The sequence below is a fragment of the Talpa europaea genome (assembly GCF_964194135.1).
Source record: "Talpa europaea genome assembly, chromosome: 15".
NCBI lineage: Eukaryota > Metazoa > Chordata > Mammalia > Eulipotyphla > Talpidae > Talpa > Talpa europaea.
The window spans coordinates 6,033,936-6,094,883 of NC_140083.1; the positions used below are offsets into that span (position 1 = coordinate 6,033,936).

Below are 60,948 nucleotides of genomic sequence, written 5' to 3' on the forward strand. Positions count from 1 at the left end.
GCAGTGAGAGGAAACTGCAGGCCTGGGAGGAGCAGGAGTGGCAGGGGGAGCAAGTGATCCCCATGGCCCAGCTCTGCCAATTCAGGGAGAGGTGAGGGAGGAGGCAGAGGGCAGGACCCAGGGCATTGGGATTCCAGGCAGCTCCCGACACCCAATTTTCCAGCTGGGTGCCCTAGCCAGCTCTCTGAGCATCCTGCCAGCGCCTCCTCTAATTGACAGGGAGCGAGGAGGCCGGAGGGGGTGGCGCAGGGAAGAGGGAGGAGAGAGGGACAGGGGGACGGACGAGGAGGGAAGAAGAGGGGCCTGGAAGAGAGAGGTGGGGGGAGAGGAGGGGAGCGGGCGAGGAAGCAGCGGCCGGCCAGTGGCCCCTGACACTGGTGGCCACCAGTGAGGAGGGTGTAGGGATGATGAGTTGGAAGGGAAAAGAGAAACGGCAGCCCTGGCATCTGAGAGTTCAGGCGCGGTAAAGAGAAGGAGAGCCAGGCCGTTTCCGCGTCCACTGTGGGGGAGCGATGTCCTTTTATAGGGTGAGGAAAGTTAGGCGGGAAACTGGGTTTGCAGGGCGGGAAAATGTTTGTAGGGCCAGGAAAGGTTGACAGGGCGGCGGGGTGGGGGGGGGGCGGCGGGGGGGGCGGTGTGGGGAAGGTTTATTGTCTGATTTTTTCTATGTGGGCTTCTGCATTCCTGCCCCCTGCATAGACCTTTCGGTCTCAGCCAGAAGGAACCTCATCCAGAGAGAAGAAGCCACTTCCCTGGGATCACAACAGCAAAGCGCGAGGCAGGCACATGGGGTTTTCTGATTCTTAGGCGGAGGGAGGGAGGGAGCATCCTGAAGGTGGGGCTTCTGGGGAGACCAGAGGTGAGGCTGCTTGGGGGTGAGGCGGCCTGCCTCCTCCCGGGGTCCTGGGAAAGCACCGAGTCCCCGCCTGCCTCCACCGCCCCACAGAGCCCCTCTGCCAGGAGCAGGCCTAATTGGCGTTTCTGCCCGCGGTGAGTGGCTGGAGTGCCAGGGCCGCTGATTGGAGTAATTAGTGCTAATGACAGGATTGGGGGCTCTGTTATCACACGCACTCAGCCCGCTGGGGTGTGCCCCGAGATGGGCAGAGGGGCTGAGAGGTGGGCTGAGGGAAAGCCGGAGGGGAGGGGAGGGGTGGGCGGCAGCCCCCAAGTGGACCTGGGTCTGCCTCAGAATACCCCCCGGCGGCGCCGGGGCACTCGAGGGCCTCAGTGTCCCCTCTCCCCTCCCCCCTCAGGTGAAGCAGCCTTCTGGGGGGCTGGGGGTGCTGCAGGTGGCTGCACGAGGAGCTGCATCCGCTTGGGAGAGCGGCAGCGTTCAGGCTGCTAACTCCAAATGCTTAAAGGAACTCGGAGTTTAAAGGAACTAAGCTGCGTCTTCTCTTGGGCTATCCCACTGGTCCTGCTTTTTGTACATTTCTGCTACTGGGCCCTTCTAGACAAACTGGGCCTGAATGGGGGTTTCGCCTCAGCAGCAGGCTCCCCTTTGACCTGCACTCCCGGGGCTCTGGCGCCCAGATGTGAGGCTGGGAGTGGGGTGAATGTCATGGGCTGCTTTGCCAGGCCCCGGCTGGTGCTGCGCTGGCCCCCACCACCCCCTTCCCTGGTGGGCAGAGCTGGAGGCGACTTCTCACCCCCTTGGGTCCCAGGCCCTGAATGCAGCCCCCCTTAGAGATGCCTTTAACCCACTGGCTTCCCTAGTGTCCTCTGCTTCAACGCTGCTCTCTGACACTTGTTTCAAATTTTTTAGAAACCCAAAACAGCCTTAACTTCTGTGGGCACAGCCGTGCCCTGCAGGCTGGGAGCCTGGAGTGTTCTGGCTGGAGAAAACTGGCAGTGCATGTCGACGACAGTGAGGATGGCATGTAAAAAGTGCAGCACGGATGAGCACATGTGCCCTGGAGACCCCCATGCGCTCCCCCATGTGATAGGTGTGGGGGTGAGGGCTGAGTGATCTGATGCACCTGGGAGGAAGGGGTTCCCATGCCAGGGATCACCCTCTGCCAAGTTGGGAGCCAGGTGTGTGAGTCAAGGATGGAGTTGAGGCCAGAGGGGGTGGTGGGCGGGGCCCCGGGGGGGCTTTGCAGGAACCTCTAAGCATCCTTGAGCAGAAGTAGGCCGGTCTGCCAAACTGGGGCAGGAGCTGGGAATCTGGGCCAGGGGCCTGGCGGGTCCCCAGGGCTGTGCCTTACGGATGGTGCTTCTCTGCTGTCCACCCCCACTGGGGGAGCCCAGGGCAGTGTCGCCTGCGCATCTGGCGATCAGCGCCGGCCTTTACTGACTGTATCTTGAGAGAACTCTGATCTCACTGTGGTTAAATGGGGGACTGGGATCCTTGCTGTTAGGATGTGGCCTTTGGTCAGGCCTTCGCACTGCTGGGGGGCAGCTGGCGACTCAGGACTGCCCATCAAGTCACCAGCCTTGGCTGGGCCAGTGCCTGGCACATAATAGGTGCTCCATAGACTGATGCTAAGCAGCCAAGGTGTAGCAGACACAGAGCCAAGTTTATGTGGGCCACAGTGGCTCCCAGGAGCAGGGAACCCTACTGCGCAGATCTCCCCTAGCCGTCAAGGACCACTTCAAAGCTCACCTCCTCCAGGAAGCCTCCTTGATACCACCCCCACCAAACAAATGTGATCTTCCCCTGAGTCCCAGTGCTCTGCCTCCCAGATCTTCCTTGCTCCCTGGGCAGGGATTAGGCCCCTCCTGCAGGGTCTGACTTACCTCTGCATCCCCCCACACTCCCCACGCCCAGGCTCCCCTTAGTGGGAGGGCTTCAGGTTCCTGTCCAGGGACACGAACTGGTGGGTCTGGGAGCTGAAGGCTTCCTGGGAAAAGCTCCAGTGTATCCTCCTGGGGGTGGAGATGGCGGAGGGTGGGGGGAAGGTGGTGCAGACCAGGGGCAGGAGTGTTGGGAGGCCGGAGTCTTGCTCCCGTCCACTCTGAGGTTCGGTTTGGCTTGGGGCTAGGCCTCCCCCTCCAGGCCTTGCTCTCCTCTGCACTGACTAGCCCCGAGACTGGATGGGGCCCTGGCGCCCACCTCAGCTTCCTCTTTTCCCTGGCTCTTGTCTTGTGAGCCCTTTATCTGTTCTTCCACCACCCCCACCTGTCTGCTAAGCCTGGAAGGTCCTGGTTAGGACATGTGGAGGAGGCTTCCAGCTCTCTTTCTCTGCACAGAGCCCCACCAGGCTGCCCACCCCTGAGAGGATACCCCTGTTTTCCCTCCCTCCCCAGCCTGAAGGCTGCATGCATGCCTGTGTGTCTGCCTGTGAACTGCCAAGATCAGTGTGACCTGGGAACGTTTTGCCTTTGGCCAGGAGGGCTGAAATGGGGAAAGCACCTCTACGGTCTCCTGAAGCCAAGGCAGCTGGGAGAGGAGAGGGCTCAGAGGACCAAGTGGGAGCCCAGGGACCAGAGTTCAGGAGTCTTCACCCTTCATGCGAGGGGAGGGTGGGCGGGAGTGGGCCCGCCAGCCCTGGAGGTGGGCAAGCACAGCTGAGCAGCTTAGGGCGGGGGTACTGTGCAGAGGGTTCAAATACTAAAAGGATTGGGCTAGAGGGAATTTAGGGTCTCTTTGGCCCTAGCTCCAAGGAATTTGGGGGTTCTCTGCCTTAGAGTATCAAACATAAGTTTTTTTCCAGGGGAATCTGCATCTTTATAGAGAAAGCTTAGAAATCTTCCAGATGCAAAAGATGGATTGATAGGGAGGTTGGAGGCACTGTGTGTGTGTGTGTGTGTGTGTGTGTGTGTGAACTGCCACCTACCAGCTGTGCAACCGAGGGTGGGTCCCTCAACCTCTCTGAGCTGCAGGCGCAGGCGCATCCCGGCAGCTGTAGTCTGTTCGGAATGGTATTGGGTGTAGATGCGCTTCACCTGCACCAGGTGAGGGTTTTCCGGTCCATGGTTTTAATTGTGATCTTTGTCCAGTCAGGCCATAGGGAACCCAGGGCGCTTAGAGAATGAGGAAGCGATGTCGCATTATGAAGAACTACAGCTTCAGATCTGGAAGGAGCCCTTGGAATAGGCACGGAAGCCACCTGCTCCCAGAAATAATAAAGGTGAGGTTGGTCCGCAGAGTGGGGCGCCTTGGGGTAGGCGGGCATGGAGAGGAGCTGGGGTAGGAAGTAGTCCAGCTGTGCCCCCTCCCTCCCTGCAGCTGAGGGAGTGTAGGAGGTGCTGAGGAGGCCCACAGGTGGCACAGTCTAGGCTGTTACTGGGGCTCCTGTGTGTGCATGGGCGTGTCTGCTCGGTGTGTGTCCATGGGCGTTGGCATACATGTGCACGTGTGTTGGTATTGTGCACAGGAGTGTGTGCACAGGAGTGTGCGGGGCCCAGCGGCTCTGTGCACACTATTTTCTACTGCCAGAGTGAGGAAGGCACAGATCCTGCAGTCTCTGGCCAAGGACAGAGGAATTCATTTCCATGGCCTTCCATGGTGATTAAGTCTCCAAACTTTTCCTTAACCGTCATTTCTTCAAAATGAAACATCAAATTGCATCTCCAAGCAGCTTGGAAATCGATTTCTTTCAAAATGAACTTTTGGAGAAGCGGTTCCAAAGAGAAATAAGAGGCAGGAGGAGGGAGGGGGCATAAGGTGAGGACAGAGCAGCTGCTGGGGCCTCCTAGGGCTGGAGGGGGATGAGGAGCAGCCCCGGGAGGGAGTAGGCAGGAGGCGCTGACCACAGGGCACTCGAACCCCTGACTGGGCTGCTCACACCCCCAGCCTCAGCGAGGACAATCTCGCCCACCAGTCACGGGCCTCCTGGGTTACGACCCTCCATCAGGGTCTGGTGTGGGAGACATGGGGAGGGGCCCCTCTGGGTGGGAGAAACAACCTCAGCAGAGTCAGGCGTGGCAGTGGCGGCCATGCTGGGGCTGGGCGTGAGGCTAGTGCCGTCCCAGCCGCAGCTCACGGGAGTCTGCCCTGGCTCGGCATCTCGCCCGTCTCGGTGACGGAGAAGCCGTGGCCAGCAAGGCTAGCGAGCTATTTTGAGGTGAGTGCAATGGCGTTTGGGCGCCCAGCGAGGAGGACGATGGATGCCTCTGTGCCAGGGTGAAAGGAGGGACGCGATGGCCCTTGTGAGGTGGGGGGGGGAGTGGCCTCAGGGGTTGTTGAGCACCTACTGGGTGTCAAGGAATACTTTGGCGTTTATTACCCATTTCACACTGAGGAACTGTGGCTCAGAGAGGGGGGGCTGGCAGGGCAAGGAGCCAGATGAGGCCCCTCGGGAGGCGCAGAGGCCAGGGCCGGGCTGAGTTGGTGAGAAGCAGGGGCTTCCTCTGAAGGCTGGGGGCCTGGGAGGCTCCTGGGCCTCCCTCACATGATCCCCTCCCCGTCACCATGGGAGACACCAGGAGGAGGAAGGAGGCAGCCTGTTTGGGGACCACAGAGGTGGCTCCAAGGTGGGAGGTCCCAGGTGTGACAGAAGGGCCCCGGGAAGCCTGTTTGCTGTTCCCAGCTCTGTCCACTTGGCCCCAAGGAAGGAGGCCGGGACTGGTTTGGGCTCCTGGACCAGTGATGTGTGTGTGTGTGTGTGTGTGTGTGCACGTGCGCATGGGTGTGTGTGCGCGTGTGGTGGAGATTGAGGGGGTGTGTGGGTGTGTGTGGATGTGGATGGGGTACAGGCCGCCCAGGGAGGGGTGTGTCTGGCACTCAGTGTCCGGTGGGGGCAGTGGGAGTGGTACAGGCCGCGGCTGTAGGAGCTGAGTGGGCGACAGTGCACACAGCCCTGGCCCCGCCCGTGCTCTGCCCCCGCATCTATTTGTCAGGCCCGAGGGATCCAGAGAAGGAAGGGATGGAGGAGGCTGGCCCCAGAGGGGTTGAGAAGGGGAGGAGACTGGGGGTGGGGAATGGGCCCCGCAGAGGCTGGAGGGGCCTGAGGTTTGACAGGAGGCTGGGGCTGAAGGAGACTGGGGGGCAGAAGGAGTTGAGGGCTGGGGGGCTTGAGAGGGAGGATAGGGCTGGGGGTACAGGAGAGGGTGGGGCACTGGGGGTCAGTGGGGGAGGCCGGGCCAGCGAGGGCCTTGGAGATTTCCCAGCCAGTATGAAATGTGCCAGCAAGGCCACTTCTGCCCTCTCCCTGGCTCACCGCTGGCAGCTGGGGTTGGATCGTTTTCGCAGCGCTGAGCAGCGGGCACTGGGGAGGGGGCGTGACGGGTTAGCAGCCGGGAGGGAAGCTCGCCAGGCTGGAGGTGGAGGAGGCAGGAAACACAGACAGTGGAACAGGGCGGAGGCTGAGAGATAGACAGAAATCTCAGACTGGAGGCGGCCTGGCGGGGGAGAGGCGGGAGGCTGGGCACTTCTCTGCTCCAGGCCCAGGGTGCCCGTCCTCACCGAAGACCAAGAAATGGGCCAGTGTGGTGCTCAGATTCCCTGGGGAAACTGAGGCTGGGGGGGGCAGTTGTCTGGGAGGCATCCAAGCAGAGCTGGGATGACAGAGCGCAAGGTGTGTGTGTGGAGGGGCCTCAGCACTGGGAATTGTGGGCAGAGGAGGGAGCCTGGCTGGAGGGCAGGAGCCCAGAGTTCTAGTGTCCCCCGCCAGCCCCCCGGTTTTCCTTGGCAAGTCCCTGCCCGTCTGCGGGCCTCAGTCTCCCTGTTTGAGAGGAGGCCTTAGACTTCTCTGTCTGCCAGATTGCTTTCAACTTTCATGACTTGAGCCCCACGAGACCCATTTGCCAGCACTAACGGGGTGCTGAGTGGGCACAGAGACATCCCCGACCCAGAACTGCCCTGTAGCTGCTTGGGCAACGCCTTCAAGTACCCTATGCCTGGTCTCACCTTCTCTCATGGAGACTTGGACGGACCTGCCCACCCAGGCCTGGCCAGTGTAGCCTCCCTCTCTCCCTCCAGCCTCCTCTGCAGGGGCCCCGGGCTGGATCTGAAGAAAGGTTCATTTTCCTTTCATTGCGCAGGTGACAAATTCTGCCGCCAATAATCACTTGTGAAAAATCAACACTGAAGCCCAGCGGCTCTCAGGCCCCAGAGATTTCCGGGGGAGCCGAGTGGAAAAACCCAGAGGGGGCTGTGGCACCCAGGGGGGGCCAGGGCAGGACAGCGGCCCTTGAGGGTGCGCCCACCGGGGCTGGTGCCACCCAGGGGCACACCACGGCCCCACGACCGGCCTCTCGGCAATGCAAGTGGCCTGAGTGGGGCAGGGCAGCCTGGGCTGGGCCTGGGGAAGGGCGGGCAGCCTGGCTGGAGGGTAGAGAAAGGGGAGTAGTGGAGAGGAAGACAGAAGGGCAGTGGGTCCCTGGGTTTGAAAGCCCTGAGAGGTTTCGTTCATTTGGAGGATAATAAGGGGCCGCAGAATGTTCTGGAGCAGTTGAAGGAAGGGAAGAAGCTCCATGGAGCCTGTCTTCTCTGTGCCCCTTTGGGATGGGGGTCTCCAGGGAAGGTTCGTCAGCTTCCAAGGACCCAAGCCTGTATCCTCTCTTGTTGGGAGTTGTGGGGTGGGAAGTGCATAGGGCAGTGGGACAAAAAGGGGGTTGGGTGCTGCCTGTCTTATGCGGTGGGAGTATTCTCGGGGCTCCCTGGCTGGTGCAAACAGTAGGTGGCTGAACCTGGCTTTGAGTCGCGGTCTGTCAGACTACAGGACCCCAGCAGGAGGAAGGCCTGTCTGGGGGGAATTCCCCTAAGTCTGTGCCCCCCCAGACCCATTTTACAAATAAGGAAACCAAGGTTTGGAATTGTCACCGTGAGAGGTCCCCGACTCCTGGACCAGTAGATGCTGAATAAATGCGTGAGGGTCAGGATTTGAACCCCCTCTTTGGGCTTCTGAATCAGTGATCTCAGATGGCACCAAAGAGCTTTCATTGGCTTGGGGCTGTTGCACCCCCAGAATAGAGCCATCTGGGAAATAAATGCTCCACCTCTTGGAAACCTGGCCCAGAGAGGGAGAGTGACTTGTCTGAGGTCACACAGTGGTGGAACAGAGACCAAGACCCGTGTTTTCAGGCTCCCCACCCCCGCCCCGGGCCCAGGCTGGTGGGTGCTGTAGACTCTGCCCAGAGCTGGGCAGGGAGGGTGGGCACTGCGCAGTGGGGTGGGTTCTCCTGGTCCCTCAGGCAGGATGGGAGGGCACGTGCTTTGGCCACCAGCAGCAATGATGGCCTGCGAGGCTGCGAGGATGGGGCACGGAGCCCTTTCAGCTTTTGGGGAGCCACAGGCAGCATCCAGGGCCCTCAGAAGCAGGCCTGGCCACTCAAGACCTCCATCCTCTCCCGGCAAATCAATCCACTCAACAATGAATTTCCGTTTACGCCGCTGCCCACACGGCTGTTGGAGAGGACAGAGGATTTCTCTCATGATCGTTCTGGCTTCTTCTTTACCTCTTTCTCCATTTCTTTCTCCTCTCCCTCCCCTCCCCTTCCCTCTCTCTCCCCCCCTTCCCCTCCCCCCTCCCCTCCCCCCTCCCCTCCCCTCCCCCCCTTCTCTTGCTCTCCCTCCCCCTTTTCCCGCGCCCATTTATTTCTCTCTCTTGGATTTTAGCTTCAGACACTTGTGGCTTCAGAGTCCCAGCCCCGGCAGCTCTCAGCTGTGTGACCTCTGCGGTGACCTGTCCACTGGTCTGGTGCCCGGCGGGCCTCGCTTTTCTCCTCTCCACGAGGGGGTGACGGCCCAGGGACTGGGCTCCGGAGCTGCGTGATGCCCCACGAGCGCTCACAGGTGTGCTCGGGTGGGGGCTGCCAGCCGGCGGGGCTGAGCACCCGCCGTCACTAGGCTCCCAGCGCCTCCCGCCCACGGGCCACCTGTCCCCGACTCCCAGCGCTCCGTGGCTGTGGGGGGTGGGGGGTGCTGGGCAAGCTCCCACCCCTGCTGTTTCTCTCCCGGAGCACCCCAGGAGGTTGGCTGAAGCGTCTCACCAGGATATCTGGCTTCTTTAGGAGTCTGCGTATTTCTGCCCCACAAGGATGGTCCCGGAGCATGTGAGAGGGAAGGAGGCGCATGCTGACTAAGGGGGACCCTTAGGGAAGAGAGGGGGCCCAGCTGGAGCGGACTTGGCCCAGCAGTCCTGTTTCCAAAACAGCTTCCAGATTTGGGTTTGTACAGCGGTGGGGAAGGGTCTTGGGAGTGGCTGGGGTGGCAGGGCAGGCCCGGCTCGCCCAGCTCAGAGCACTGGGCTGTGGGGGTCTCTGAGTCGCTGGGGCCTCAGTCTCCTCTCCTGGGAGGAGAGACCCCGTCTTGCCTTGGGAGCTCAGCTCGGCTGAGCTGAAGAAGCAGGGGCCGCCGGGGATGTGCTGGGTGCTGGGGTGGCTGGACACCCAGGGTCTCTCGGCTCAACACTGGTGCCTGGACGCCAGCTCTCCACCCCTCAGCTCGGGCGTCCCTAGCCTCAAGGGGCGAGTACCCCTGGCTCAAAGCAGCCCTCTGCGTGGGGACCCCTTCCCCTTCCCTGCTGTGAGCCCCAGTCAAGCCTGCAGGGAGCTCACTCCTGTTTTTTGTTATTTAAAAACAATTCTGGTAAAATGTATATAACATGAAATTCCCCATGTTAACTATTTTTAAGTGTACAGTTCTGTGGCATAAAACACATTCCAATGTTGCACCACCCTCCTCACCATCCATCTCTAGAGCTCTCTTATGCTCCCCAACGTAAACCACCCATTGGACACTGACTCCTGCTTCTCCTCTCCCCCAGCCCCTGGCAACCACTATTCTGCTTAGCCTCTCTGCGTTGGCTTGCTCTAGGGCCCATAAACAAGTGGAATTTGACGCATCTGTCCCCTTACGGCTGGCTCATTTCACTCAGCCTACAGGAGGCCCTGTTGGACCGGATGAGTCCAGTGAGGTGCAGAGCAGCCACAGGACCTGTCCGAGCTGGGTGCCCTCTCCCAGACCTTTTCCACCCCCTCCCTCCTGCTCCCCCACCTCCCTGTGGGGTCCCAGTTCACCTGTCATACCCCCTTCCACTAAAGAGAGAGAGGAACGAGCGATTCAGAGCCCCTAGGTTGAGACCCTCCACATGCAGTGCTCAGGCAGTCAGGGAGCCCTGGCTGGGAGGGGCCAGAGGCTGGCGGGCCCCGGGGTTTCATGGGGAACATCCCAGGGGCCACCATGCCCCTTTGCAAGTCCCAGTGTCTCTTTTCCCAGGCTGCCCCATGGCCGCCCCATGGGTTGCCTCTGGCTGTGCGGACATCCTCCTTCCCCAGAGGGGAGGGAACAGACTAGAAGCTGACAACAGAGCCTGAGGGGCTGCCAGGGGCAAAATAGAGCCTGATCCAGGATCTGGCCTCCTGGTGACCCACCCTGCCTGATAACCATCCAGGTGCCCCTCTTGTCCCTTCCCAGGACTCCCAAGCCCAGGATGTGTCTGGAGAGGAACGTGATTTGGAGAGTTTTTAGGTACTTGGAAGCACCTCTATCGTGTGTACCTCACTGCGAGATTGTGGACATGGCCAAGCCAGGAATCTGGTGAGGGAAGAAGGGAAAACTCCTCCCTGGCACTCTGTCCTCCTCAGTTGAATGCTTTAGGCCTTTTGTGATGTGGCCCAGCCTGTGTGTTCATCTGCATATACTGCTGTCCATGGACCCCCTCCTTAGATCCAGCCATTCATTCAGCAAGGATTAACTGAGGATGGCAGTGCCAGGCACAGTGTCAGAATCTGGGGCCATGGCCACAGCTTTGCAGAAGTCAAAGCTCTACCCACTCACCTGGAGTTCTTGAGCTTGCCTCCCAAAGGCAAAACCCAACATCAAACAAGCGATCAGATGATATGCGCCCCCAGGTAGTGCTCAGGGCTCTGAGGTGGTTGGGGTCTTTGAGGGGCTCGGAAAAGTTTACGCTAGAGACCGGCTGGGATCTGACAGAAGGACATTCACAGCCCCTGTGCAGGCTGCAGTTGGAGCTGGCTGGCCCTGCTCAGGAGGACCTGCAGATGGCCGCCTCCGGTGCTGGTGGGGTGGGGGATGGGGGTCAGCTCCAGGGAGTCATGACAAGTGCCCCAAGTTGGCATCGTGTTTAACTTCGCTGACGTCTTGCCCCTTCGGGTGTGGACAACAGGAGACTCTGAGTCAGAACAACGGGGAAAGTTTCTGACACTTCAGAGCCGGCGAAGGAAAAGCAGAACCCTTGTCAAAAATTATCTATCGATCGCTCCTGTTTTTTGACGTAAGAAAACAACGTGTCCCTTCTTGCCTGTGATACATAATCTTGAACGTGTGCCTGGCAGGGCAGTTGTCTCAGAGTCAAATCCACCAGATTGCCCCCCAGTTCCAGTCCTCACTCTGGTTATCACTGTGGCGGAGACGTGAGCCCCTCCCATCCCTTTACCACCCAACAAGGGTTAAACGGGGACCCTCCCTGCTCCAAGAGGGGGTTGTCCCTGAAGTCGGGATGAGAATGCCGCCCCCCATACACACACCAGGGGGGCCCTGGGGTCTGGTGGGAGGCACAGATGCCACAAGCCCTTCCAGGCTCACCTGCAACCCTGCTCCACTGTCCAGATCCGACCCCCAGGCGAGGTGCTTCATTGCGGGACATGGGAGAGGAGGGAAGGCGGACGGCCCAGGGCGGAGAAGGCGGGAGGACAGGGGACAGGACTTGAGAGCAGGCGAGGGAGCTGGCCAGCCGGCAGCGACAACCACAGGAACCGTTTACTGAAACTTCGGCGCATCTGTCTGCTTCACACACGCGCTGCCTCAGCCTCCCAGCGCCTCCGGCCACTGGCATTATTGCTCGAGTTTAGTTTCGTAGAGGTTTGTGCTTAGTTCATCTGTTCCTTGGCGTTGCTAATGCATTTACATATTTCAATATTTACAAGGTAACTGTTCATTCCCAGGTGACTGTCCCCCCTTTGCTTCCCTGGGGACCAGCCTCCCCTCCCGAGGCAGCCAGCTCCCTAGCGACTCCACCCCCTTCCAGGGTGTCTGGGCAGAGACAAGCATGTGCAGAGAAAAGCTAAAACATACACAAGCACATTTCCCCCTTGGTAGCTCATGAGCAGGTGCCATTTCTCACCAGGGTCTTCTGATCCCTGCCCCCCCCCTTACATCTATTTGATACCAGAGGCCACCACTGAGGCTCAGCAAGGTGAAGACACTCGTCTCAGGTGCACGGCGGGCATGGAGAGGTGGGCAGAGACCAAGGTAAGCCAGCAGGGTGGGGTGAGGAGGGGCACAGAGGATCAGTTTCCGGGGAGAGGAGCAGCACAAGCGCCAGGTGGGAGGGGGGGCAGCAGAGCTTGGAGGCGACAGTCGGGCAGGCGGGAGAGGGAAGCGGGGGAGGCGGAGGCGCTGGGGCGAACCAGGCTCGCTCTGGGGGGGTGCCTGTGGGGGCGGCTTCCCGGATGTCCTCCTCTGCCCCCTTCCAAATTGTCCTCCGGGGCCAGTTGGATCCTCAGCCTCCCTCTCCTTCCCCCCACTCCTAGCTTGGCAGTCTGTTCTGGAAACAGGAGGCCTCTGGTCCTTAGATCTATGTCATCTGTAAAATGGGTATGTAGTGTGGGAGGCGGGTGCTCGCAGTAAGGGGGTGACGGGGAGTGGCCAGCTGACTAAAGAGCCTTTCGCCCTGAAGGTTCTGGGGCTACCCTCTGTGTGATATCTTTCCTAGTCTGTAGTGTCCCTGGACACCCCACCGGAGCGCCTTCCCCCTACTCCCCTGGCTTGGAGGAGGGGCGGTCTCCGGGCAGAGGGCCCCAGGGATCCCACCCCGAACTGCCTTGGCAGTGGATCCTTGGCCAAGGCTGCTGGGTGCCTGCTGGGAGCTGTGGCTGGGGCACCTCCAGGTCGCTGAGCTTTAATGAAGGCCCCCCACAGCGCTGAGTAATGAGCTCAGGGCCCCGGGTGCAAGCCGCCCCATCTGCTGTGCACCTCTGGGTCCTAGAGCCCCGTCTCCACTGACCGACCCTGGGTTCAAATCCCCACAGAGGCGGTTCTCTCTGCTTTTTCTGCGGACATGTGCCCCCCTGAGATTCACTTTGCGGGTCTGTGAGGTGGGGGTTGGAGGGAGGCGGGTAAGAGAATCCCTCTTACGATGGTTCAAAGGATAGGAAAGAGAGATCCACCCCAATTGCTTTACTCAATTCTTGGACTTAAATGCTCCTTCAGCGTCTTCCAGGCTGATGCTGCTGATGGTGATTCTAGCTGGCGTGGCTGGAGGATTCGGGAGCCAGAGTGGACCTTGGAGAGACCCCCTGCACCCCTACCCTCCCTCCTCTCCTTCTCCCCCTCCCCCCACCACACCGAGCTCCCAGCTCCGAGATGGAGGAGGGACCTGCTGGACGTCTATACCCAACACCGGGGAGGACTGGGTCGTTCCCAAGTAGAAATTCAGGGGTTCTTGGGTCTGGACCCTCAGCAGCCCTTCCTTTCTGAACCCCCTTCTCTAGCTTCACCCCCTTCTTGAAATGTCTGAAGGAGAAGGGCTATTGGCCATCACCTGCCATAAATCTCTGGCTTGCTCCGTGACCCTGAAGTGACACCCATCCTCTCTGTGCCCACATTCACACCTGTCACGTGAGCTGGGGCTGGCCTGGGAGAGCTTTTGACAAATGTCAGCTCCTGGGTGGGTCTTCAGTCCTGGTGACTTTCTCAAGTCTGGGCTGGGAACTCTGGCTGCAGACCTGCGTCTGGGGACAGAAGGTTCTAGCTCTTGCCTCTGAACCTGGGGACCCAGAGAGGGAAAGTCATCTGCCCAGCCCCTCCCAGTCTCCTCTTTCACTCGACCCCGCCCCCCGTGCCGCCCAACCTCTGCTATTCCTGGGTTGACCAGACTGACTTGGGGAGACTGGGGGTGTAGGCATCTGGGCCCTGCCTGTGGCTGATGTCAGGGGCTTATGCCACTCGTCCCAGTTCTGACCCCAAGGCTGGGAGTCCTGCCTCACTTTTTTGAGGTTTTGGGGTGCTCCTTGAATACTGGTGTTCACAAGGTCCTCTTTCTCCTGGGGTACCTGGGAAGGAAGGGAGTGCCGGTGTTGAGGAAGGGGCAAGACGGGCATTCAATAAGGGGGTTCATGTGTCTGCAGCCTTGAGGGGCTGGTGTTCGGGTCCTGGCACCTCTGAGAAGGATGGTTTGGGAGGGGAAGTGATTGAAATGTACTTTTCGTTCTGGGAAATTAAAGTCCTCGATTGGAGAGCGTGGCGGCAATTAGTGTTTAATCACGGGAGGCTAGAGCGAAGGAAAATGTCCCCAGCACATGGATGGGGGGGCTGATTATTGACTCTGCTTCCTGGGGGGTGCGGCTCATCTACCCCCTTCCCCAGGACAGATTAAAGGTATAATTAGATGAAATCAAATTGTTTTCTGGAGGAGGGAAGAGGGAAGCAGAAATATAATAGCTAGAATCCCCTTGCTCCATCCAGTCCTAGAGGAGCCATCAGGAGGTAGGTGGGGAGAGGCGGCCCACCCCGTAGGGGAGACCCCATTGGCTTCCTGCAGGCACCGCGCTGACCCTCTGACCTTTGAGGCCTCCCCAACCTGAGTTCATATCCTGACCCTGGCATTTTTCAGCTGGACCTATGGAAATCCGCTTGACCTCTCTGTGCTCCGTTTCTCCATCTCTTAGAGGGACAGCCCAGCAGGGTGGCAGGGCTAACAGTTGTAAATGTGCTTCATGCAGTGTCTGGCACATAGTAGGTGCTCAGCAAAGGTGACAGTAAAGACTCCAAACCCTGGGTTTGGAATCTGGCTTGCAAAGGATGGGGAGGAGAGGAGGAGGAGCTGGAGTCAGGTTGGTGGGGCTGAGACAACGGACCCCTGCTGACCTGGGCTGGGGTGCTGGGCCAGCGGTTCTCTGAGCAGCATCCTTTGGGTCATGGGGGGACAAAGGCTCCAGACAGCAGGAATTCTGCATGGGGCTAGAGCCCCAGCCCTAGGAGCAGAAATAACCTCTTCCATCCTCCTGGAATTCTCCCCGGCGCCCTAAACTAGGTTGGGTCCCCAGCACACCTCAACAGCCTCTCGATACCCCATCTGTAGCCTCATGAATGCCAACGGGGCTGTATGTGGTGGTGGGTGCCCGGTATACAGGAGGTGCTCAATCAGTGTTGAGCATTGTGAATTGCTCACGCCTCAGTCAGACAGGCCTGGGCTCAGCCTCTTCACCGTGTTGGGGGGGGGGGCAAGTTGCTTCCTTCTCTTTATCTCAGCTGCACTTTACATTTTCCTGGACTGGTTATTAATAACAGTAGCATTTGCCTCCTGCCTCCTCCTAGTCAGGACAGCCTAGAGGAGCCTCCGCTCTGCTCCAGGGACATTCTGGGGCACTGAGTGGGACAGTGGGGTCAGAGAAGGCCTCTCTCCACTTTCCAAGTACAAGCCCGGTGCTGCAGCTCTAGCCTTGACTCATGAAGGCATGTCCCCATGAAGGCATGTCCAGAATGGAGAAACTGAGGCTCGGGGAGGCGACCTGGCTTGCTCCGCTCCCCAGAGTGGGGGGCCAGCTCTGGAACTTGGGGCTCTCTGACTCGCAGTTCAGGCTCCAATCTGTCTGGCACTGCTGGAAGCTGGGGGTCTGGGCTGAGCCTGCAGCCAGGTGTGGGTGGTCCCTGGTGCCCATTCATGGGGCACCTGCAAAGTCAGGTGCAGATTTAGGGGCAAGGCAGGTGCTGGCTGTGGTGGGGCAAGAGCTCCGCTGCCGCCCCCTCCCATCTCCTGCTCCTGCTCCCAGGGCCAGGAAGAGGGGCTGGGGTGCGGGGAAGCTCACACAAGGGGTATTTGCACAATATCACCACTGACTTTCCAGCTGGGCCTCAGCTTTCCTTTCTGCCCTATGGGCTAATGGTCTCCACCTCTTGGGCCTGTTCTCGGCACTGAGGGCAGTGATGTATGGGGAGGAACCTTATAAAATTCAGGCCAGCTGGAGTGATTGCCCTCCCCCCCACAAGAAAATGCTCTTTTGGGGATCCTAGGGTCTTGAGGATGCAAATGGATACCCACAGATATGCCAGGACAGCCCATGCCCACCGCCCACCTCCCCACCCCCACAGTCCCAGGTGAGGGATTCAGTGCTGGCTTGAGTGGGTGGGTGGGTGGCTCTGGCTCAGCCAAGAAGTGCCTGCCTTTGATTGGAGGGCCGGTTTCCATGGCGACCGATTGATTGCCCGAGCTGCGAAACACAAGGGGAATGAGCAATGGGCCTTTCTCCCAGGCTGGACAGCTCTGGCTTGGGCAGGGAGGCGAAGGAAGACACTGACTCCTCTCAGGGCTGGGGAACCACTGCAGAAGGGGGCACCTCAACTCTGAACCTGCTCTGGACACACCCTGGAGCAGGAGGGGGGCCGAGTATTTATGAATCACCTGCCGTATATGAAGCCTTGGGGCTGTACAACCACGAGGCTCTGAAGCTTCCCCATGAAGGTTGTGAGGCCAGGCGCATTGTGGGGGCCTACCGTGCCCCGGAACATACCCTAGGAGGCACCAGTCCTGTGGGTCATGCTGAGGGAGGTCAGGACGGGCGCGTCTGAGGACTGAGAAGTCGGGGACAGGGACTAGGATGAGCTGAGGATAGGGGATGGGGTGCAGGAGGAAGGGGAGAACTGAAGGCGTGGGGGGCGCGGGTTTAGACAAGGCCAGGGAGCCCCTCATCTATGACACGGGCCTGGACGGGCCAGCGGGGATGACAGCGCCATCCCTGTCAACCCCGGAAGTCAGTGCTGACCACGCCGCGCCCATCTTGCCTCTTTCGCCCTGTGCCCTCTTGCCTCCGCTCTCTGAAGAGGGGGGGCTCCATTCTGCCTCCCCTTCGCTGGGGCCCGGGTGAGTCCCGGCCTCTCTGGCTGCACTGTCCCACCTGTTGAAGGAGGCGGCACAGGCGGGGCTGCAGCTGGATTCTGGTTTCTCTGGCCTCTCCTCGTGCAGCCCCCGCTCTGCTCCTGCTTCCTTCCCTCTGGCTCCGCAGACGGCTCCCTTCTCTCCCTGGCTGGGACACCCCGAATTCTCTCCGTCTTTCCTCCTGCCCCTGGTCTCCACCCCGCCTGTCTGGCCCCTGTCTGCTCCCTGTCCCAGCCTTGCCCACCCCAGCCCTTGCCCGGCCGGGCTCTGCCCTTCTTTCCAGCCCCTGCGGGTCTTCCTCCTCACCCCTCCTCTGGCCACTGCCCAGCCTGGGCCCGCCAGCCCCTGTTCCCCGGCAGCCCCGCCCCAGCTCACCTTCATTCTGTGCCCCTGCCCCAGCCTCAGGCTCCTGGATGGGCGCCCTAGGTCCCGGCCTCATTGTCATTCTGGGCACGGCAGCCTCCGTCGTCTTCGCTGGCTGCAGGCTCCGTTGGAGGCGAGGGAGACAGCGAGACAGAGGGGTCATGGCTGCAGCGCGGGGAGCAGCAGGCAGGCCGCCTGAGCTTCCTCTCAGGGCAGGAGGGCTCCGCCAGTCCGGGAATGGCTGCCTTTACTGAGCACCGACTGATGCCCGAAGCCGCAGACAACAGCATCTCTGACCTCCCAGCAGCCTCCCCGGCAGGTCTCCATCTTGCTCCCGGAGGCGTAGTGATGCCCCGGAGACACAGCCTGGGCTCAGGTCCGTCCGAGCCCGGCTCTGTCTTTTCCGGTGGGCTTGGGGCAATGTACCTCGGGGTCCCTGAAGCCCGGGGGTCTCTAAGGATGGTCAGGGCCCCCATGGGTGCAAATGGGGGTGAGTGAGGAGGACACACAGGGAGGAGGGACACACAGGGAGGAGCTAGTGCTTGACTGGTCAGGGCCTGGGGATGAGCTGGAGACAAGACCAGGTGTGGATCGGGGCGCTTCTCGCGGCTTTGAGGGCTCGAGGACCAGGCTGGGTGGCTGGAGAACAGGAGCCTCTGCACGTTGTTGAGCAAGAGCCCACCTGCCTCCCACCCAGCCTTCCAGACTTCCCTCCTCCTTGACTCATTAATCAGAAAGTTACGCAGTGCCTTCCCTGGGCCGTGCCTTTGCTGGGACTGCTCCCACTCCTGCCCTCCGGGGCTCACGGGCTTCAGGACAACCTATGCCCATGAGAATTGGCACCAAAGTCCCACTGGGGCCAGGAGAGCTCTGTACTCTGGGGTGGTGGAAGCAGGGAGAGGTCTGGAAAGGTTTCATAGAGTCTGGACCTGAATTGAGTCTTTGTGGGGGGAGGGTGATGCCAGGGCCATTGGGCTGGAGACAAGGAGGACTCTCCTGGGGTGGGAGGGAGCACCATCAGCAACCAGCAGGAGGCTTGAGGGAAGTGGTAGCAGCTTGGGCGCTTAACCTTGAATAAAGTGGCAGCACTGGGGAGGGCAGAGAGGAGGCAGGGTAGCACAGGCCACTCCCCCTGCTGCAGGGTGGGAGATGAAGTGGAGAGCTCAGGGGGGCCGGGAGTCGGGCAGGAGCCGGTGAAGATCGGCGGGAGAAAAGGGAAAGGCTGCAAAGCGCTCAGATACCCGTCCGGCTAGGCGTGTGGGCCCAGCACCTACCGCGCACTAGGGAGTCTGCTGGGTGCAGGACGGGGCAAGCCTGGCGTGGTCACCGACGACGGGTGGGGGCTGGGGCTCAGTCCTCCAGCACACAGTGAGAACCAGGCATTGGAGGGTGGCTGGAGGGCAGTCGTCAGGTGCTGGGATTCAGGATGGTGGCACCGCGGCTAGGGTGGAGGAGCGGACGCTGGTGTTTCCAGCAGGGAGTGGACCGGCACTAACTGGGGGTGGCGCCTTCATTTCATATTATCCTCATTTTTCCGCATGAGGAGAGCGAGGCTTGGAGACTGTGCTTGTCTGTGGGGTAAATTTACCGTGGGGTGATTTTTCTGGAAATGGCTGGGTAGTCAGTATTTCCAGCTTTGGGGCCCATGCCTCCCAGTGACGCCCCTTACCTTGGAGGCGAGCGTGCGAAAGCCCCTCCACACGGGCGAGGCCAGTGGTGTGGGTGTGGGGTGTTCTCATCAAATGATAGACATGAACGCTGAAGTCTGAATTTCATCTACTGCCTCATGTCAGAAAACACTATTCTTGGTTTGATTTTCTTTTTAATATCCCAAATCGTGAAAACGATGTTTAGCTCCCCAGGGCCCCCGAAGGGCGGGTGGGCAGGATTTGATCTTGGGCTTGGGCTGTCCGCTGCCCACCCTGGCTGGGAGTGGCCGAGCTGGGGCTGGACCTCGGGTCTGCAGGACACGATCAGCTTTAAGCTGCACCGGGGCCTCCGCTGCCCTCCTTGGCTCAGTCCGTACCCCCAACCCCATCTGTTCCCCACCCACCTCAGACGGGCCAGGCTCCCAGGCCTCCCCTCTGGGCTGGAGGCGGCGGGGCAGCTCTGGACCGGGGCCCACCCGAGGGGGCTCCTTGATCAGCGCCTCCTCAGCTGGGGACACCCCGCCTCTGGGGTCTCAGTCACCCCGGTCCGTAAAGTGGGCTCGTTCCAGAGCCCACCGGCTGGGTCTCTGCGAAGCCACGATGGGAACGTGCCTGGAAACGGGGCGCCGCCCTCTGCACCCTCAGTGTCCCCCTCGGGTCCCGGAGCCGGGTCCCCCGGCCCTGCCTGCTGCTCTGCACCCCGGGCTGAGAAAGGGCCGCCTCGCGGGGTCTCCCTGCGGCCTCCAGCCAGGCGGTTTCGCGAAAGCTCTGAAAAGGGTGGGGGGGTCCCGCCCGCAGGAGCCTCCCGGGTGGGCGGCGGCTCCCGCCTTCGGGAGCTCGTGCAGATCCAGATCCGCGGCTGATTATCATGGAAACCAGGTCCCCGCCGCGCCTGGAGCTCAAGGGAGGGGGTGGGGGGAGGGGTGCGCCCCGCTGGTTTGCAGGCAGCCTCCGCCGCCTGGCGGGACGTGGGCGGGGGTGGGGGGGTGGGGGTGGCGTCGCGGCCCGGCACCCCCCCCCCCCCCCCCCCCCCCCCCGGCGCTGCAGCCGGAGGTCCCTGGTTGCACCGGAGGCCTGGACGCGAGAGCTTTGATGCACCGAGTGAGGCTCCTGTCCGAGGAGACCTGGGGGGACCCGGGCCGCGGTGCTGGGTCTTTTCAGTCCAAACCCAGGAAGGACTGTGGGGCTCACCGACTCCCCCCCGCCGGCACCCCTGCTCCGACCAGACCACTCCCTCCCACTGAGCCCGGTGCCTGCGCCCAGCAGGGCGTGAAAGTCTTTAAATCCTCCAGGGATGTGGCATCATCACCCCCATTTTGTAGAAAACAAAATAGAGGCTCAGCGAGGCAACGATTTTAGGGCCAAAGAGCTTGAGGGGCCGTCGGAAAGGTGGGACCCGGGACTGCCTAAAGCCCCGGGCCAGTGTTCGCGGCCCTGGACGTCCTGACTCGGCGGGAGCTCGGGCTGCGGGGCCGGGCGCTCATCCACCTCGAACGCCCCAGGCCCCTCTGGAGGAGGCCCCTGCGGACAGTAACCTGGACAACATGCCTGTGTCCTGGGGGCACTCGGGGTGCCCGGGAATGAGCAGTGCTGAGGCCCCGGGTTCTGACTCTGCCTAAAAGCATGAACAGGGGGGCTTGGGGTGAGTCAGGAGGCCCCCTCCCCTCCCCCTACCTGTGTCAAGGTGCACAAAATCCCATCTTTCAAAATCCAATTCCTTTATATTTTTCACGTTCTCAAGAAGGGAGGCCATCTCAGCTTAAAAGTGACAGAGGAAATAAAAATGGGCAAGTCCGATGGACGTGGCCACTGTGGAAACCAGAAAAATGACCCCCGTGGAAAGATAAGCCGCAGTCTTGGGAAAATTTTTGTAGCAAACAAGAGCCGGCCATGGATCTGTCATCGTGGTGTTACCAGGCAGGGTGAGGGGCACCCCGGATCCCCAAACCTGCTCTGAAGAGGTTCTGCCATCTGCCGCATCGAGACAAAACATACTCTAGTGTGTAAGATCGTTAATGGAAAGGAACTTTAATACAATTGGTAGGCAACAAAGACAAGACAAAGAATACCGTTTCCAAATCAAGCACCCTAAGTTACCCATCTCCTAAATGCCCAGCCAAACAGGTTGGCCCAAAGAGGGGCCTCTGAGGCCCAAAAGGCCACACGTCTAAGGCACCTTCTGGTGGTGACCCATAGGAGGGGGCAGAAGGGGCCAGGCAGGTCTGGAAGGAAAAGAGCAAAATCCAAATCAAGATATGGGCCTCCCTGGGGGTGCAAGGGGTGAAGCACAGCCCTGTGAAGCTATCTGCTGCCTCTGCAGCACCAGTTCCATCTCCAGCCAGGGAGCTGACCCACATGGCGCAGCAGACCTCTCCTGTCTCACCTGCTGCTCCCCTTCGCAGTGGATTTCAGTAGATCCGCCTCCTCTGCTCCCCACTCTGTCCCACTCTGTCTCTGGTGAATCCTCTTACCCCACCCCCGCACCTCTGGCTTGAACCCCAGTTCTTGTATGCATAAATAAACAAATCTTTAAAAAAAAATCAAGATAAAGGCTGCCATTGTCGGCCTCCCCACGGGTGTCTCCTCCCATGTCCCCAAGTGTCTGCCCCACACGCCTCTCCAGCTCCCCTTCTTGCTCCCTTCCTTCCTGCCAGTGTCCTCTCGGCTTCTCCTCCCTGCTCAGCAATACCCTTCTTTGGGTGGGGAAGGGAACCTGGAACCCCCCATGCCCTGGGGACCACCCTAGCCTTACCGGCAGGACAGGGAGAAAGCACCAGGGAAGCAGGTAAAAGGCAGATTCACAGAAAAAAGGAAACAAACGCTTCACCACCACATGGGAAAAATTCATTCCCACTCAGAGACTAAGAGGCACGAAAACTTTAATAGATGCAATTCCATTCAAATTAACAAATATTTTAAAATATGAAGTTATTTTGTCTGCTACTGAATAACTGTAATGGTTTTTAAACTCTCGGGACATGCTTTAGCGCTTGAACGCTGGAATGTGAGCTGCGCCAAACCCCACCTTGCCCCCAGTGCACGACTGGGGAAACTGAGGCTAACGCGGGGGACTTACGCACTGTCCCAGGTCGCACAGAGGGTGTGGCGGCCCAGCGGCACCTGCCAGGCTCCGTAGCTGGGACCTTCGGCCACTAGGCCAGGGGTTCCCAGCGTGGTCTCAGACCATGAGGTCAGCAGCACCTGAGAACTTGCTAGAAATGCAAGTAATTCCACCTCACCGCTGACCTGCAGAAACTCTGGGGTTGGGTCCAGCCATCCCTCTGGGTTTTAACAAGCCTTCCAGAGGATTCTGATGCTAAGATTGGAGAAGCAGTGCTCGGGGCTTCTAGAGGAGCGGACACTTGACTGTGCTGTTGAAGGCGAGTTATTTTGGTCTGATTCTTTTGAAATACCAATAGGTTTCCGAGGCTGAAAGAGGCCCGGTGATGGCGCTCTGAGAAACCCTATGGACATGGTTTTGTTCATGAAGATATTTTAGACAGGGTATTTATAACCGTGTAAAACTGAAAACAACCTAAGTCTCCAACAATAGGGGATTAGGGAGGGAAACTGTGACTCATCCCTGGGCTGTGGTGTCATCACGGAGCTGCGGGTCTGGGATGAGTATATAGCCCGGGACAGTGAGGGGGGCATGTGCCCTGGTCTGCTCTGGCGTTCTCAAGTCCTGCGGTCCTTGGTCCTGACGCACGAGGACACCCGGCCACCCTGCATGTGCTGGGCCTGGAGAGGCAGACCAAGGATCTGTCCTCCCTCCGGGATCGGCAGGTGGTAGGACGGTGCTTCCATGTCCCCTTGAACTTGTGAGCTGTTTTGGCCAATGGCACGTGAGCGGAAGTGATGTGTCAGGTCTACACAGCGCTGTTGCCATCTTGTGTGACTCCTCGGCCTGGGCTCCTGGCTGTGATGAGCAGAGACCCCTCGCTGGGCACAGTGTGAATAAGACAGGAACTCTTGCAGGTGGAGCCACCGAGATTTGGGGTTATTTGTTACCACAGCTGAACCTGGTCTATCCTGACTGTTACATGGGGGTGGGGTGAGGGGGTGGGGGTGGGGGGTGAGCTGCATGGTGTCGAGCAAGACAAATGTTCAAAATTGCATCTGTGGTTGCGCTGCAGAGCTGTCACCTGTAAAGCAGACAGGCGCGCTGGAGACCCGCAGAGATGTTTAGAACACCAGGTGGGGGGACTCGGGACCTGTGTTTCCTTCCGCCCCACAGCATTTTCCAATTTTCAGTGATGAGTACATTTTATTATTTTTTTTATAGGGGACATTTTAGTGAAAAAATAATTTCCTTGGGTCAAAGCTGGGTCCTCTCTGGACTCTTATTTATTAAATGAAAATCCCTTGGAGGAAGGAGGAAGAGACCGGGAGTTAAGCCTTAGCTTGAAAGGATCAAAGGGGCTGTAAAGGTCGAGCAGTTAATCTCCCACTTCTTCAGCGCCCCTGCCGCCCCTGGGTGCTCTCCTCTTGTCCTCAACAAGGGCTCCGTCGCCGCTCCCTGGCCTGTGACTGTGACTGCGGGCGGGTCGCAAACCCTGAGCCTCCACACCCTCCTCTGTTAAGTGTGAACACGCCTGCTTTCCTTGTTAGCCACGGGGCGCCCACATGACAGCAAGTGACTCAGGAAATGCTGGTGCCTCGGCCTCTTTCTCCTCATGGGGCCTCTGCCCTGGGGGACCAGGACATGTCCCTGAACCTCTGTGAGCCTCAGTTTCCTCATGAAGAAGGGGAAGGGCAATGCTATAGACCACGGCATTCCTGTGCAGACACAGGGAGAGGGAGAAGGCGGAGGCTTATGGACGTTAGGGTTTGGCAGCGAACCCGAGCTTACTCCCTCTCTGGAACCTGCTGGAGTCTGGCCCAGAGCCAGGGACAGGGGAGTCAGGATTGGACCCCAGCTCTGCAGGCAGCTCGGGGCACCTGCTAGTCTATACGCTGTCCCGCCGGAGAGGATGCCCACAGGGGCAGGCGAGCCCAGCTCAGGGCCCCAGCAATGGCGTGCGGAGGGGAGAGGGAGATTCAGCGGGAGGGGATGCGGAGTCAAGTGGAGAGGGGGAGGCAAGAAGAGAAGAGAGGAGGGAGCAGAAGGGAATGTAGGGAGGGCCCTTCCCTGACCTCAGACTGAAGGTCCCCACTTCGAGGCCTTATAGGCCCCTCTGATTCAAATGTGACCCCATTCATCTCCCCTTCCCCCAGCACGCACACCCCCTAGCCTTCGCAGCATCGTTGGGGGCCACCCTTACTCTCCCACAAGTCTTAACCCTGGGCCTGCAGCGCCTCTTCCCACTTCCTTCTGCTGTGCCCGTGCCACCCTGACCGCCCCTGTCCTGCCCCCACTCACCACCTCCAGGGGATGTTCCTGCCCATGGCCCCCCACCCTGCTCTTCCCAGCCCCACAGCCTGCCCCCAACCCCCCATTGCAGTCCCCAGCACTTGGCCTCCACAGGAGCAGCTTTTTCTCCCTCTTCTGTCTTCCTGACTCCAGCCTCACACTGATTCATCCAAGTCTCTCCCTGAGCCCAGGGCTGCCTGGACCCGGGCCGGGTACCGGAAGAGTGTGTTCTCCACCACCACGAGCCTGAGTTTCCTCCTGGAGGGAACTTGGTGGGTTTTTGGCAGCGAGGCTGTGCTCCCAGCTGTCTGGAAGCAGACAGTGGCCGTGGGAATGCCGTGCCAGCCAGGGGTGGGGGTGGGGGGCAGGTGACTGTGGCTCTGGAGAGGATCAGCCACTTACCCAAGATGGCACAGCAATGCAGGGCAAGGCCAGGACTTCCACTCCCGGAGGCTTCAGTCTTCAGCCAGTTTGGGGAGGTCTGGCGGGTGGGGCTTGGGTGGGGTTGCACTCAGGACTGCTGCCCCTCAGGCCAGGCTCTCAGGACATGGGGGGCGGGGTGGAGGGTCCTGCCATCATCACTGGGAGGGCGGGCTTGGGGCTGGCGGAGCCCTGGAGGAGAAGGCCTGTCTTGGACTCCGATGCTTACATTCGGTGGACCCCTGGGGAACGCCCGAGTCATCACTGAGCCTGCAAACATATTTAGCTCCTTTCATCGTCCCTAATAAATCAGTTTCTGCAGGTCTCTCTCACCTGCCAGGCGACTCCCGGCTGCCTGCCCCCCCAGCTTCTTCCCATGGCATCTGGGTATCGGGGCCCCTTTGTGAGCCCTGGCTTACAGTGCCTCAGGCCAGCGCTCCCCCTGCTGTCTCAGATCCCCCTTGTCCTCTGCTACTCCGTCCCAGGGCATCCGGTGCCCGGCTTGCCCCCCTCGTTCTGGCTCTGCGACAGCCTCTGTTCAGCAGGGGTGGCTGGGGTCCCGGTGGGAGCTTCAGGCTGAAGCGCATGGGGCCTTGAAGACACAGGGCTTCCAGCTCAGTGCATGCCGTTCACTCCCTGCCATCCTTGAACTTGCATTCTCTTGGCCCCCTGGGACTTGTGTTTGGGGCTCCAGGGAGTCTCAGAAATACCTTGCTTTATCATACATCCTCCTCTTGGGTCCTCCTGACTCCACTGGCTGGAAGACCCAGCCCTCGACCACAGCTTATCTGTTATGGGCACCTCTTCCAAGAAGCCTTCCCAGATCTCCAGCCTCCCAACCCTCTTGAATCTTTCCTTCTCCAATGGCCCTGCCTGTTTTGTAACTTTATGGACATGCACACAATTTGCGTTGTAATACTTGACCCTGAGTAGACACCCAACACTGTTCTAAGTATTTTGCGTATATGTAACGACACCCACTTCGTAGATGGGAAATCTGGAGCTCAGAGAGCTCCGGAAACTTGCTGGAGCTCAGGCTCTCTGGGTGGCCTGTTTCCACCCGTGACTGGCAGCGTCTCATTATCCCCACCTCTCCCTTACCTGTCTCAGGCCCTGGGCTGCACCCATGTCTGAGACCCTTTTGTATACAGATGTTGCTGTTTGAGTCTGGACGCCCCCGGCCCAACCCTTCAGGGACGATCCCCCCAGAGTGGTGGGCACTAGGTCAGGGTCCTATACCAGAGTCAGAGCCGGGGTATTCTGACTCCCAGGCTGGGGATTGGGGTGAGCTTACAGGTGGGGGGAGGCTGTGTGCATCCGTGTGTCTGTTGGGCTGCTTGAGCCTGCAGGTCCTAGTGGACCAGGTGCCTTCCCCTCCAGGATGCCCACGCCAAGGATCTGCTGCCAGCTCTGTCTGAGCCCTGGGTGGCCTGTCTGGGGCCTGGAGAGGGTGAGAAGGGCTCATCTACGTGTGGTGGGCGCCCCCTGCTGCCCAGAGGGAGAAGAGGTGAAATGAGGGGAAGGTGGGCGGAGGCCCCCTGGGGAGGGGCTAGAGGCTGGAATGGGTGGGTCAGAGGTGGACCCACCTTGTTCTGACTGTGAGTGCCCTGCCCACCTCTCCTCCACCCCCCCAACCCCTGTGCCCCCCCCACTTCCCTAATTCACCAAAGGTTTGCACCACTGCGGCAGAGGCACTTTTCAGTTCATTTCAGCCTGAGCAATCATCACTGCACACCTACTGTGTGCCTGGCACTGAGCGGTGCTGTCTGGCCTGTGAGGAGTGGAGTTCACAGTCAGAGTATGTGGTGTCTTTTCTGTGGCTGCCAGCATTGAAGCACCCCCTTTGTCCCTCTGTCAACTAACCCCTGTGCCCCCCTTTTTAACCACACTGGGCTCTCACTGCTTCACAGAACTCCCCAGACATTTTGAGGTCCTTCTGAGGGCGAGGGCTGTGTCCAGGCCTTTAGCTCTGGCTGGGTGGAGGGGGGGGTCGGGTCTCACAGGAGGTGCTCAGGAAGCGTGCCCCGAATGCAGGGGTGTGTGGGTCCGGGTCTATCTGTTCAGAGCCTTCAGGTCTCAGGGCGCAGCTCAGTGGTGAAGTTTCAGGTGGGGTGCTGGGCCAGGGTGTGGGCATCACCTTGGTGCCTTGAGCATCTGAAGGGGCTGCAAGGGCCCCAGAGTCAGGGTGGCCAGAATGTAGGCCCCACCTGGGAGGGGCTTCTGCCTTGTTTCCCGGCTCCTGTGCCACTGTAAGTACTTAATGAATATTGTGTGAAGTCCAGTGAAGCGCACTGGATCCGAGCCCCTCTGTACCTGCCTCTCCCCATTCACCTGCCGTCGACCCAGAGCTTGATGCATCTCTCCTGGGCAGCAGCCTCTCCCTCTTTAGACAGCACTGCTGTTGGGAGGTTCTTGACCATGGTAGGTTCTTGACTGGGTCACTCTGCCCCTGCTCTGAGAGACCCCGGTTGGAAATTCAGTCCCTGGGGATGTCTGCCCAGCACGGAAGCCCCATTGTGGGTCTGCTAATCCTAAGAGGCCTGTTCGGCCACCATTTTTGTTACCTGCAGTTCTGCATTCCTAGACAAGGTCAGTCAGTCATAGGATCCCAATCTTATAAGGCACCTTTCCAATCAACCAAGAGCAGAAAGCTTGATCACCCCGGGAAGGCCGTGCATCACGAGGTGTGGCTGGGAATGCCCGGAGTGCTGCTGACTGATGTATAACAAGGGACCTCAGAAGCTGATCAGTGGAATGCCTAGTTGATGAGATTGGAACCACAGCCGGGGGGTTGAAGTCTGGTTTCTATGACAACACTTGTCATCAAGCAGATAAGAATTATCTGATCCGCAGACTCTCTTCCCCCTGAAGCCTTAGATGACATAAGCACATTTTCAGTTCCACCGCATCTTTTTCTCCTTGTCCTTCTACCCCACGTAACTGATGCTGTGTGATTATTCCATCAATACAAAAGCCAGGATCTTGCTTGTTCAGCAGCATCCTGAACGGTGCAGCCTGCTCCACGCCGCCCATTTATCCATGTGGTGTTGCCGACCCAACACCCAGGGCCCTGAGGACGAGGCGCTAGAGCCCTCTGAGTCCCTGCTTCTTGCCCAGGCCTCGCCCCTCAGGACGCCCCTTGGGGCGACCGGGACGGGCTGGGTGGGTCCAGCATGGCAGATGCCGTCACAGACTGGCCAAGTCCCACTCCCGCTTTCGCTCACGAGCTTTATGATCTCTTCTGAGTAATGCCCAGACTTGTTCTCCCTCACGACGAGGGAGGAAGCTGAGGACCAGCGAGGAAGGGAGCGGACTTGGATCACACATGCTGGTGCCAGGGAGGACCCGAGACGCCTGTCAGGGGGATCAGGTGCCCTGAGCAAACTCCACACAGGTTTGTGGACCACACCCCCCACCCCCCCACCAGACCAAAGCCCTCGAGACACCGGGAACTACAAATCCCATCACCACCCAAGGGAGGGCTGCTGGGACCTGAGGGATGGGGGTTAAGCCGCCAGGTTTGGTATAAAACCAGACACATGGGCCTTGGGGCTGTCTCTTGGCCTCACGGCTCTTGGCTCTTCGTCAGCTCTCAGCGCGCCTTTGGGATTCCAGGTCGGCGGAAGGGGTCGGACACAGTCACGAGTTTATCTCCCTCTTTTTCTCCCTGAGTTATTTGTTTCTTTATTTCCCTTTCTTTTATCAATAAACCTTTTATTAGTCTTTTGTGTGTGCCTGCGGTTGAGTATTAGTAAGTCCCTTGTAAGCGCCCCGGTGAGGACCCACAGTCAGGCAGCCACGTCACATCGGGGTTGCCCTGTAACACTTCCACGACTCGGGCTGCCCCCTCACGGGCCAGGCGGCAGAGGTGGCTGCGGCTCCCAGGCAGGCCAGGGGCCCGCGGAAGTCCTCGGAGGGCCTGCAAGGTCTCCTGCAGATGGCCGGCCAGAGCCTCTTCAGTACAGTGTCAGTGCCAGGCACCCCCAGAGACAGGGCTCTCCTCACCGCACAAGGCCGCTGCTGCACCCCGATCCAGTTGCAGGAGTGCCCCTGTGTGCGGGGCTGAGGAGGCAGGTTGCTCCCCATGCTGGGGAATCCACCTCGCTCCTGCCTGCCCACTCAGGATATAGAGGCAACCCTATATCCTGCGTTCCTGCCAGGGAACTTCCCTCCAGGGGCTCCCCTGGGGCCTGTGTGAGGGGGTGAGAAGAGCTCCGAAGGAGTCTGTTCTGTTCATTCCAGAATCCTCCTCTGGGCGGGGCCTCCTGGGAGCAGAGCTCCTGCCCACGAGGCTGGGAGTTGGCTCCGCTCTGGCTGGTGCTGCTGTAGGTGACCGCAGGACACTGGGCCCACCGCGTAGCGCCCCGGGCAGTGCCCTGGCAGGGAGGCCATGGCGGAGACTGCCACAAACTTCGTGTTCCTCATTGACTGGGCTACCACCTCTTGGCAGTCCTCTCTGTGGCCATGAAACTCTCTTCTTGACTTCTCGGCTGTACACCCTCCCGCTTGGGTACACTGTCTGGGGTGCTCTCTGCCATGTGCTGGGGAAGCCCCACTTGCCACCCACCCCACATCCAAAATGGATATCATTTAGAGTGGGGCCCATTCCGCTCTTGTCTCCTTAGCAGCCTTCAGTCCAGAGCCCGCTTTGGCTCAGTAGGTGAGTGCAGGCGTCCTGCAGTCACACACGCCGTGGGGAGACCCAGCGCATCTTGTCCTTCAGCGAGAGGGAAGAGCCAGCTCCTGGGATGGGGCTGTGCCTACTGTCACCCGGGGAGCACCGAGACAGAAGTGGCCAAGAATTTCTACCCAACGCTGCAGGTTCCCACGGACCAGAGAGGGAGTGTGACTTGGCTGAGGACGCACAGCATGTTGGAGTTGAAACCGACTGAGACTTGGGGCCTGGACTCCCAGTCTGGGGGTCCTGGCAGTTCTACCTGTGGTTCTGAGTTATGTGTGTCCCCCAGGCAAGGGGGCCAAGTCCCAGCTGAGGACCAGGGAGTAGCTGCTAGAGAAAGTCCCAGAAGGAAGACGCATGGCATCACCCCTGCCCTTGAAGGCTGATGACGTTTCAGAGTGCAGGGGGAACAGGAGAAGAAACTGAGGCCTTGAGAGGACAGGGTCTGGGCCGCGGGGCTGCTGTCTCTTCACCAGCCTCCTTGTCCCTTCCTGCAGTGGATTTGGGACAGGGGCTAGCTGGGGACCTCACTCCAGCTCTGAACCCTTGGAAGGGTCCCATCCACCCTCCTGAGCGCCGCCTCCCCACTCCTGTCAGCCTGAGGTAACACGGGGAGGGGGAGGATATCCCTAAGCCAGGAAAGGGTGTGCTGGGGGGTGGGAGGCGGGTCTCCAGGTACCACAGGTCTTGGGGTTCCAACTTGTGGCCCCAGCACCACATCCTGGAAGCTCACTGCTTGTTGGCAATCTTCTTCTTCCGAGCAGAGACCAGGTCATAGACGGGCACGCGGGTGATGCTGGCTCTGGAACGAGAGTGGGTGCAAAGGCTCAGGGCTGAGTCGACTGTCAGGGGCTGTCTTGTCTCCAGAGCCTATAATGGGGTACAGATCTCCTCTGCAGGGGTCAGCCTGTTCCACTGCAGGGGCCTGGCCAGGTGGCCCCAACAAGGACCTAGCAAGAGCAAGTCCAGTGTCGCTGGTGTGAGAGGGCGAGACTAGAAAAGCCTTGGGAATTCTGTCCCCAGATGCCCCTGGGCCCTCTTCAGACCCCCACCAGACTCCCAAAGGAGGAGGGAAGAGCCAGGAGCAGCCGGCAGCCCAGCTTGTGGGCCCGGCGCTGCCCCCACTGGTTGTGTGGCTCTCAGCAAGCCCCGCCCTCTCTGGGCCTCAGTTTCCCTGTGGGTAAGCTGGAGGTAGCAATGAGCTTGGTGTGGAGGCCTCACAGGGCTGCTCTGAAGTCTGAGGGCAAAGGTCTGCAAGCCCCAGGCATGCCCGGCCCAGCCACCAGCCATGTTCTCCTTCTGGACCTCACGCATGTCTGCCCAAGTCTCAGAGTGAAGGGTGTCCTCCTGCCCCTCACCTGGCTCACCTCTACCTGTCCCTTTGCCGCCCATCTTGGCACCTCAAAACCAATCCCAACATGGGTCTTTCTCACCTGGCCATACCCTGTCCCTGTTTCTGGTCCATGGTGCAAGTTCGTTGCCATGGTGACAGAGGCCTGGCCATCCTCTGCAGCCACCTCCCCCACTGCTTGGCCCCCACACTGCCCGGCCTGCCACTGCCTGGCCCCTGCTGCCCAGCACCGGCCACCAGGACTTGGGTGTTTCTCAGGTGGCCTGATGTGCCTCTCACCTGCCTGTCCATGCCCTTCCACCTGCCCTTCCACCCGGGAGCCTTCCCTCTACCCCCACCAGCTCTTCCCCGCGCTTCCGAGACAGAGGCTAACAAGAACACCAGCCGTGGGCACTCGCAGCGCCAACACTAGGCAAAGAGCTCAGCATACTCCTCTCGCCAGATCCCCTAGCAGCCCCAGGAAATCAGCACCCAATCCCCTGCGTCCCGGGCCTGGCACAGGGCTGGCACTCGGTGCTCAGGGAACTTAGGTGGGAGGGATCTGCATGTCAGAGCAAGGATGGAGATCCTGGGGTTAGCCCCTCCACAGACAAGCAGATGTGGCCGCGTGAGAAGCAGAGGCTTCCGGACAGACAGGAGGCCCGTCCCGCCGGCTCCCTCCTCACCGGATGGCCTCGATCCACTGGTCCCGCTCGTCGGCGCTGGTGGCAGAGATCCGGTAGGACGCATGCTTGCCCTCCACTACCTTGCCGTCCCCGTCGGTCTTGCAGGCCTTTATCTTCTGGCCGCGGCTCTCGGGGTTGTAGAGCTCCAGGCAGAACTGTGGGGAGAGGCCGGGTGAGGTGGGTGGGAGGGAGGGCTCTGCGCTGGGCAAGACCTGACCAGCAACAGGACACAGACTGCCCAGGGAAAAGAGAACCCACTACATGCCAGGCTCTACCCCAATCCAGCATGTCCCCCAAATTTCCAGTTGACAGATAGGGAAACTGAGGCTCCGAAAAGAACACTGAAGGCCACTGAGCCCTGTCACAGGCAGGATCTGACCATGAGGTCCTGCCCTTCTGATGACCCTGCCCTGCCCCCAGGGTCCACGGCCCAGCCACGCAGGAGGGGGGCAGGCTCCTGATCACCCAGCCCAGCTGCTGTGCCCCCTTGTTTAGGAAGCCCTTCTAGTCGCCCTGGTGCTGGCCCCATACCCAGATACATACTGGCTTCTTGGGGTCATCCACCTTCTGCACAGAGAGGTTCTCAAGAGGTATGATGCCCCGCGGCTCCTTGTCCTGCGGGGAAACGGGAGGGAAGGTCAGCACCCACAAAGGACAGGAAGTGAGCTGTTGGGGCTCCCCAAACCCAGACTCTGTCTAGCCCTGGAGGGGGTGAGGAGCACTGTGTGGAGCACAGGGTGAGGGGCAAGAGACCCCCCCTCAGCCTGCTTTCCCTTGGGCCTTGGCCCCTCCCCTCCGCTTCTTAGAAGCTCAAGTTCCCCATCTGTAAAATGGGCACAGAGGTGGACAGGGTGGTTTCCAAGGGGCCCCACGCTCTGTTAGTGGGATCCTGGAAGGATGTGGGGGGGCAGGCTCTGGAGCCCCAGGCTCACCGTGGTGAACTCGAAGTAGTAGAGGCAGTTGTCTGTCAGGATGAACCAGCGCCGTTTCCACGTCTTCACGCGGCCCCCTGCGGGAGGCCGGCAGCCACATCAGCCCCTGCTCCCTCCCTGCCACGCCGTGCCACATCTATCCCTTTCTCACGCTGAAACCACAGAGGCTCTGTCACCCCTGGGCTTTCCCTGGCTCTTTCATCTGGCATTCAAGGCTCCTCCAAGATCAGGTCTCGGAACGGACACTGGTCAGTCCCTGCACACCCCTGCCACTCCCTCCGCCTGCTCCCTGCCTGGCACCTGCTAAACCTTTCATGTTTTGTTTGCAGGCAATGCAAGTGGTCAAAAACATCCATGCATTAGTTGCCGCCACCATGAGGGGGGCTATGATTAGCCCATTTTACTGATGCGGAGGCGGGGCCAGCGCCTAGGGCAGGTGCCCAACATCCCACTGCTGAGCTGAGATTCGAGCCTGATGTCCAGGTCTGGCGCCCACAGCAAGCCCTCCCAGTGACTGTTGCCCCATTTCATGCCTGTGCACACGGGCTGAGGAGCCTGAGCAGCCAGTGTGGGGAGGAGCTGGGGTCTGTGACCGAGAGGCTCCCGGGGACGAGAGCTGTGGGCTGGGCAGCCGAGGAGGCTGGAGGTGGGAAGAGGACAGACAGGCCTGTGGGCATGGAGAGGGCTGGGGTGCACCCCAGGCAGAGGCCCTGCTCAACACCGGGCAGAAGTCCCGTGCCTAACCGGGCTCCCCTGCCCGTGGGGGAGGCATCCAGCAGTGTACGTAGGTGCAGGTGCAGGTGTCTTTGCCGCCAGAGTTTGCAGCCACCGCAGCAGCTACCCCCAGCCCCTCTGCAGGCCTGAGACACCCCTATGCCCTGCTTATGCCGAGGAAGGCTCCCCAGAGCCACATCCTGTCCCCCCCGCCCTGCTCCAGGGACACCACCGCAGCTGCCGCTTGCTTGCTGGTATGTGAGCTCAGGCAGCTGCCCAGCCTCGCGCCTGGCCTTCCTCAGCGCCCCCAGCAAGAGCCGGACCTGCAGCCACAGGGTCTGCCTGTGACCCGCCAGCCTCTCCTCCTCCCTCCCCTGCACAGACTACCTGCATCCTGCTTCCCTCCTCCCCCCCCCCCGTCCCCCCCGCCCCCCCCCGTCCCCCCCTCCCCGTGCCCTCCATTCCAGACAGATGGAAGCATGGGGCAGGTGAGCGCTGTGCTGGGGTCAGGTGCCCGGGGCCTGCAGCACCCGGGGCTGCATGTCAGTGCCAGCGCGTGCCGTGTCAGTGCCGGCTTGTGCCCGTGCTCACCCAGCTTGAGCAGCCAGCCCTCGCGGTCGGGGTTGAAGAAGGTGTGGGTGAGGTCGTTGCCGTCGTCCTCAGGGATGGAGAAGGGCTCGCTCTTGATGCTGTCGAAGAGGTTCTGTCGGGGGAGGGAGGGAGGGCCTGGCTGGGCCGTCCACTGGTCTGGGGCCTGGGCCCGACTGGCCTGAATGGCCTTGGGTGGGTCCCTCTCCCTGGGGCAGAATCTCCCTCCCGTGAGCTCCTTGTTGATCCCCAGCCTCCTCGATGAGACCCTCCCTGGCTGCCCCAGGCCCCTCGCCCCCATGCTACATGCTCCCCTGCTCTGCTGTAGGGCGGGGAGGCCGGCCTGCTGCTCATCCTCAGGCCCCCCAATGCCTAAAGCAGGTAGGCAACTCTTCTGACTGTGCGGGTGGCACCCCCAGACACCCCAGGCATGAAAACGCATGCAGGACAAGAACACCGGCTGGGGTGCCAAGGCTTCTGGGTCAGACCCCGCCCGGTGCTGGAAGGCTGGTGGCCCTGGCATGCCCCTTACCCCTTCAGGCTGCCATGTCATCATCCAAAAAATGGAGAGTGCAAGGCCGACCTGCCGAGGCTCTGGGGGAGACATGAACTACCAGGGCTTGGAGCCCTCTCCCCAAGCCAAGGGAGCACTGTCCCCTCCCCCACCGCTACCCAGCGCTGCTCCTGGGGCCGGATGATCATTCCTGTGGCTGAGGGTGCTGGTGACCAGGGCGCCCGCCGGGACCAGCAGTCCACACGTTCACCTGCGTGGGCACTCACGCACAGGCGCACACGCAGGCGCTCTGGAGCAGAGCAGCCAGGGCCAGGGCCCCCTCTGGCAGCACCCATAGGGGCAAGGGCCCCCTCCTCTGTTTAGGTGCAATAGGGAGAGACGTCAGGTGTACCCTGGGGACGAAGAGGAACCACTGAGGGCCGGGGGTCTGCAGAGAGCAGAGAGCTGGCTGAAGGAGAGGCTCAAGGTCCCTGACCTGGCGCTCAAAGGCCCTCTCAGACAGAGGGCAGAGGCCTGTGCTGGGTGGGCTCTGATTGGGGGGTGGGGAGCTCCTGAGGACAGCTTCTTGGAGGATTTCCTAACAGTGCAGCTGACATACAGAGGGGCAACCCTGTGGGACAATGAGGCCCTCGTCCCCAGGGGTAAGCAAGTCAGGGCTGGGACCTCACCAAGGGCAAGTTGCTGATCCCTGGCAGCTCACCCAGTGTGATCTCTCTGATCCCCACCCTGTGTGGGGCACGTGCTCCACGCACAACCAGCCCAGGTTTCTAAGTGTCTGGAAAAACACGCTAAACCTTCATTTCTGCTTATTAAAACCAGACAATGCTGGGTCTCCGCTCTCAGGTGATTAAATCATTTCTTTTTGCTGCATTTGTGTGCGCTGCTGTTCAGAGGCTTTCCTCCAGATTTTAAATGAAAATGTCACAAGTGTTTGATTTCCCCAAAGTTTTAGAAATGGGGTTTGCTGGTTTATCAAGGCTCTTTTTGCCTTAAGAGCTCGGGGTCCAGCACGGGTGGCAGGCGGAAGGTTTCCCTGGACTGGACAGAGCTGACTTCTGATGTCAGGCACCAGGGTCCCGGGCCCCGCTGGCTGAGGATCTGGCATGGGGAGGAGCAGGGACCCCATTCTCTCATTGAAGCCCTTGCAACTGGCAGCAGCAGGAGACCTGCTGGCCTCTCACCCAGACCCAGCCTGGCCCTGGGGATCCCCGAAAGGCACTGCCTGGGGAGCAAGGGCTGAAGCGGAGAGCCCTGTCAGAAAAGCTGTCAAACCAGACAAATATTTGCAAGGGGGGTGGGGGGTAGAAGGGCGCCTAGGCCTCCACAACACCCTCAGTGGCCCCAAAAGCTTCTGCATGTGCCTTATCAGCCTGCACATTCACATTCTGCCCCGACAAAGAAAACAGCTCACTTTACCCACATTTCCTGTACCTTATAAAAAAAACAGTTCCACTCTCTCGCCTCACCATAAGAAAACACCCCCACACCTATCACCACCAAGCCACTGGGCCTTTTCCAGCTGTGTGGCTGTGACCAGAAATACAGCGCTTGCTTTCCGCTAGGTGCTGGCCTTGCATCTGTCCCTCGCCTCCTTGGCTTTCTTCTGGGGAATCACCACCCTCTTCCTCTCTGTCCAGGTGCCTGGTGGGGGAGGGTTGACACCCTCCTTCACTTCCCCCAACTGGCACCAGGAGGGGGTGAAGGACTCACAGCTGGCTAATCAGGGACTGATTCAGAGGGATACATGTGACCCAAGTCAGCCAATAAATCTTAATTCTGGGACTTTAGTTTAAGCTTCTTAGCAGGATGGAAGCCTGGAACTGCCCAGGTGTCTCCCCACAATTTGGGGACCGCCTATTTAAGAGGATAGCATCATGGAGGAGAGGGTAGCTGTGAGGTGGAGAGGTGGGCTTGAGGCCTAAGCTCACTGAGTCCCTGAATCTAGCCATGCCTGAAGCTGACCCATCTGAGGCCACACTGATTCCCAATTTTTAGCTGAGATTCCTCTTGCCAGGAAGCCACCAGCACCTAGGAAACACAGCCAAGTCCTTCGTCCCCAAATCTTGCCCTCTGGTCTTTGCAGGGAGAAAGGGCCTGGAGTCAGACCCGGGCTGGGATCTGAACTCCTCACAAACTTTGAGACCCCCGGCCAGCTCTTCTGGAGCTCACTTGCCCTCGCTTGTCAAGGGGGGATGGTACCCGCTGCCTACCGTTCTCGGGACTTAATGAGAACATTGCCCAGAACTAGGCTCTGTGCTTGGAGACACTTGGGCCAGGACCCAGAAGGTCTGGGGCCGCAGGCACAGAAGATGCCTTGAATTCAAGGCTCATTCCTCTCCCAGGGGCTCAGAACCGCTAGACGCCAGGCCTCAGAGCCCTACTTGTCCTCTCCCTTCCTTCCCCCCTCCACGCTCACTCCCCCTCTGGGCAGCTCTCCAGGTGAGTGGCTCCCTCAGCATTCTAGGGTACCTGCCAGGTGCATTATCTCTTTGTCTTTGGAGGACTATGTGAGGTCGTGAGGCTGGTGTCCTCTGCCTACTTTGCAGAGGTCAAAGGCACACGTCAGGGCAGAGCTGGGATTGAAGGGCAGAGCAGGATGGCCAGGGCAAGTGCAGTGGCCCCCCACTCCCACCATGCATCTCTGTGAAATCTGCTGTCTTTGCACTTGCAGGGTGACCTTCTAGGTCCTGAATCTGTGTGAGTTAAATTTCCTTAAATCAGCCCCCTAAAAAGGCTTTATAGGACCTCGGCAGGACCCAGGCTGGAATCCCAGCTTTGAGTATCTGAAGGTGCTTGAGACCACGTCCTTGCTTGACACTTGGGGAAGATGAGGCCCAGAGAGGAGACCCTGTAGCCAGCAGATCCCCGTGGAGGCCCTGAGGGCAAACTCTTTGTACCTTGGAAGCTTCTGGATTAATCAGCCACTCCAACCACCCCAGGCACTTGGCGAAACACCTTATATTTCTCCACTAATCCTATGCACTGGGGGATCAGAGAGGTCAAGCCAGCTACCCAATGTCACACACCCAGAAAGTGGGAGCAGGCCTTGGAGGAGCTGTGACTGGACTCTCTGGCTCTGTTCTCTGCCCCCTTCACCCCCCATTCCCACCTCTCCAGGCAGCAAGCACAATAAACCCTTCCCAGACCTCCCAGGCAGCATTTGAAGCTAAATTGAGATAATAGACCCGAAGCCCCGTGAGAAGAAAGTTACAAGCTCTGTACAAATGCAGCTCATTGTTATTAACAAAAGCCTTGAATTGGGAAAAATATATAAGGAGGGCGCTGCGGCCGAGCGCACGGGCTGCCGGCGGTGGCGCGGCTCCTGGGAGATGGGGGCGAGGCTGGCAATGTCCTTAGCTCGTTTCCTGTGACCAGGTGCCCAGCCCCCCTGCACCCCAAAGAGAAGGGGCTCCAGTTCTCCGATGGTTGCCTTTGCTCTTCCTAAGTGTTGGGATTTTAAACTAATACCCATTACTCTTCACAGGAACCAGCCGCTGTGCAGTCTGTGCTCTGTGCCTGGCGTGGCCTCTGCCCTCCACATTTTTAAAAACTGTGACCCTCAGCAGCTCTGATATTGGCCCCCCGCACCCCGCTGGGGGCGGCACGGTGGTTTGGAGAGGGTGGGTGCCTGGGTCACCCAGCGGGTCAGCGGGAGGTGGGACTTGACCTGGGCTCTAAGCCACTCTCCAGCCCTCGTCTGTCCTGCCCTCTCGAGAAAAACTTCTCTGGGGTCCGAGGAGGGAGGTGGGCAAAGGGGTGGCCCCCAGAGTCTTCCCAGACCCAGGTGCCCCCTGGACTTGTGCAGAAGGAGATACACAGGGCGCTGGGCCTGGAGGGTGGAGTTCGTACCCCTTCTGCCCCTCCGGTCGGACGTGGTGCCGAGTTGGGCCCAGGGCCTGGTGCAGTGTGGCTGGGGCCGGGGGCTGCCTGCCGAGGAGACGGGGGCCTGCATCCTGCCTGGCTTAATTGCTGGGAGACTCCAGTGTCCTCTCGGAAGAGCCTGGGCTCTGAGGGCTTTCAGCTCTGTGTGCAGAGAGTCTAGGAGGTGGGGTTCCAAGACATGGACTGGGGCGCTCCTTGTGGAAGCTGGGAGTGATGGGTACCCAGAGTTCCCCAAAGGCTGACCTCCCGGGTGGCTCATCACCCCGTTCTTAAAACGGGGATACAGGGGAAGGCCCATTTCCGGGACAACCTCTTTTGAGGTGGTTGGACTCAATACCTCACCAGACCGGGTGGCCCTCAGCACAGCCCCTCCTGGAGGGGTCTCTCAGAGAACCCCCGTGGGCTGTCACTCCAGGGACAGCCCCTCCCGGAAGGCGGGGTGGCTGGGCAGCTGGGTCACCGCCCCTCTTACCCGCAGCTGCTCCTCGGGCAGGTCGCTGCCGTTGTTGATGCCGCGGTTCATGGACACGAAGCGTTCAAAGGGCGTCTTGTCCTTGACGTTGGGGTTGTGGAGGCTGGTGTTGAGCATGATGATGGAGAAGGACAGGACGTAGCAGGTGTCTGTGGGGTGGGATGTGGGTCACCTCCTGGCCCTGGTCGCCCCCTTCTCTGCCCCAATCCCTGAGGGCACCAAGAGCCAGCTGTCCACGACCCTGGTGGCCGGGCCTCCCGGCTGGGCCCTGGACCTGGCTTCACCTGCTCTGGCTGGGCTCCCGCTCCCAGCTAACTCCAGCAGTCACGTCGCTGCCCTTCATGTGTGCCCCGCCTGCACTTCTGCCCGCACCAGGCCCCTGCCAGGCGGGCTGGCCCTTCCCTTCTCTGCCCGTTTCAACCCTCTTTCTCCTTAGCTCCAGCTCCAGCCTCCTCCCCACTGAGCCGTCCAGCCCCTCTGCCCACTCTGTTCTCTGCCTCCTCGGAGCTTGGAGAACACTCATTGTCGGCAGCACTGCTCCGGGGCTCAGTCCCGGGCTGCGGGGGAATCATGCAGGCGGTGAGGGGCTCCTGCCGCCCAGTCCCTGCTCCACTATGCAGACTCCATGGGCTGGAGGCGGGGTGGAGCCCGTGGGAGGGGCCACGGCTGCTCTGGGCCTTTCCTGAGGTTTCTAGGCCCTGGAGCCAGAGGTAAGGAGTCCTGCTGTGTCCCCAACTCCCTGACGGACCCTGGGAAGCAGTGACTGCCCTGAGCCTCAGCTTCCCCACCTTGATGTCAGGAGGTTTATCCTGGAAGTAGCTTCAGGTTCCAGAACACCGACAACTGTGCCTCTGATGACAATGGTACCTGAGCTACTCATATCCTCATGACAGCCCCAGGGGGCAGGCGCCGTTGCCCATTTTGTGGAAGGGCACACGGGGCACCGGAGGTTAAGTTACATGTCACAAGATTAAGCAGTTGGACTGTGATTCAGATTTGGTGCTTTGGAATTCCTCTCTTCTCACCGGTGTTTACTGAGCGCCTACTTATGCTTGGGCTGGGGGTTCACCAGTGAAACTGATATGGCCATGCCCTTGTGGGATGTGTAGATTTGGGGAGCTGACAGATAGCAAAACATCAAACCCCAAATTCACACTTAACCACAAAGCAGGGCAAAGGCTCTATGGGGCTTGCTCAGGGACCCACAGCTAAGAAGTGGGGTGCTAAGGATAGTGCCAACCTCTCAGCGTTGATTTAAGGATCAAATGACTTTTCACCGGCAAAGTGCTTGGCACCTAGGCGTTGCTCAATTAGTGGGATTGGTTCATGTCCCCATGGTCACTTCAGATCCAGAGAAGAGGCCAGGATAAGTCCGCCACGATGGCCTCTGTCCACCGCAATGGGAAGGTATGGGAGACTGACCTTTGTTGATAGCTTACCCTTTGGCCCCCTCCATCCTGCTTCATGCTTCTGAGTCTTTTCTCAAACTAGAACTCCTGTCCAAAAGCCCTCTTTCCCCTTAACCTACTAGAGAACTCCTACTTCAAAACTCCTCCTAGACCCTACTGACTCTGGGAAGCTATCCTGGACATGTTGACTCCCCATGCCTGCCTCCCTGCACCATCATTTCTGATTCTTCACCCACGGATCGTGTGCTGAGGCGGTTCTGCCCAACATGCCCCTAGCAGCGGGCCTGGCATGGAGTTGTGTTCAGTGAGGGTTCATGAAGGGACCTGAAATCCCAGCGTCTGGGTGTTTGGGGAAGCCTGAGGGAGTGGGGTGGCCATGGATCCTTGTGGCACAGATCTGGGCCTGGCAGTGCTGAAGGGGTCCCAGATCCCAGGCCCCACCCCACCCTGGCACCTGTGGACTGGAAGACACCCGGGTTGCAGAGGCAGTATCGGGTGGCAAAGGTCTCCATCATCCGATCGATCTTCTGGGCCTCGCCCGGCAGCCGGAAGCTCCACAAGAACTGCCTGGGAGAGCAACAGGGCTGAGTGGGATGTGGGGCTCTCAGGGGGCCCTGGAGCAAAGTGCTGGCCAGCACTGACCCTGCAGGGCAGCCAGGAAATGCCTTCTCGCACATCCAGGGGTTGAGCATGCGCTCCCCCAGCCCACCAGAGCCCTAGCAGTGCCTGCAGCCCAGCCCACCTCAGCCCATGGGGGGCCTCTGTCTGCTCCCAAACCCCTGACTGTGCCACCCTCGTGAGCTTGGCCCTGCCCCAGGATCACTCACCTGAGGGCCTGGACGAGGTTGAGGTTGGCGAACTCGTGGCAGTCCACAAAGGCCTGGAGCACCTGCAGGTTAAAGGGGTCCCTGGGGAAGGGGTGGAAGGGAGGAGCGGTACATTTGGCACCTTGCTGGGACCAGCTCCTGGAGGGGGTTGAGGTGGCAGGAGGAGAGGGGGTTGAGGTGGGACAGACATCCATCCGCTGGCTCCAGCCATAGTCTGGGCTTCTCACATCTGTCTGACATCTGTTCACTCCCCCCTCCCTCCAAGGTGCACACCTAGGTCCTCCCACACCCAAGCAGACCCCCACGCACCCCCCAGCTCACCAGCATAGCTCTGGCTTTGGAGAGGCCTGGCCCAGGGTCACCTCCTTCCCCTGTCACTGCCCGCCTGAGTGACCCCCTTCAAGGCATTTGACCTTCCCAAGCCCCAGTGACCTCAACCTTGTTCACCCACATTTCCTCCTTCTGCCCTGCTCTTAAACCAGGATGCACTGCTTTCTTGTCACCTGCATCCCTTGCGCGCTCAAGAGCAGGTATCCTCTGGGAGACTGGGAGAGGGGTGTACTCCATAGAGTTTAGACGTTTCTGACAGAGTTTCCTTATTTTGGGACCTATTCTCACAGAATGTACCTCCCCTAGGCAGGGTTTTGTCTGTCTTGTTTACTGCTGTAAATCCAGGGCTTAGAACAGTGCCTGGCACAGTAGATACTAAAAATATCTGTTTTTGAGAGGAAGGAAGGAAGGTAGAAAAGTTTTGGTTCAGAATCTACAGGAGTGATCAGTTTGCTCCCTCAGGTCCCAGAAGTGATGACACTCTGAACCTAACTCACTCGTCTGCGAGCGCACGCACGCACGCACGCGCGCACACACACACACACACACACACACACACGTGTGTGCACACCTGCTCATCCTTCTTCCCTGCCTCCCTCAGCCCCACCCCCTTACCTTTCCCCTAAGTAGATGCCGATGGCCGTCTTGTTGAGGCCCTCGCCCTTGTGCAGGAACTGGGCGATGTCCTGGACATTTGGGCTCAGCAGCTTGTGCTCAGTGAGATACTGGATGCCCTGGGGGTCATACACAGAGCCCATGAGAAATGCCCACCCCTCACCCCTGCACAGCAGCCAGCCTGGGAGGAGCAGGAAGGAGCCCCAGTGGCCAGAGCCCGGGGGTCCAGCATTCCGGCACTGACAGTCTGTTCTGGAAAGCTCCATTCTCTTCTTAATCAAAGCTACTTTTGTGAGGTAGTCAGTACCCCATCACTGGAAGCATGCAAGGCGGATGGGGTTCCTGCAATGAACCACCCTCTGTGGTGTCAGCTGTGGTTTCCCCTGGTCTTCCCTGTCCTGCAGGAAGGAGCCCAGCTGCCAGCCAGCTGGGTGGGGGTGGGAGCTGGGGTGGCACCCAGGCCGGTGGGGGCAGGATGGGGGAGGGCTGCCAGGGGAGAGCAGTGGCCTTGCCCTGAGCCCTCAGCGCCCCAGGACTGGCTCCCCAGCTCAGGGGACGGTCCGGAAGAAACTTCTGCAGGCTGAGTCCCGGAATCCAAGGGCTCTGCTGTCTAAAGCGCCACTCAAGGGCAGGAAATAGCCCCAGAGCCAAGGGGTGCCAAGTCCACGGCCGCTGAGACCCCACCCTCTCCTCCTGGCTCCAGCTCATTGTGCCCGGTGGAGGGGGGGGGGTGACGGGCTCGCCCGTGGCAGGCTGTGAGGCTCCGGACATGGTGCCCAGCCTGGCTAGGCCTCAGCGTCCTCGCTGGCAGGGTGGGCCAGCGTGAAGCTGCCCCCATGCAGCTTGCCTGACCCAGGGGCCCTCCCGCAACTGCATACCTTCATGGGGTCCATGTTGAACTTCTTGCGTCCTATGCACAGCTCCTTCTCCTTCTGGGCCATCCGGCTACAGACACACCACGTCAGCCCGGGCTGCCCCAGGGCACCCCCTCCAGTCCCCAGGGGCCCTTCCTTAAGTGAGAGGGCTTCCAAGTGGGGTCCCCAGGCCCTGCGTGGAAATTCCCTGAGACTATGAGCTACATGGGCCCAGCACCCAAAGCCATGGCCTTGGGCGGGGGTGGAGCTATGTATGAGGGTCTGTGCAGAATTGCTCCAGGAGGAGCTTTCAGGGGACCCCTGTGCTGGGGTGGGGGTGCAGAGACTTGGGAGGCTGGGTGAGAGCACAGTCTCTGGGGCAAATCCCTCCACTGCTGCCTGGAGGACACACTTTGGCCCAGTCACTTCCTCTCCTGGCCTCAGTTTCCTCATCTGTAAAATGGGGCCAATACCACCAGCTGCCTCCCTCTCAAGATGGTTGGGAGTTCAAAGCACTGAAAATGGCTGCTGGTCAGTGCTCTGTAAAGGCCACGGCATTGTGGGGACCCAAGCAGGGAGTCTGGGGACACAGGGCCAAGTGTGTGGACGTGTGTGCAAGCCCATTTATGTGGGGCTGGAAAGGTGGACATTAGAGGTTTCTGAGAAGTAAGGGTGGTGGGGTGGGAGGTGAGGATTTCCAGGGACACCCTACACAGGAGTCAGTGCCCCGGGGCCCTGGGGGATCAGGTAGGACCCAAGCTTCTTACTGTATTTGTGAGAAAACAAGGCCCAGAGAGGGGAGGGGCCAGCCCCAGTTCTCACAGCCAGCGAGAGCCTTCCCATCGAAAAGGCAGGGTGGGCGCTGCTGTGGGTGGGGTGAGGTGGACCAGTCTCCCACTGCCATGGGCCCAGGTCCTGTCTCCATGGGGCCCTTGGCCTCCCCATCTGTGCTCCCTGTCCTCAGGGCTTGGATCCCTCCGCCCCCACGGCTCACTCCAGGATGCTCTGGCCAGCGACTGGTCAGGTGCTGGTGGGTTGGGAGAGACGTGGGTTGGAGTGGCTGTGAGGACGGCCTTGTTGCTCGATTGGGGCCTGTCGGGAGGCAAGGCCCAGACCAGACCGTGGATGGTCCCGGCCACCCTCTTCCTATCTCACTGCTGCAGCCTCCTCCTCCGGGCTCCACTCTCTGACTTCACCAGAGCCCAGGCCTTGCCCACTCATGGCAGGGCATCCTTGGGAAGCCGCCGCACTGCTCCCTGGGCCCTCACCTCTCCTCCGCGCTCTCGAAGCAGTCGATTTGTGCAAACACATCTGCGATCTCATCCTTCAGCTTCTGTGGATGGCGGAGGGGAGAGTCAGGGCCAGAGGGGCAAAAGGGCTTCGCTCTCCCACACAGCCACTCCCAGCCCTGGGCACGACTCCCAGGGCTCTGACCTGAGCCGCCACCGAGGAAACGCCTCCCAACAGCCCTCCCTAGACGCCTCGCGCCCTGTGCTCAGAATCCCAAGTCAGCTCAGCACCTCTGTCTGCACCCAGTTCCCTACCTGCTCCTGTCTTGGGGGAGGCAGTCCCCATGTCTCCCCTCTTGCCCCTTTCTGTATCCTGCTTTCCCATCTCTCCCCTCTGAAGCTGTAAAGTCTCCTGTCCTCTAGCCAAGCCCACCCGGCAAGCCCGCCTCCACCCGGTCGCCATCTTTCTGAAGCTCAGCTTGGTGCCTCCCTTTTCCCTGCCCAATCTCCTTCCACAGCTCCTTGTTGTCTCCCAGTCAGGAGGCGCACATCACTGCCCTGCGACCAGGCCCCAGCAACTCCCTGAGATCTAAGCGGTGCTGGGGATGGGGTGGTCCTGGGGGCTTGTTTTTGGGCCCAGGGTTTGCTCTAGGACCCTGTCTGGACCCTGTCAGCTCCTGTCCATGACATCTTGGCTGAGTCATGGAGAGGCTTCCCCACAAATAAAATGGGGTTCACTTGTAAGTATTAACTGAGAATCTACTCCGCTCTGACTATCGGGCTGGGGAGACCATGGTGGGCCAGCTTTTGCGGAACTGACAGTGGAGTGGGGTTGGGACCAGGAGGTGGATTTGAGCTGAGAATGAACTTATGAGGAAGAGCCATGACGAGACCTTGGGAGTGTCCCTGGCAGAGGGAGCAGTGGGTGCAAAGGCCCAGGGGCTAGCGCCGCGCCAGGATCAGGACCAGGGCCTGTTGAAGGCCCCTGAGCATAGATGAGCTGACAGCTGAGAAATAGGTGAATTGTCAGTTGCTGGGCAGGCACTGCTGTTGGCCACATTTTAGGGCAGATGAAACTGAGGCCGGCATGGGGTTGATACCTTATTGTGCCACAGGGGTGGAGTTAGAAGCTGCCAGGGATGAGATGTGGGGACCCTTGGCATAGCTCAGCCTCTTTCCGCCCCTGCTGTCCTGTTCTTGCTAGTCCCGGCAGTGGGGCTCACGAGTGGAAGTCCTGGGACTTCTGGACATTCATGGGGCGGGGCTGAGGCCAGGTGTGGTCTCAGTCTGGCATGCTCTCTGCCCAGGCTGGGTCACGAGCGGGTGGAGAGGGGTGCCTGTGTGTGCTGGGTTATTTGTAGGTGTGTATGGACCTGAAAATGTGTGTCCACGAGTGTGCACCCACCTGAATGTCCTCCAGAAGCTGCTCCCGGTGCCATTTAATCTTCTGTATTTCCTCTGTCTCCCCACTGCTCAGCTCTGCTGGGTCTGGAGAGAGGAGAAGCAGGGTCCCACTCATGCCACCGTTCTCGGCTCCATCATGCAGCTCCAGCCATGCTGGGCTCTAGAAACTCAGGACTTGCCCTCTTCCTCAGTTCAGATGTCACCTCCTCCAAGAGGCCTTCCCTGACTGCCCAGTATGGAGCAGTCTCTCTCCACCCCCCTCCTACCCAGCTTTATGTTTCTTCAGTCCCCCTGGGTACAAATTCCCTGACATGGACTTGGTTAATGACATCTTTTCTGGCCTGCTCATTACACCTCAGCTCACAAGGGAAGGCCCTGCCTCTATTCTGCTCCCTCCTGCAGCTACTACAGCTAGAAAGTGCCCGACACATCTCAGGTACTTGATAAGCTACTTGCTGGAGGCATTCATCTTTCCTGGAGCTCTAATTTACTCTATTGCTTGTCCACTTATTTATTTGCACAACCAGGAAGTGGTGGGTTTCATTTTTGCTTTGAATCCCATCAGCCAGTTGTAGTCACTTGGCCCCACCTAGCCGCAAGGGCGGCTGGACAATGAGCCTGGGGTAGGGTGGTCCTCATATCCTGACTATGTAAGATGGGGGACTGTATTGGGGGGCATGTCTTCCAATTTTTGTCCCGACACTGATGCTCAGAAAGGAGAGGTGACCTGGTCAGGGTCCCGGCGGGACACTGCCAAGTCGATGACCCTGAGCTGGTATCCTGTCCCCGGCAGGGAATCACCTGGGCGTGAGAAGGGGTGTGAGCTGCTCCACATCCTCCCAGTGGTCTCTTGGGAGATTTCCTTTCTGTCCCTGTAACTGAGCTCTGCATTTTTGAGATCCTGGCTTCCAGGGGGTGGAGCGGCAGGAGGCAAGGCAAAAGGAAAAGCCAGTCTCATTAATCTTTAAGCTCAAGGACGACTACTCCACGCCAGCAGCTCCAGGTAAATTATGTCATCTAATCTTCACAAGGCTTTGAAGTGAGTCCCTTTCAGGTTGAGGCTCAGAGAGATGAAGTGACTTGTCCTGGGTCACACAGCTAGGAAGTAGCAGTGCTGGGTTCCGAACCCTGGCTTGCTTGGTTCTGTCTAAGCCTGTGGCCCAGGAGAAGTGGGTTCTATATGCCACTGGGGGCACGGGTTGGAAGGTGTGGAAGGTGGGTGGTGGAGACATGAGTAGGGACAAAGCAGGGGAGGCAGCAGAACCAGAACCTTCTGTTGGGGGGAGGGAAGCTGAGTGATGGTGGAAAGACCCTGCTACCTCTGGATGGCTTTGGGGTGGCAGATCAGCCTTTTCTGTTTTGTCTGTTTGCCTTCCCTGGTTTTCCTGTTGTCTGGGACTGTGTCCTGAAGGTTTGTCTGGTTTGGGCGGGGGCCGGGGGAGTCTGCTGCTGGGGACCGTGGGGACTGTGGTCTGTGGGTGGTCTGCATGCGGGGGGCGGGGGGTGGGAGAGAGTGGTGGGACTCCCCTGTCCTGGGCAGCTCCTGGGCCACTGTCCCCTGCTCTCTCTCTTGCAGGCCGCGATATCTCAGCCCACTGCAGCTCCAGCCTGCCCCAAGCCTCGGACACTCCTGTCCTCATGAACTGACCGTCATCTCATGTCACAGAGACCAAAAGGAAGCTCCTAGAACCTCTCCTCTACAGGACCCCCCTTCCTGATCCTCAAAGTCTGAGAATGGCCCAAGATATTCCACAGCACCTCCCTCAACCCCTGTATCTTCCACACCCCTTGGTCCTATCCCTCTTCTGTTTGGCCTCTGTCCTCACTGGCACAGGCTCTGCTCTGGAGGATGCAGCCCCCCAATGTCCCCCTGCTTCCACTCTGCCCTTTCAACCCAAGGTGTGCATGCTCCGAGATGAAGATCCACGGCTTGCTGGCCCCCCAGTCCTGCTGGTGTGACCCCTCTCATCTCGCTTGGGGCCCGGCTCCTGCCTTGGCTGGACGCTGGCAAGTGCCTGGCTGTTCCTTACTTGCGGCGGTGCCCTCGCCCGCTGCAGCCTCTGCACGTGCCGTTCCCCCTGGGCCAATGCCTTTCCTGCTCCTCTTTGCCCAGTAGCTCCCATCCACATTCCCAACCTCTTCTCAGCGCCCTGTGCTCTGTCTGGGCAAGTCTCCTCCCTCCTGCCCGCAATGGGCCAGCCAAACAGGGGGAGCACCTACGAGGTGCCAGCCCACATGCTCCAGGTGCCTCCTGCCCATTGTCTCACTGCTCTGAAGGAAGGTATTTCTGACCTCGTTCTATCAATGAGGTACCTGAAGCTCAGAGAGGTTAAGTGACCTGCCCAAGGTAACACAGCTGCAAGGTGGCAGAACTGGGCTTCACACCCAGGCCTGTTTGGGGCTCCAAGGTCACCTTTCTGACCTTGATCTTCTGAAGCCATGCGAGCCATCAAAACTCCACAGATGCTGATCCTGGAGGTTCTGACACAGAAATGCCAACCACAGCTATAGGCGGAAGATAAAGATGGAGGCAGAGATGCCTGCAGCCTGAGCTGTTCCCTTCTAGTTGATGTCAGAGGTGGGGAAGCAGAGGCACAGGCATGGATGGGAACTGGGGGCCTGGGGGGTGCAGAAACACCCCCACAGCACCTGTTTGCATCTTTTCCTCACACCTCTCCTCCTGTGGCCTGGAAGGTGTGTCCATGTGTCTTGCTCCTCCACTGTCCCCTCCTGTCAGGGTCCCGTCCCCAGCAAACAGCAACAAGTCAAGTGCATCTGAACCCACAGGACAGAGCTGATGCCCCGCACAGTGCAGGGGGTGCCCAAGCCCTTCCCCTATTTATTATTAAAAAAGTGGAGACTTCTCCCCATTTTGGCACTGAGGACATTGAGGTCCAGGGAGAGTGACAAGGACCAGCCCGAGAGTGGTCACTTCTGACCCCAAGCCTGGAGGTGATGGTGTTTTAGGCACAGACTCCCAGGAAACAGATTTTTCACAACTACAGTGTTAAAACACAGGTGATAGTAAAGCAGTAATATCACGGCTGCTGGCTGTTTGCTTCTCCTTGGTTCTGCGCGGCCACACCTCCCACAGGCCCACCTGGCCTGCTGGCCCACCCCTGCCCGGGCCTGTGCTGCCCTCCGCACCCCATGCCCAGGCGAGCAGCATGCCCGGGTGCCCGCCCCACTCTGCGGCTCCTCCCTACTTCCCCTTTGTCCTTCCGCTTTCCCGTCATAATTTTAGAAATCTTTCTGACTGCAGCCCAATTTCAGGACAGCTGGCCTGCTTCCCCTTTCCAAGCTGGAGGAGGGTGCTGTCCTGGGACCCTGGGCAGAGGCCCCTCAGAGCGGGCGCACGTACTCTGGGGCTGGAGGGGCGTCGCTGGGGCTGCTCCCGCCTCAGCCCCCGCCTGGGGGGTGCATCTTGTGGCTTCCTCCCTGCGCTGAGTGACCTCTATTTTTAACTGTGCTCTTGCTGCACCGGCCCAGCGCTGTCTTTGGTCACACCAGAGCTTTGCTGCTTGGACCTCTCATCTTCAAGCCAGGCCCTGGGGGAGGGGGCCTGGCCTGCTTCCGGGTATTGCACACCCACAGAGAAGGGGAGGCAGGGGGAGGGTGTTTGCTACCTGCCTGTCATTGTACAAGTTGGGAAACTGAGGCCCATGGAAGGAAGAGGTCCTTTAAAAGCACTGGCAGTGGGGTGCAGAGCTGGGACCTGAGCCTGGTCTGGCTGACTCCAAATCCCCGCTCATCCCCCCAGATATCTGCTCACACAGGATGAATCTGAGCTCAGAGAGGGAAGCCACATGGCCATGGAGCAGCAGCAGTTAAGATGCTGTCTGGCTGTCAGAGGAATGACCTTCACGCCTTCCCTCCACCTCCTCCAGGAAGTCTACCCAGAGCTCCCTATCCAGCTGGAAAGAGTTTCTTCCTCCCCTACTCCAGGTCTGTCTTGCTCTCCCCCATATCTTGGACCAGCATCTCCCCTGGGCTGACCCCAGGGGTAGGTCATTGTTGTCCCCAGCATCACACAGTACAGGCTTTGCACAGCAGAGGACTAAATATAGGACCAACGGATGGACGGGTGGCTGGCTGGATGGGTGTTTGGATGGGTGGGTGCGTGAATCGAACCAATGAATGGTGACCTCAAATCTCCCAATGGACCAACCTGCGCTGAGCCCATTCAGTCCCGTCTGCAGAAAGTGGGGACTGCCCTTCTGGCCCCTCCCCTCTTCTCCAGCCTGAGCCACGTGGAGCCAGGCCCTGCTCCCTGGAGGGACCCTCTTGCCTGCCAGTGGCACTTACAGCAGTCTGGGAGCCACCTGACCCCAAAAGCGGGAGAAGCGGGGAGGCGGGGGAGGGAGCCCTGTACGGGAGCCAGAAGGTAGGGAGGTTCTAGCCTCAGGAGAACCAGCTCCCCCTTTTTGTCCCCATTGACCCACCTATAACAGGGCCTTGGAAACAATGATGGTTCTCGAAACATGTCCCTGGAGCCCACGGGGTGAGGGATGGCTCAGAGTATGGGGTCAGATTGCTCTGTTAGGTTTTGTTTGAAAAAAGGGTTCTGTTGCTAACCAGTTTGACGTCATCGGGGCTGGGGAGCCCTTGTCTTTTGGGATTCCAGGTAATGCCAGAACATTCTGAGACACACAGCTCTGCCTCACAGAAACCGACAGCCAGCCAGGCCTCTCCCAAGCACGCAGCCTCCTCTCGTCTCCCCTCCAGAGGGCCGGGCCGCAGCCATGGTCATCTGCTGCTCGGCCTCGCGTGCCCCACCGGCTCTAGGCGGTGTCTTCAGTTTCCCCAAAAAGCTATCCTCAAAGCCCAAACAGGGGCTTCAGAGCCTTGTCCCAACCCCACAGTCCTTGTAGTCACCAATACGGCCACCTGCGTCTTTAGTGCACACAACCTTTGTCAGCCCCACCTCCAGGCCTCTGCACTCTCTGTTCCTCTGCCTGGAAAAGTCTCCCCAGAAAGCTACGGGATCACTTCCTGCTGCTTTCACTTCTCGGCTCAAATGCTGTCTCCTCTTGAGACCCTACTCCTCGTCCTGCTTGTTACCCCCTGACATATCATCCATGTATTTACTGTATTTACTGTCTCCCCTCCGAGGTGTCAGTCCACTTCACTCTCTTGCTTCACTCTCTGTCTCAGCGGCTGAACCCAGCGTGGCCCCGAGCCTGGGCGCAGAAGCACCACTGCGGGCGTCTCCCGTTCCCACTTGGATGGATGTTTCCATGGCGATTCCTCCTCCCAGGAGCCTGGGGGGCAGCCTGCCATGACCCCATTCTACAGAAGAGGAAACCGGCGCCCCTAGAGGCTGGCGCCCCGTGCTTACCTGGGTGGCACAGGTCCATTCTGAAGCCTCAGGGAAGGTGGCTCCCGCTCCCAGTTCCTGATCCAGCTGCAGCTCACCGTGCCAGGCAGGGCTGTGACAACCCGGCGCTGACAGGCCCCTCTCCCCCCCACTGGGGAGGAAGTCCTGTCCTCTGAGCTCTGACGCTTGCTGAGCAGCACTTCCCGAAATGCAGCGGCTCCGGGGGCAGGTTCTCTTCGTATTCTGGGCCAGAGTAAGCAGAACAGAGAGGGCTGGGCGCGAAAAGTGAAAGACACTCTCAGGCCCACAAAGGAAGGTGTTCTCCGGAGGACAGAAGTTTCTCTAGGGAACAACGGACATTTACCCAGCAACTGCCCCACAGAGTCCTGTAATTCTCCCATCAACTCTCACTCAAGAAGAGAAAAAAATTAAAAATTAGTGCTAGGAAGGGCTTTTTCCCATCTGCTGGCCAAAATGTTCAGTGTCTCTTTTCCCCCAGGCTGCAGGGAAACCCATGTCAAATCTGAAGCTCCTTTACAGCTGTTATATGACTAGTATATGGACTCTGGGGCCTGGCTCAGCTGTGTGACTTTCAGTTCTGTCATGCAGTTCTCTGTGAACTTGGGCAAGCCCCTTAGCTGCATTGAGCCTCAGATTATACCTCTATAAAATGGGAATAATACCTCAGGGGCCTCCCTGGTGGTACAGGGGTTAAAGTCTCAGCACTACCAAGCTATCACCAGCCGGTACACCCTAGTTCGATCCCCAGCCAGGGAGCTGACCCACATGGCGCAGCAGACGTCTCCTGTCTCACACACTGCTCCCTCGGCAGGGTATTTCAGTAGACCCGCCTGTTCTGCTCCCCACTCTGTCTCAGGTGAATCTTCTCACCGCCTCCCCCACACCTCTGGCCTGTACCCCAGTTCTCGTATGCATAAATAAATAAAATAAATATTTGAAAAAGATTACCTCGGGAGCATAGGAAGGGGAAGGGAGATAGTGTGTAAGATGATTTGGGCATAGTGGGTGCTCAATAAACACTATTTTCTTTCTCTTTTGGGTTTTAATTTTCTTCTTGGGTTAAAATTTTATTGCTTGTGTCTTTTCTGGAAAGTTGATTCTTGCCCTTTGTGGCTAACGATGTGGTGAGAAGAAACCGGTATAAAAATAAGTGCTTTTTTTGTGGCACATAGTGGTTTGTTCATTTTCCCCACCAGTCTGAAGGCCCCGTGAGGACAGGTCACGTCTGTGCCCTGTGTCTGCAAATGCAGGAGACGTAGAGAGCTCAGCATGCAATAACAAATGAAAGAATGAAAGGGGCCTAGGGGGACGTGAGGTTGATGCAAAGGTCAACTGTAGTTTCCACCCCTTTCTGCATCCACGGCCCTTTGTGTGGAGACATGTCACTCCTTATCAACAGGCAGCGTCTGTTTCCTTTGACACTGAATGTGGGCTGACCTTTTGTCTTTCTTTGATCACTAGAATATGGCTAGGCCTCAGCAGACCTTGTTGCTCCGAACCCCTGCTCAGGAGCGAGGAGAACTTGCCCGGCTCACCTGCTGGAGAAGGAGAGGCTGCCTGGACAAAGGCCAAGTGTCCTGGATGCCACCTGCTGCCACCTGATGGATGAGCCTGGGGAAACCAGAAGAACCGCTAAGCTGAGCCTAGCCCAAGGTGCCATCCCATAGAATCATCAGGAATAATGGATGGGTGTTGTTGTAAGCCACCAACTTGGGGATGGTTTGCTATGCAACAGAAAAGATCACAGTTATAGAGGCAATCCTGTGCCTTCACTTAATTGAGGAGAAAACAGAGGCTCATTTCTGGGACGAGCTGGACTGAGCTGGAACTTGAGTTAGTGGGCAGTTCAGGATAAGGAGCCAGGTCTGCTCGCAACCAGTCTGCTGCCCTCAGGACTCTCAGAACCTGCCCCTCGGCCCCCTCCCACCACAGGTTCTTGCATGATACAAGTTTATTTTCTAGGAAACTTGTTGCAATTATCTCCATAGTAACATAGATTTTTCTCAACAAATCTGGGATGGACGCGGGTTGGGTAGAGCCTGCCTGCACCTCAGTCTGCCAGGGATCTCTCCCTCACCCGCCCATCCCTCCTTCCGGGCCCCCACTCTCTGCTTAGCTGCTCCCTGACTCCCACTTCCCCTTTCTAACCTGCACCAGACACTACAGTCACTTCCGGGCAGTAGTTTCTGCGGGTGGACAGGGATAAGCATTGCTCGTGCCTGTCACATGCAGGCGGAAGTGCCCAGCTCTGTCCCCCTCTCCCCTCCTCCTGTTCCCGCTCTGCTCCCTGGAGGAAGGGCCTGGAGGAAGCAGAACCTCCAGTAGGCCCAGGTGGGGGTGGGAGGAGGCTGGGGGCTGAGACAAGGCAGAGACAGCGCCTCCCTGTCACCCCTGCCCCTGCGTTGCCAGGTGCTGGCCTTGGGGGCCAGGAGTCTCACACCTACTTGACCAGCCCAGCAGAGCCCTGCTCATCCCATGGGACCAGGCCTGGCCATACTCTCACCTGGGCGCAAGGGATCCTGGGAAACAGCATCTAAGAGGGAGGCGGGGTCTCTCAACAGGGAGGTAGGACACAGGGGGCTACTAGTGGGAAACCAGGCAAAGGCCTGAGGGCCTCTGGAAGGAGATGCCACCACAGGGACAGAGAGGAGCAACAGAGAGATGGGAGGAAACCCAGGCAGAGTCAGAGACCCCCAAAGGAGGGCCTTTGAAGAAGGGTCAGCAGTGACCATGGCAGGGCTGAGGCCCATGTCTGAGTGTCAAGTGTTAGCAGCAGGGCAGCTGGGGTGGGGCGGTGAGGCAGGGCCAATGGAAGGCAAGCCAAGGCAGGGGAAGCAGTGCAGAGGGGCAGTGGGGAGAGAGCAAGAGGTGGGCCCCCCCAACCTGGGGGTGACCTAAGGAGGGTTTTATAGAAGGGATAATTTTCCTGAGTCAGGTCACCTGAGACCCATGGAGGTTTTGATGGGTGGGGTTTCCTGGGAGGAGGTAAGGAGGGCCCAGAGTGGAGAGGCTGTCCAAGGGGGAAAGACCAGAGGGTCCCCCAGCCCATTATACAGACCGGGAAACCGAGGCCGGGAGGGCTGCCCGGCACTCAGTGGCTGCTCAGGGGCGGGTTCCAGCTCAAGTCTGGTTCTGATGTGAGACATTGTGGTCTAATTTGAGTCATCCTTCTGGGTCATGAGTTCTAGTTATTTTGGAGGTCCTTCCCCTGGCGCTTTTATCAGCCCTCTAAGAGGCTGAAAGTGGATACTTCAGTATTTAAGGTATGTCAGGGTCCTTCGGCTGGGCAGGCTCACTTTTTGCTCAAAAGTGTAAGTACAGAGTTTACATGACCTTCAGTGTCCCCAGCCTCCTTTTCTGCCATTTTGGTCCCAGCTCGCTGGCGTCCCTGTCCACACTCGTGACCATGCAGCACGGGGAAGGCCAGGCCCTGCAGCCATAGCTTCTGGGCTTGAGCTGGCCTGTGGTTGTCCTGCCGCACAGACGCCGCCCACCCAGGGCAGGCTCTCTGCAACCTCCTGCTTTCAAAAGCAGCTGCTCTGCGGGGGCTTTACGTTATCACCTGGAGTCTTGGTTTCACTCAGGTCTGGCGAATTAAGCCAATCGGAGACCAGCCACCAAGTGTTAACTAAAAACAATCAAATAGCTACCCCCCTCCCTGGTCTCAACTAAGGGGTGCAGACTAAAAAGCCAGAGCCCAGCTGGGCTGACCTGCCAGGAAAGCTGCATCAGCCATGAGGAAGTTGTGTGGGACAAATCAGTAACTTCCGAGAAAGACAGACTCCCGGGATTTGTAGTGTGGCTGACACTTCCAGGTCCCCGAAGATAATAGGGTGTTTCCCGAATAGTCAGGGTAACTTTGAACACCCCTCCTTGTCGTGCCCGATGCCTAGACAACATGAAATAGGCCCATTAACCAGACATCTGTCTGGACTTTCTCTGTAAAAATCCTTGGAAAGGTAAAATGTTTCCCTTGCAGACTGTGTACAGTTCTTACCTTGAGGCGAAGACTTCAACAGCTTTCCCAGAGTCATCTGGAGGCTCTACCTGGGCCTGAGTCTTCAGTCTGGATTCTTTAATGAACGTGCTTAGTTTGGCTTGGCTTAGTTAGTTGAAATCAGGAAAAGGTAGTTTGCTCCTCCCAGGGGCTACCCAGGAAGCTGCAGGGCAGGTCCGAGGCAGAAGAGCCCGGATGAGGTAGGGAAGGAGCCTTCCCTGGGACTTTCCAGGGCGGGAACAGGGGAGGCACCATAAGCAGCTGATTATAATAATGTTGGGGGGCTTTTCCCACTACGTTTTGGAGGGCCCTCATGGTCTGTTGCGTGGCCCTGAGATGTCACAGAGAGATCTTGGCTCCTGGAGCATAAAGGAGGCAGAGGAGGCAAGTGGGGCACGGACCGAGGCTGGCTGGTTTGCACGAGAAAAGGTGCGTTTTCCAGACCATGCACTATCTCTAGAAATAGCCAAGGCCCGGAGGGGCAGCCCCGCCTCTGCTGTGAGACCCCAGGTGCCCCCTCATCAGGATGCAAAGATAAAAAAATAGTGATACTGGTAGGGTTGATTCTGCTAAAAAGCAAAATTCACACATTTAGGAATCTTATTGGCTTTATGAAATGATTCCCAGTCGGGCAGTGTCCCCCTGTTAGGGGGAAAGGATGTCCTGAGCTAATCCCATACAGGCTTTGTGGACGCCACCCCCACTCCAGACCAAAGCCATCAGGACATTGGGAAAGACAAATCCCGTCACCACCAAAGGGAGGGTGGCTGGGACCTGAGGGTGGAGTTGGGCAGCCAGGTTGGGTATAAAAACCAAACACTTGGGTCTTGGGGGGCTCGCTGTCACTCGCCTCCTGGCTTCACGGCTCCTGGCTCCCGCGGCCAGCTCTCAGAGCGCCATTTGGGATTCCAGGCGGATCGCGTAGGACGCATTTAAAACTTTGTCTCCCGCTTTCCTCCCTGAGCTGTACATTTCCTCATTTCCCCTTCCCTTGTGAATAAACCTTTTATGAACCTTTCGCGTGCGCCTGCAGTGGAGCATTGATAAGTCCTTTTAAGCGCGCGGGTGAGGATCCACAGTCAGGCACCCCGTTTTGTATCGGGGCTGCCCTCTAACACCCCCAGCTCCTGCAAGGGCTCACAGAGAATAGAGGGTATTTGTAGACCCAAGGAGGGCAGGCAAGCTTATTAAAAAAAAAGTTTATCTCAGTTAAAGCCACTTCCCCTCTCCCTGCGGCCCCCTCCCCCCTGGAAGGCAGGGGGTTCTTATCGCTGGGGCTGATTAGGAAACTCCTGATTGATTGGTTTAGGATTATATTTCAGGGAGAGTTCAAAGCTGCAATAAATATGAGTCTTGGCGACTGGCGCGAGGGACTCCATTTGGGACCCATTTTTCGCTGTATTTAACAAGTCCTGCCACACCCCTTAGCACAGGCTTGGCCCATGGGCGGTGCTCCACACGGGCGCCTCGCTGCCCAGGAGAGGCTGTCACCGTGACGTGGGTGTGTTTGTGAACGGTGTTGTGTGTCCCAGCTTGAGGATTGGCCCAGTTCCACGTCAGCCCAGAGCTCAGTGGGTTCTGGTGGGTCACCCCAACTTTGTACCTCACTGCCTCCACCCACGGGCTGTGTAGCATCGTCTGGGCTGAGGCTTTTCACCTGTGAAGTGGGAGCGCTGTGGGGTGTCTTTCCAGCTGGGCAGAGTGGCAAGTGCCGGGCCTGGGGAGACGGCCACGGGCCCCTGGCCTCCCCCTGGCTGCCTGTTTCCCAGGTGCCCCAGGCCTGCAGATGGTAGGGCCAGTCTTGACTGTCTGTTTTCCCGAGTTCTAGGAAACATGGTTGTAGGCAGGGGACCCCGAATCCAGATGTGCACCCACATCCCTTGAAGAGTCTGTTAAGATAGAACCTCACAGGCACTAACTCGAGTCCATCCCCAGATGGACACACTGTTTTTTGGAGTCACTATTTTTTACCACTTTGCTCAGCTGCCGTGACCCCAGCTAGGGAGATGTTGTTCTCTCTGGGAAGATGTCAGGGCTTCAGCACTCCGGGGTCAGCCCTTAGCAAAGATGCTATTGCAGTAACCGGGAAATGGCTTCCGGGGCTGTTGTGGAAGAACGGCCATCACCTGGGGCCCTTGGGTCAAGGGTGCACAGAGCTGTCTTCCAGCACGGCGCCGGGAAAACCCGACCCACCAGGGGACTGGCGAGCTTCCCCTTTTCCCGTAAGGAGAACCAAGTACTTGCCCTGTTTCCCTTTCTACCCCAGCTGCCAGGAAGCTCAGGCAAGCCTGAAGCTCAACTGCCCCAACCCTTCATTGGGCATATTTGCCAAAGTTCAGTTTTCTGGCTCCCTGGGCCAGTCTGGGCTGTGGATGTCTAAACAGGCTGGCTGGAGATTGCAATGTGCTTGCAGCCCCTGAATATTCCAGAAAATCCTGCATGGAGGATGCTTAGGGGTGTCTAGTATCTCTTCCCTTATGGTCACAGAACAGAAAACCATGGTGAGGAGGTATTCCCAAGAGCCGCGCGCCCTGGGCTTTATTTCCCCCACCCTCTTCTGTCCTTTCCGGCCCCTCGGGCTCTGCGATCTGTCCACACCATGTCGCCAGGTCTGGGAGGCGCCACATCTGTTTCTCATTGTAACTCCTGCCCATGGGGTCCTGACACAGCCCTGGCGTGGAGGGAGCCTCGTTCATGGTCTGCACCAAGGGGGAGGGCAGACCAAGGACTCCTGACTCCTCCCTGCTAGAACTTTCCTACCTGGGGCCTCACAGCAGGGGCCGCACTGGGTGGGGAGGCACAGGAGGACCACGGCTGTGCCAGGAGGACAGGCGTCCCTGTGGGCTCTGTGCCTCCCAGCTGTGTGACAGGAGCTGGCTACTCGGCCACATGAGCTTCGCTTTCCAGTTTGATCCTCCGATGTGCTCGGCCGGCCAGCTCTCTGCTCTGGGACCGTGCAGACCCACTCCGAGGGGCTCAGGGTGTCCACTGTGGGGCTGGTGCAGGCTGAGGAGCCGGCATGGCCACCTGGGTCCTCCCGCTTACCCCCAGCTGCCCACCCAGGTCCTTCCCTTTCTGGCCTGGGGTTGCTTTCCTGTCAACCCGGGGCTAATGACGGCATCTCCCACGAAGGAAGGCTTGAAGGATTCATGAAGGCATCCATGTTAGCACAGCGGCTGGCCACAGTCACGGCTCAGAATCCCACTGGCCCAGAGCGAGGCCTCGGACAGGCCCTGGCAGCTCTTGGAGGAGCCAGACGGGGAGATCTCCTCCTCCATTCCTCTTTTCCCTGTTTTCTGAGACCAAAAGCAGACTCAGGGCTCTGCCCTGTGGTGGCCCCAGGGACACCTTGCAGAGAAGCCACAGCCCGTGGTTCCCCAGTAGACGAGGGGACCTCTGAGGACCTTCACCCTGAGGGCCACCCAGGAGTCTGTGGGGCTGGGTGCCAGGAGGAAAGCATCAGCCCGGTCTGCCTGTCCTCCTCCTTGGTCTCCTCCCGCTCCCTCTCCCTTGCTGGCACCAAGGGGAAAGGAGTGGGGTGGGGGAGGGGGAAGGGTTGGGGGGAGGGTGGGAGGAGAGGTAAGCTGAGAGGGGTGGACAAGGAGAGCCTGGACCTGGGTGAGGCCCACGGGGTAGTGTAAATACTGAATCAGATTCTTTGTTGTCTTTCCAACAAGTGGTGCTGGGAAAACTGGACACTCACATGTAAAAGAATGGAATCTAAATTTCTGTTTAATACAATACAATAGATTTCACTCATACTTCAATGATTCTCTTTCTGGCACAGCTTAGGAATCCAAACCAAGCTAAAATAGAAAATCATTGAGGTGACTTCAGTTTATTTTTGTTAACAATAGCTCTGCAATCATATACTATTACAACTTTCATTTAATGGAAAAAAAAAAAGAAGAAGAATGGAGTCGGTCCCTTCCCTAACACCACACAAGTCACCCCCTAGTGGATCTAGCTCTTGCTCATAAGACCTACAACGATAAAACTCATAGAAGAAAACATAGGCCCAAAGCTTCATGATGTAGGATTTGGCCTTGATTTCTGGATGAGATGTCAAAGACACAGGTAGCAAAAGAAAATATAAACAAATTGGACCTTGTGAAAATTAAAAATGTTTATGCATCGAAAAATACTGTCCAAGGAATAAGAAGGGGACCCACAGAGTGGGAGAAAATATTTACAAGTCATTATCTGACAAAGGATGAATAGCCAGAATCTAGAGAACTAACAACCAACAACAAAAACACAGAGCACCCCTTTCAAAATATGCAAATGATTCTAAAAGCGAGTTCTTCAAAGAGAGGCAATTAGCCAATAAGCACATGAAAAGGTGCCTAGCACCACTCATCATCAGCGAAACAGAAATCAAAACTACCGTAACACTCCACACCCACTATCATGACTGTTATTAAAAAACAAACAGAAAATAACAAGTGTTGGCAAGGATGTGAGGAAATTGGAACGTTTGTGCACGGTTGGTGGGAATAGAATGGCACAGCCAATGTGGAAAACTGTGGCAGCGCCTCGGAAAACTAAAAATAGAACGACCACGTGATCCGGCAGCTCCACTTGTGGGTGCATATCCGAAAGGATGGAAGGCAGAGCCTTGAAGAGATAATTTATCCCTATGTGCACAACAGTGTTATTTACAATAATTAACACGTGGAAGCAGCCCAAGTGGTCGTGGATGGATGGATGAGTGAGGTGTGGGATGTGCATGTGATGAAACAGTCTTCAGATTTAAAGAGGAGGGAGTTCCGCAGTGCTGCAATACAGATAAAGCATTACGCTAAGAGCCATCAGCCACGAAAGGACTAAACCAGGATGATTCCACTTACGGGAGGTACTTAGAGGAATCAAAATCATAGAGACAGAGGCAGACAGTGGTTTCTAGAGTCTGGGCTGGGGTGCAATGGGGAGCTAGTGTTTAATGGGGACAGAGTGTTAGCTTTACGAGATGCAAAGAGCTATGGGGATGGTGGCCGTGCTGGCTCCGCAATGTGAGTGTGGGTTCACTAACGGTGCACTTAAAAATGACTCAGATGGTGGATTTTATGTTATGTGTATTTTACCACAGTAAAAAATAGAAAAGAAAAAAAAAAAAGGTGGCTGGTTGGGAAGTTGTGGCAATACCCAGACCAGAGAAGCTGGTGGCCTGGGGTTTGTGACCCAGGAGCTGGCATGTAGTAGACAATTGACCAAGTCTCATAAAAGCTGGAGGATGAAGATGAGAGCTCCAAGGACATTTCGAGGTTTCCAACCTGGGGGGCTGGTGGGTGAGGGAGCGATTTCTGGAGGCAACTGAGCCATGGAGCAGCAGTTGCACAGTCAAGTTGGCTGTGAGCGCTGTGCTGCCCCCAGTGAGGAGCAGGGCCTGCACCCTGGACCTTCTTGGACCACAGAGCAAGGGGGTTGCTGTGGGTGAGGGGTTTCCCCAGGGGAGGTCGAGGAAGTGTGTCTGGGGGCTGCTGGGGGCTGTTGGGGGCTACTGGGGGAACACAGAGTCAAAGCTGCCAGAGAAAGAGCAGAACAGCGGCTAGAGAAAGGGAGAGGAGCCCCAGCTCGGCTGTCCAGTGAGGGGTGAAGCCTCTGGCTGAGGAGGCAGGGTGTGAACACAGGGGCCCCAGGCCCATGGGCGGGAGCGGCTGGAGGAGAGCATGCAGCGCTGGGTGGAGTGGACGCTGAAGTTATCTAAGGACGAGTGGATGGTTCCGAATTGTTAGGGTGTGTGGCGCGTGCACAAAGTTATGCATAAATGTTTTCATATTAACCTTTCATGTTCTTTGGGTAAATACCTAGGCCTGGTATTGCTGGATCAGGCAGAATTTGCATTTTTATTTTTTTGAGGACTCTCCATGCCGTTTTCCAGAAAGGCTGCACCAGATTGCATTCCTACCCACAGCGATGAGAGTTCCTTTTCCTCCACATCCTCACCAGCATTTGTTGCTTCCTGTCTTTTTGACATAGGGGTTCCCACGGCGTGTGTGTGTGTGTGTGTGTGTGTGTGCACGCGCACATGTTATCTCCATTGTAATTTTGGTTTGCATTTCTCTTAGGAGTGACTTCTAATATTTTCATTACTCCATTACTCCCCAGGATGGCATTGCACCTTCCTGGACTTCATCAGCACGTCTTGTAGAGTCTACAAAATATACCCTGGGTGGATCTGGCCATTTTTCTTCCCTGTCCACCTCTCTGGGCTGAGCCTCCATCCTTGCCCCGACACAGCCCAGGCCCACCGTGGCTCATTCTTCCCATGGCCGCCAGAGGGCGCCCTGCAGCTCGGGACCTTGAGGTTCTCGCTCCAAGAAAGTCTTTTTTTTACAATATTTACAATAGCTGAGCTATGGAAACAACCCACATGCCCCAAAATAGAGGACTGGATCAAGGAGATGTGGTACATCTACACCATGGAATATTGCTCAGCATTCAAAAAAGATAAACTCATGCCATTTGCAGCAACATGGATGGTGCTGGAAGGGATCATGCTCAGAGAAATAAGCCAGAAAGAAAAAGAAAAATACCGGATGGTCTCACTCATAGCAGGAATCTAGAAAACCCAAATAAGGGACCAGGAAAAAGACTAATTATAATAAAGAAAAAAATCAAAATCAACAAGTAACTACAA

At 58.5% G+C, this 60,948-nt stretch overlaps 1 protein-coding gene across 1 annotated transcript; it reads right to left on the minus strand.

Annotated features, from left to right (window-relative positions):
- Positions 1-29,916: 29,916 nt before the first annotated feature.
- Positions 29,917-50,333, minus strand: CYTH4 (cytohesin 4; the record flags this gene model as incomplete). Its single annotated transcript, XM_084255088.1, has 13 exons — positions 50,312-50,333; positions 44,975-45,057; positions 43,609-43,673; positions 42,365-42,431; positions 41,487-41,605; positions 40,542-40,622; positions 40,169-40,281; positions 38,306-38,454; positions 33,441-33,552; positions 32,136-32,212; positions 31,747-31,818; positions 31,204-31,358; positions 29,917-29,989 (listed from the first exon to the last, which is right to left on the minus strand). The coding sequence occupies exons 1-13, from the start codon at positions 50,328-50,330 to the stop codon at positions 29,917-29,919; spliced, it is 1,185 nt and encodes a 394-aa protein (XP_084111214.1). The 5' UTR covers positions 50,331-50,333.
- Between the last annotated feature and the right edge of the window lie 10,615 nt (positions 50,334-60,948).